We start from the raw sequence: 72,089 nt of genomic DNA, 5'->3' as shown, positions 1-72,089 counted from the left end.
CACTTGTTGGCACAGGACATCAAAGGCGGAAGCACTCCCCTCAGTCTCAGACATGGCTGGATTATTCTGTCACGAGACCCACGTACCTGATGTGAGACCAAAGTAGTGGGGAGGCCTCCCTTGCACCTCGGGTCCTTAAAGCCTCTGGAGATGGAGAGAGAGACTTGGTGGACACCGAGTGGCACGGGTGCCAGGGGTGCGGAGCACCGTGCAAGCCTTATTCCAAGATCCGAGCCGAGGTCGAGTCCAGTTGGGCAACACAGTGTAAAAGGGTTAATCAGAAGAAGAATGGTCGAGATCCAAGCCGGGGTCGGTTCCAATCTGGCAGCTGAGTACAAAAGGGGCAAAGAAGTAGAATGGTTAAGGTACAAATCCGAGGTTAATGGCAAGCAGCAATCAAGAGTAGTCAATTAGGTTTCCAGGTCACAACAAGTTCAGACAGATCACACACTAGCACATGAAGAAGGGGGGACTGAAGATAATCCAGCAATTAGGCAGTGTCTGAGCTGGGCTTATATAGGGAAGTTTGAGGTCACTTCCTGTGCACCTCCTGGGCATTTTCCCCCCTTTTTCCATCAGGTTGATGTCACTTCCTGTGCACCTCCTGGGCATTTTACCACCTTTTTCCATCAGGTTGAAGTCACTTCCTTTGCGCGTCCTGGGCATTTTCCTGCCTTTTTCGATCAAGTCTCTGCGCAGGTGCGGGTTAGCGCACTGAGACGTCATTGGTGCATGCTCAGTTGGCACAAATTTCCTCTTGCGGCAACGTGCCATTGGTGCATGCGTAGTAAGCCCTGGACTCTTACAGCATGATGCAACAAAAGATACTTATAAAAGAATTTATTAGCCACTCCACACCTGGCCTTCAACTCATCAAAGGGAGCAAAAATGTTATTAACAAAAATGAGAGATATGGGTGATCCTTAGTTGTGTCCACCACAGGGAGTCCGGATGGCCAAGGAGCTCTGAGAAATTGGGATTTTGCCACAGGGGGGCATTAGGAGACACCCCTCCCGAACTTGTCAATGCTCTAGTACCCTCATGCCAGGCAAGCCAGCTAACCTCTATCGGAGAGCAGCAAGAGCAGCGTTTAGGTATCGACCTGTGTAGTGCATCCACAGCTGAGGCCCTAGAACCATAGAGTGCAGTCAGCAGAGTGGTGGAGGGAGATGAGGAGGTCACCACGAACAATTCATAGACGTAGGTAAGTTGTGATGCCAAAAAATAGTGCCTTAGATTTAGACAAGCCAATCCGCCATCTGCTTTAGCAGCTTGGAGAGATGCTTTTGCAATATGTGGACGTGCCCTCTGCCAGAGGAAGGCGGACAAAATCGGGTTTAATTTTTTTAAATGTTTTTGTAACACAAATACCAGGGATGCACGAAAAACATATAAAAATTTGGGTAGGTATATGATTTTAAAAATGTTCACACGGCCAATCAGATTGAGAGGCAAGGAAGTCCAGGTGCGGAGCCTAGTCTCCATGTGTGTTATAAAGAAAGGGATGTAACCGCTCCAGGCAGGTCAGGTTGAAATGAACCTATCCTCTTATTTGAAAGCCACAAGTGCTGGCAATGCATATAGCAATGAAGTTTTTGAGAAAAATTCTGGACACTCCAAAAATTAGCCTTTATTAGTTAAAAGGAATCAAAAAATACATGCCACGGCAGAATGGACAGAAGATCTGACGCGTTTCACACTATCAAACAGTGCTTAATCATAGCACCATGTGTGTTATAATTGGAGTTATGTTAAGGGATTCATACGTAGACAGATCTGCATTTATATGGATCCCGAGATACTTAAATGGGGGCTGAATGACAAGTTTGGAGTGAGTTAGATATGTGTAATCGAGGTTAGGGGCCATGGGAAACGCAACAGATTTTTCCCAACCAACCCGTAGCCCAGAGACCTTCCAGAATTCCTCACGACCCCCATTAATGACACAAAGGACTTCTCCGAGCCATCTAGGTAAATGAATGTGTCATCAACATAGGGAGAGATCTTTTCCATTTGCTCACCATAACATATGCCACCCACCGTCGCTGACTGTCGCACTGCCAGAGCAAGAGGCTCTATGGTGCAAACAGAAAGGCAGGCAGCCCTGTCTCGTACCCCTCTGTAAAGAAAAAACATCAGATATGTCCTTGTTGGTGCATACCGTGGCCCTAGGGCTAGTGTAGAGCAGGCAAACCCAATTGATGTAGTGAAGGTTAAAACACATTCGATGCATGGTTTCCCAAAGGAAGGACCAATTTAGCACATCCAAGGATAATACCAGTCTGCTTTTTTGGTCAGTGGCCTCCCTGTGAACATGTAAATAAAGATGCCGAATGTTATCATATAAAAAATAAAAGGTGCGCTGAAAATATAAAAATGCACAAATGAATGTAAATGCATATACGTGGTTGTAAGACCCAGGATCTACTGAGAACAAATTAATGACTCAACAAATGGCATAAGTGAATGCGTGCAAATCATAAAAGCTGAAAAAAATGGCAAAGTGAAACTAGTGAAAAGTGTACATATGAAATACAAAAAAAATTTTTTTGGATGTGAAAACGTGAAGATTACAAGTCCCAGTCCGTGAATTTAAACATAAAAAGTTCATCAGTGAAGGTACTTCCATCCACTGTGCGGCTTTGCAGCAACCAATATCCCTGTAAGTGGATCAACAAAGGAAGGGGAAGTGCAAGGTGATACCACTCCACTAGCGATGACTCCAATTAATAAAAATAGTAAAGGTGGACCCTTACCCTCTGTGTTGGACCCCCTCGCTGGCAGGGTCTATCAAACATGCAGATATTGCCCTCTGCAGGGACCGTGTGTGAAGAAGATCTCCCCAGCTGCTGTCAGGAATGCTGTCTTCGGTCCGGGCTGGTCCAAATGAAACGTCTGGAGGGGGGCAAGGAAAGCTCTCTTGCTCCCAGTGGGATAAAGGGAAAAGCAAAAGAGCAGGGCTCCAATAGTGTAAAAAAGCTTCCAAATTTATTAATAAAAATACAAATCAAAACGGAGAGTGCACGCTCCGTAAAGTGTAGAGACAATTAAAAACAAGCTGGCATAAAAAACTCTCAGTAACCCGTGCATAACATGGGGCAATCGTGACGGCTTACAATGTAGCCACGCCCTACATGTTTCGTCATTAGTTGACGTCTTCAAAGGGGCCCCTTAGACATGGTAGAGTAAGGAAAATGATATAAAACCTTAGAATATTAAAGGCTAGGAGCCCCTTGGACTGACCGTAGGCCCCCACACTGCTGCAATAAAACCGGGAGGAGGAGGCAAGACATAAGAGAATCACACACAAACATAAACTCACATACCAGCAAACATATCAGCAAACACTTGAGCAATTTGAAAGGAGGACATTTGAATTAAACACCTCTACCCGAGTTTGACCCCTGCCCAGCTCCAAAAAACAAGGAGCGGGCCTAAACCCCAAACAGCTAATAAAGGAAGGGGACCTGGCCTATACAGCCAAAGTCAATGAACAAATGTTAGATCAGTCAGTGATCAAAAAAGAAAGTAACCTTAGCAGTATTGTCTCCCACGTGGAGATCTATATCCTCTTGTCAGAGCAAATAATTTTGAGTACCTGTCTCTGTAACGATTCCAGAAGCTGGAAGTGACAAAAGTAGGGGTAGGATTCACTGCCAAAAGGAGAGCCCAGTTCAGGTGCCAGATGCCTGGTCAGACAAATGACCAGGTTGTCGCAGGGATTCAAACCAGGAGAGAGCATTCACTGGGGTTTGAAAGAAATGCACCTGACCTTGGTAAACGACCCGCAATGTGGCAGGAAATAACAAGTATTGTATGGCTTTTCCTCGCAGAAGCTGCTTGATATGTTGGTATTTGGCCCTTGATGCATGAACAGCAGGGAAGTAATCAGGGAAGAGGGACACCATCGCGTTGTTGATCTTGAGGCTTCCTTTCAGGCAAGTAGCGTGTAGGATGGCGTCCCTGTCCCTGTAGTTGAGTAGACGGATAACCATAGTGCAGGGAGGGTTACCTTCAGGGAGCGGTCTGCCAGGAACTCTATGGGCTCTTTTCAGGACAAAGCAGGGGAACAGGCAGTCTTTCACAAATTCCTGGGTCAGCCAGCTGCTAAGAAAGACGTCCGTTCACATGGTGTGTTAGGCCACGCCCCCACTTAACTCTCTTATGACATCTCGCCAGAGATCAGCCAACTGAATTTTCAGGTTGTTAGGTCTGACAGATAATCTCATTGCATCAAAATTGTTTTTTTACCACAATCTGTGTATAAATGTTTATAGCACGTTCATGCTAATGTACCATATAAATTGCATTCTGGCTGCATCTAGAATTCTCCTTTAGGAAACTATGCCTCTGAAGAGTGAAGCTGCTGTGTCACAGACTGCAAACGAAAAAAATAAAAAATTTCAAGCTGTATATAATAATAAGTCTTGATGCATTTTTAATGCTTGGATTTTTTAAAAGGGAGGTTTAACGTTTTATTAAGGCATGAAATGTTTCCCTTGTAATTTTAACACCTAATCTTAAAGGGTTTTTCACAAGGTAAAGAAAAAATTAATTTTGGGTGTGAAGATTGCTTAAGCTTTACACCTGCCAAAAGCGGATGGCAGGAACGCACAGGCCTTAGTACTTCCCTTATACTATAGTGAGACAGTGGGACATATATTTATATACTGTGACAGTGTGATACCCACTAGGGATGAGCCGAACACCCCCCGGTTCGGTTCGCACCAGAACCTGCGAACGGACCAAAAATTTGCACGAACATTAGAACCCCATTGAGGTCTATGGGACTCGAACGTTCGAAATCAAAAGTGCTCATTTTAAAGGCTAATTTGCATGGTATTGTCCTAAAAAGGGTTTGGGGACCCGGGTCCTGTCCCAGGGGACATGTATCAATGCAAAAAAACTTTTAAAACTGCCGTTTTTTTCGGGAGTAGTGATTTTAATGATGCTTAAAGTAAAAAAAAAGTGAAATATTCCTTTAAATCTCATACCTGGGGGGTGTCTATAGTATGCCTGTAAGCGTGTTTCCCGTGCTTAGAACAGTCCCTGCACAAAATGTCATTTTTAAATGAAAAAAAGTAATTTAAAACTGTTTGCGGCTTTAATGTAATGTCGGGTCCTGGCAATATGGATGAAAATCAGTGAGACAAACGGCATGGGTACCCCCCAGTCCATTACCAGGCCCTTTGGGTCTTGTATGGATATTAAGGGGAACCCCGCACCCAAATTAAAAAAGGAAACAGCAGTATACAGGCTCTGTACTCTTAACAGCAGTATACAGGCGGTGCAAACAAGACAGGGACTGTAGGTTTGTTGTTAAGTAGAATCTGATTGTAATTTTGAACTGGTACATTTTTAACGTGTTTAGCTCCAGCCAAAAAAGCTATTTTAAGCTTTTTGGAAAACATAGGGAAAGGTTATCACCCCTGTGACATTTGTTTTGCTGTCTGTGCTCCTCTTCAGAAGATTTCACCTCACTTTTTGTCCCAATGACAAAAGTTTTTTGAAAATTTGGGGTTTTTTATGAAACAAAGATTGGTGATAAAGCATCAATGGAAAGGAGAAATGTTTTTCCCATATTAACTCTTACAGGAGAGAATTTCCCTTCCTAGGGGTAGATTTCATCTCACTTCCTGTTGTCTCCTTCCGTTTGCAAGTAGGAGTAGTTTGTAAGTTGGATGTTTGAAAGTAGGGGCCTGCCCTATATACTCAGCAGAAATTTGGGCCTTAGGTGTTGTTGTGGCCACAACACTGTAAGCCCTCTCAGGGCCCTGCTGTGAAATATTAGATCAAGAATTGTAATTACATGCCCCTGTTGAATAGGGGCTGAAAAATTGGGCCTTGGGCACTGGTGCTGGTGCCACAACACTGCAACCCCTCACAGATACTCTAGCTGGAATGCAGGAACGAGCCCTGCTGCAAAGTATTGCATCAAAAATTGTAATTACGCGCCCCTGTTACACAGGGGCTGAAAAATTGGGCCTTAGGCACTGGTGCCACAACACTGCAACCCCTCACAGATACTCTAGTTGGAAAGCAGGAACGAGCCCTGCTGCAAAGTATTGCATCAAAAATTGTAATTACACGCCCCTGTTAAACAGGGGCAGAAAAATTGTGCCTTAGGCACTGGTGCTGGTGCCACAACACTGCAACCCCTCACAGATACTCTAGTTGGAACGCAGAAACGAGCCCTACTGCAAAGTATTGCATCAAAAATTGTAATTACACGCCCCTGTTAAACAGGGGCTGAATAATTTGGCCTTAGGCACTGGTGCTGGTGCCACAACACTGCAACCCCTCACAGATAGTCTAGTTGGAACGCAGGAACGAGCCCCGCTGCAAAGTATTGCATCAAAAATTGTAATTACACGCCCCTGTTAAACAGGGGCTGAAAAATTGGGCCTTAGGCACTGGTGGCGGCGCCCAGAACCAAAAATGTTCTTACAAGCTATCAGCGTGATCATTGAGGAGGAAGAGGATAATTACTCAGTCACTCAGCATCAGCATAGGCAGTCTTTGAAGGGATCTGAGATTTAAAAAAAAATTATTCGGTTACATCAGCATCAGGTGCTTGGTAGCTGGTGGTGATCCAAGACTGATTCATTTTTATGAAGGTCAGTCGATCGACCGAGTCGGTGGACAGACGCACCCTGTGATCGGTTACAAAGCCTCCAGCAGCACTGAATGTGCGTTCCGAAAGAACGCTGGATGCAGGACAGGCCAGTAGCTCAATTGCATACTGTGCAAGCTCTGGCCAGTGATCCATCCTCAAGACCCAGTAACCCAGAGGATTTTCGGTGGGAAAGGTGTCCAAGTCAGATCTTGCCCCTAGGTATTCCTGCACCATGTAAAACAGACGCTGCGATGGTTGCTGGAACCGATCATACCTTGGGGCTGCGGACTAAAAAATTGTCTGAACGCATCGGTCGGACGGCCACCTTCTCCACCGCTCCTTCTTTGACTGACCGAAGCCTCAGCAACACGTTGTCCAGAAACAGGAGTTTGTAACCTCCCAGTCTCTGGGAACGCGTTGCACAGACCTCTCTGCAAGGATTCCCGAAGATGTTTCATCCTCTGCTCCCTCTGCGACGGCAAGATAAGGTCCGCAACCTTGCCCTTGTAATGTGGATAAAGGAGGGTTGCCAGCCAGTATTGGTCCTTCTCCTTGATACCACAAATACGAGGATCCTTACGCAGGCTTTGCAGGATCAGGGAGGCCATGCAGCGTAGGTTTGCTGAGGCATTCGGTTCGGAGTCTTCTGGGTCACTAAGGATGACATGGTCCGCAGCCACCTCCTCCCAGCCACGTACAAGTCCATGTGTTTCTTGGGACTGATCCCTTAAAGACTGCTGCTGATGCTGAATGCCAGGCTCCACCTCCATACTGACACAATCCTCCTCCACCTCTTCCTCTGTGATCGGCGGGCACGCAGGAACACTGTCTGGATAAAGGGGGCCTTGAGAGCTAAGGAAGTCCTCCTCTTCCTGCCTCTGTTCTGCCTCAAGTGCCCTGTCCATTATTCCATGCAGCATGTGCTCCAACAGGTGGACAAGGGGGACAGTGTCACTGATGCATGCACTGTCACTGCTCACCATCCTCGTGGTCTCCTCAAATGGTGACAGGACAGTGCATGCATCCCTGATCATGGCCCACTGGCGTGACCCTGAACCTGTCCTGGTGCCATAGTTGCACAGGTACTCATTGATGGCCCTCTGCTGCATGTGCAGCCACTGCAGCATGGCCAACGTTGAGTTCCACCTGGTGGGCATGTCACAGATTAGGCGGTTCTTGGGCAGGTTAAACTCCTTTTGGAGGTCTGCCAGCCGAGCACTGGCATTATATGACCGGCGGAAATGCACACAGACTTTCCTGGCTTGCCTCAGGAAATCCTGTAAGCCCGGGTAAATGTGAAATAAATACTGCGCTTAACAAAACTTGCTTGAGCTGCGACTAAAAAGTGGTAAACTGTATAATGTGTAAATAAGAAAGTCGCGCTAAAAAATGTGAAAAGGCCAAAATCAAGTGCCTATAACTTTACAGAGGGGTATCTGAACATGAGTGACAATCACTAAGCTTTAAAGTTAGAATGGTGAAACACACGAATAGCTCCTATGTCCGCAAAAATTAAACGGTGTTAAGACATAATGCACGTGACAAATAAATATCTCAAAACAACCTGACAAAAAAATATAGCAATGAAAAAACACTGTGACAAATGAATATCCCCAAAAAAACGTGAAAGAAAAAAAAAAAGGGTTCAAAAATTAAATAATGTGAACAAATCCTCAAGGTGCAGATATTGCCCCTAATTACAGACCACAAAACAGAGTTATTATTAGTCCATAAGTGGGATGAGAAAAGAAAATTGAAATAAATATCCCCAAGTGACAGGTGAAATATTGGTAATCTTGCTGCAGTGAATAGGGTGCGTTGATAAACCTCCACCTTCCAAAACTGCTGCCTCTTACCAAAAGATGTTGGTCTCTTAGTGATAGGAGACCTTACTGAGTGGATGGCTGCAACCCCAGCCTGGGATCTGTATAACAGGCACTAGATGTCATCCGGTCTGCAAACAACCTCTCAGCCAGCCGCACCAGGATGGTTAAGATGGGTCACCAAAAAGAAATAAACAGCTCCACATAGCGTAAAACCTTACATTTATTGAATGGCAATAACAAGAATGCACTTACAGACGTCAGTGGAAAATAGACGTACAAAGGGAAAAGCCGGCCGGCTCTAAAACAACCCGTGGCTTCCGGGTACTCGAATCGCGGTGTCGTCGGGGCGTGGCTCCTCCTCCCTACGTCGTTTCGTCACAACAGGACGTGGTCACGGGATACGAGCCTCGTCCCGACCCACCGCTTAAATACACACAGCAGTATCAACAATACTGCAGAAAGAATTAGCACGCCATCTTGCCTGAGGGAAACAATGAGGGCAAACACATAAAATTAGTCCGTAATGGGCGTTCTAAGTATGATGACACTATGCTTGAGTTGCTATCCAAGCAATTAAACCGAAGCCAAATCTTTATAAAGCAAAGGGCTGTTATTGCAAAAAAATATAAAAAATCGCTGCAAATAGTAACTAATTAGGTGCAGTCCAAAAAAAATTTATAGCTAGTAAAAAGTTATATATATGATACAGCGACGACACTATTAATGTGCACTGCATGGCTGATCATTAAAAAGCGCAGAGAAAAACCTGATTCAAAGGTCCAGATAATTAAACCCAGAACCAGTTTAGTATCCTAAAAAAACGAAAAATAGCAAAAGTTATTTTATTGACTAAAAACATTCCGGTCCTAAATGTCTAAAAATATATAAAATAAATATGAGAAATCCAAAAAAAATATGAGAAATCCGAAAAAAAAAAAAACACCATCTCTAGGGCAATTAATGTTCAAAAAATAAAAACTTAGTAGTCGAAATAAAAATGAATAATTAAAAAATTATTAAGTTTACTGAATTGTCTCCCCAAGACGAAAGGGCTCACCAAGTACAGAAATTCATATATGTACCTAAGATCGCCAATACATCAAAACAACTTATACAGTCAAAGACCATGATAGCCTCACAAATAAACAATGTAATTCTCTAAAGATATAAAGGAGAAAATAGAGGAAAAAAATGGGCCTTGTTCACCCAAATCACCTAGGAGTTGTCTATAAAAGAATTGACATCAACATCGATGTTGAGGCCAAAGGGGGTATAGGTCTTTAATTTATAAACCCAGGCCATCTCTAATCTGGAGATACATCGACCCAGAACGCTACCCCTCCAATGGGGCTTAAATTTGTCGATCCCCAAAAATATGGTACCTGTGGGGTCTCTATCATGAGCAGTCAGGTAATGTTTTGATACAGAGTGCTTGGTAAATCCTCTCCTGATATTATTAATGTGTTCGTTTAATCGCACCTGTAGGGGTCTTTTGGTCCGGCCCACGTACTGCAGGCCACAAGGGCACTGCAGCAAGTAGACGACCCCCGAGGTGGAACATGTAATGAAGGGCTCGATGGTAAAGGATTTACGCGTACAGGTGGAGGTGAAATTCACAGATCTTCTACTTCTGCACCCATTTAAGGAACAAACCTGACACCTCCTACATTGGAAGTATCCGGTCAGTTCCGAAAAGAAAGTAGGTCTTGAAGTAGGAGGATCAAAAATATTGAGTGCTACTTTATCCTTAAGTGACGGTGCCCCCCTAAAAAGTAGCCCTTAGCAACAAACCTCTGGGTTAAAATCTGTGCTTGGGTAAGGTGGCATCATCTGTACAATTCCGTTTGAGTCTGAGAAATTGGCTCTTAGGCACTGACTTAAGCCATGAAGCACGATGGCAACTATCATGGGGAATAAAGGAGTTTCTATCGGTAGGTTTAAAGTATGTAGAGGTAATGAACTCATTATTAATTATGGCAATAGTGAGATCCAGAAAGTTAATCTGGTCAGGACTAGCTTCATAATTGAGCTGAATGCCTCTGTCATTGCCGTTAAGAAAGCCCATGTAATCAGACAAATCTGAAGCAGTGCCATCCCACAGGAGGAGGATGTCGTCTATGTAGCGAACCCACAAGGCCACCTCAGGCCTTGGCTGGGCATAGACGACATCCTCCTCCCAACTAGCCATGAAGAGATTTGCCAGGCTAGGGGCGTATTTAGCCCCCATTGCAACTCCTCTATCTTGGCGATAATAATTTCCATCGAACCAAAAAAAGTTATGGGTTGCTGCAAATTCCAGTAGTGACATGATAAATTGAATTTGTTCCTCAGGGAGATTGGACAATCGATATAGGTGCTCAGATACGGCCAAATACCCTTTTAAAGGAGGCCACAAACTCAGGGTAACTCAAGACAACAGGTTTTTGCATCTCCCATAGAGGGTTTGCCCAGGCCAAGGCTCTCTCAGAAAGCAAAGATATCACGAAACCTACTTTGCTTCTGTCCGTGGGAAACGCCTGGGGCAGCATCTCAAAGTATATCTCAACCTGGTTGAGAAACCCTCTGCATTGAACTGGATCACCCCCAAATCGCTGGGGAAGCGGAGCGGAACCAGACATACCTCTTATAGAGATAATACTCGAGGTGGGTGCCTGCACAGAGACTGGCGCTGCAGCAGGGTCGGCCTGCAACTGAGGCTGTACCGGAGCAGCCACAGTGGGAGGTTCCAGGTGAGCCGTGCGACTGAGCGTTTGTAACATCATGGCAAACTGATCCATGCAGTAATCCTGCTCATCCAATCTGGAAAAAATATTACCAACAAGTGGATTGACTGTATCTTCTGAATTCATGACCTTCGCCTACTGTCAGAAACCATGAAATCAGACCGAGACAGAAGTACAGTTAAATCACACTTGTTTAATAATAAAAGTAAATAGAACAAACGTAGTCAAAACATAGCCAGATTTCAGGAACCGGAAAGGATAGTCAGACAAACCAAATGTCAGGGACCCAGAGATGAGCATAGTAAAACAGCAAGCAGGATTTGGAGCCAGAAGGGATGTCAGCCAAGCAAGTCTTTTAACAGGAATGCAGGAGACCATCTCTGTGATGTTGACTAAGGTGAAGGCAGAGATCCTCTGGGCTGGACGGGTTAAGTAGTCAGGACTGACGAGCAGGATATCATCAACAGTTGAGTAACTGTGGAGAGATAGGAGCTGGCAATTAGACGACAGCTGAGCGGCCAGCTCAGAGAAGGAAGGGCTGAGCCCAGCCCTGACAGGCTGATGCTCTCTCTCGATTCGAGTGGGACAAGTTCCGTCAGTTGGCACTGGAAGCGGAGCAGCACGGACTCCCCTGCCCCGAGCGTTTGTGGAGCATCATTTTTCCACATTAGCAGGTTTAATCCGAAATTCTTTTTGTAATTCCCCGTAGACTGCATATGAGAAAGTGTGTGCTGCATGGCACGCTTTGGTAAGTTTTGTGGGGGGGTTGTTTTCACCACCACAACTGGTTGCATACTTTGCTTTATTTCATTTGGATTAACTTTGAGGAAGGGGTGTTGGTGTCTTCCCTTAACCGACAGTTGGCTGGTTTGGCATTTTTGTTCAAACTTTCTGGCTTCTGTGATGTTACCAAGCATTTTTTGGTAAAACAGGCTGTGAAGGGGTACCGAAAGAGCAGAAGGGTCCCTGATGCTAGGCGCCCCGTCTCCTTTGTTATGCTGGGGCGGCTATTGGAGCAGTTGCAGCTGGTCTGCTCTTCTCCTTTTATAGCAGTGCTTTTCAAAATGGCCTTTGTCCTGGTCTTTTTTGGGGCACTGCGCATAGGTGAATTGGTGTAGGCCTCCAAGCGCGGGGTAGGTGGCTTGGCATTGGGGGATGTGTCAGTGAGTGCCGATAGTGTACATCTGTGGATCGGGAGGTCCAAGACCGATCAGATGGGGCATGGGGCGCTTGTTAACTTGAACAGGGTTCCCCAGGTGGCGGCTTGCCCCGTGAGTGTGGTGCACGAGTTTCTACGAGTTTGGCCTTGGGGCCAAGGGCCTTTCCTAGTACATGCAGATGGATCTGCATTATCTAGGTATCAGTTTACAAAGGATTTTAGGAGATGTTTGGCGTCAGCAGGATTCAACACAGGTATTCCTCCCATTCCTTTAAAATTGGAGCCACTACTGAAGCGGCCCGATGGGGTCTGAATGAGCAAGCTCTTAAGCGCATTGGGCGCTGGGAGTCTCAGCATTTTAGTTTGTACATATGGCCCCGCCTGTTGCAACAATGAATTGTTGGGAGAGTAGGGCATTTAGGGCTGGCTAGTGGGGAACCCAGTAGGTCTTACTGTGGTGTTACATGTCTGTCATAGCTGTGTGTATTGTTGGCCTGGGTCCATGTGCAGTTTCTGTGCAAGTTTTGTTTCTTTGTCTCTTACAGGCTTGTCGGAGTGCTTGGTGTGGATCCTCAGGCACTTTTATGTATATTGGGGTGCAAAAAGGGCAGATGTCAGACCTGAGGGCCGCCAACTGGGTTTTGTGCGGCAGGAAGCTAGGGTACGGTGGATGGGCATACTGGGCATGCTATGGTCTAGGGTTCTACCTGAAGTTCACCTGTTGCATGTTGGGTGGAATGATTTGTGGCTGCAAGCTTCCAGGGAATTGGCTAGGGACATTAAATTTGATTTCTTACAACTGAGGTCGTTGTTCCTGGGGGCAGTCGAGGTGTGGTCAGACATGGCGGCCAGGACCAGTTGGTGCATGGCTCATTCTGTGGCAGGAATAAATAAAGCTAGGATTAAAGTTAATAAGTTAGTGGTCAAGTTCTTTGTCAGGAATGGGGGCTTGGCCGTTCGCCATTTAGAACTTGAACGGGAAGTTGGTTTGTTTCTCTGAGCTGATGGAGTTCATTTGAATGTGGTGGGGCTGGATCTGTGGTCTTTGAGCCTTCAGGAGGTAATGCAGTGGGCCCTGAGGGTGTGGAGGGCATAAGTTGTCATGCTGGGTGTTTTCTGGCAGTGGCCTCAGGGTCTTGGAAGGTAGTGACAGTGAAAAGTTTGGAAAAGGAGGGGTGGGGCTCATCTTAGGTATGGGTGTTCCCACCCTGGTAAATTAAGCCAGTAATGGCTTGAAGGAGTTATTTGGCTGTATCGCGGGGGTGTGGATAATGGTTGTCTTTAAGCTGGTGTAGTTGTGACTGAGGGCCTGAAAGTCTATTCAGAGGGTGATACTGTCGGTCAGTAGAATATCCGTTGCCTTCCAGGATCCTAGAGGTAATAACCTTATTGAAAAAGTATATGTATCTTGTGAACAAAAAGTTATATTTTAATGGTTTACTAAAATGGCTGCTATGGCCTTTTAAACCCATAAAGGAAAAAATGTGGTTTTCTGTTCGGGGAAAAGGGGAAGACATGGTTTGGGTTACAAGGGTACGCAGTCGTAATATCTGCACTTACCTCAGTCAAGAATAAGGCCTGTAGATAAATGTGAAACATTGGGCGGAAGGCTGGACATGACTGGGAAGGCAGTATAAGTGCAGGAGAAGCAGGGGTTAATTAGTGGTGAGTGGTCAAGGCTGTTTTCCTTGCGGATTGGTGTATGGCAGGGTGGGGAAAAAGGCAGGAGAAAAAGGGGGTGGCCCCCTATTCCTGGATCAGTTGGAGCCAGGACAAGAGGGAGGAAGGATTTTTTTTCCGCCCGCCCTCCCTTTCTGTTTGAAGTACAGTGGGGTGTCTTTCCCGTCAGTGTTGGCATTGGCGTTCACGCTGGTGGTTTGGTTTGGTCATGGTTTTGGAGTTATTCAGGGCTGTTAGGTACTGTCTGTTCTTTATGGGGAAAAGGGGAAGACATTGTTTTGGTTACAAGGTTACGCAGCCGTAATATCTGTAATTACCTCAGTTATGAGGAATTACCTCAGTTGTTAGGAAAAATACTTTTTTGTGTGTTCATTTTAACAAATCTTGGTTGCAATCAATGGCCCACATTTGTAGGAGTATTTTGTAGTATAGTGTCCCATAGAAAATGTTGATTCTGAAAGGAAAGGAAAGGTTTTCTGACAGATCTGTTGGGGTATACTCATTTATGCTGAGTACTGTATATACTGTATAAATAGAATATATATCAGTGTTTCTCAACCTTTTTTTTAGTCAAGACACCCTTTAAAATTTTGTACAATCTCAAGGCACCACAGTCTAAAATGTTAAAAATTAAACTAATAGTTTTACACACTGCAGCATCCACACACGTAGGACACCCAACATTAGAGGTGATTTACTTTTACAACCTTTGTACAACCTTTGCAGACTCATACTGACCAGTTTTATAGCATTTCTCTTCTCCCTCACTCTGCTAACGTGACCCCAGTCCTGGCAAAGAGAGAGGCAGGGGAGGGCCAAACAAGGATCCGGACGCCTGGCGTCCTACTTATCAACCAGTTACATCATTGGTTGTTAGGATATTAGCAGCTGGCCCTAACAGTAGCCAAGGTTGTAATGCAGTACAATTAAACCTGTAGCTTTGTGTTACATAAAGGCAGACTTGGTCCTGCTTGTTGACAATTTTTTGGCAATTTGGGGCAATATGTAGGCAGGTAGCTAATAAAATTAGGTCAGTTCAGTGTTCTCAGCTGGTACCGGTGTGATAGCGCCCTCTGCTTTCCAGAGAGCTGTGAGAATTCTCTGGAACATAGGTGTGACAGTATGAATATTTATGCAGCCCTGGTCAACCCCAGGGAGCAGGGCCCTGAAGGCTGCTGGGAGTCATAAATACTCTGATAGACTGGGCTTCTGGGTCTTTTCTTGGAGAGGATCAGTACATCCTGGAGGGCTGCTGCCCTCCAGGCCAACACTACTGTGTGCTTGCTGTTCGTGAGGCCTCAGGTGGGCGACCTCAGGGCCTGGATGCTAAAGCTATAGAGAGCTGAAGATCTAATATGGTATCACTGGAGAAAGGTGGCGCTTGGTAGTTTGATGGAGACAACCAACTGTCCCTGGACATTTTGTGAGTACAGAGTGCGGTAAGAGATCTTAGAGACTTTTGGGCTGCTGTCACCTCTCTTGTGCACACCCCTTCTGTGCTCTTTTTGCTCTAAAGAAAGAAGATAGTGTGCTTTTAACTGCTTCTATTACAAGCCAAGTGCACAGTTTGCTATAAGCAAGGACTTCTGCTTCAGCTCTACATTTAACTGTTTCCACTACAAAGCCAAGTCTAAAGGTTGCAATAAGCAAGGACTTCTGCTTCAGCAAAGGAGTTTATTGTCCTCAGTCTGTACATACAGTACTCTGTTTTTGGAGTACCCCACTCAATTCCCTCAACCCTATCCAAGTTCTCCAAAAATAAAATAACAACACCACTAGACTGGTTATTGAGGAAAAGTGTGGCTGAGGTTGTGTGCCTGGCTGCAGGCAATACACTGGGGAGGAACCTGGGCAAATTTACAGAGGTTCCTTTGGGAGTAAACACTACAATTTAGGAAAGAGAACCACAATAAAGATGTAGAAACATGTTTTTTTAATTTTGAAAACTTTCAGGAAGATCACAAGGGCCAGAGATAAACTAAAATTGTATATAAAATCGATCAAATTATCTTTTTTCTAAAGAGATCGGTTATTCCTGTAGCTGAAAACATCTGAATATGCCAAAGTATGTAGTTCTGCCTTTAATAAATCCCCATAAAACAAAATGCAGCTTTGCTCAAAAGTATTTATTTGTTCCTACAATTAGTAGAGTGCCATAATTGCTCTTTTTACAATATATGGTGTTTATCGATTGCAACATTTAAGCAGTTCATCAATGACCCGTAACAACACCATGTGGAATATGTAATTCTTTTTCTTTTTCTTTTGGAACAGAGTGAAGATCACCAATTAAGGCTCTGTAGGTGTCCTGTTTGGTTGATATTGTAGAACTTACCCATTTAATTAGCAGGAATATCACTGTCAACAGCTCCTAAGATCTACAAGGGCCAATGTGCAGGTCAGTGAGTTATTTTAGGTGTAATTACTTTGTATGTTTTAAATACTAAAGTGAAGCCAAGAATGTAATTATCACTTCTAAACAGGTATTTAACAGCTGGTAATGAGTCCTGATTGCAAAGAAAATTGTGATTATAGCTAGAACTGTAGGGCAGTTGTTTTCGTAGAAATAACCTTTTATGAAAGGAAGAAAATCATAAGGAACATTTCCTTTACACGCATTCTGACAATCCTAGAAGTCTGGCATTTTCTAGAGAGGCTTTTTTTTAGTTCCGTTTCTAAAAGTGAAACTTTCCATTTCTAAGCATGTAAACAAAGTAGTACATCCACAATCTGCTGCATCTGCTGTTATAGATGCATTTTCCCAAAATCATATAAATAAAAATACTACCTTTGCTGTGTTCCCCCCTCCCCATGTACTGCAAGGGTTAAATGTTCATTAAATCTAGGGGTAGAGATGCAATAAGGGTAAGCTGTAATACCTTATTCCCCACTTCCCCAGCAGTTGGTGCTTTCCTCCTCTCTCTGACGCTCCGGCTGTAGGCGGGCCCTGATCCTCATGTACAATGCAGGAATGCTCGTCCTGCATTATACGCAATGAGGTCAGAGTGCAACTGCCAGATGCAGCGCAGGAGCAAAGCATCTTTGGGGGACCAGTTGCACAGAGTGGTGGAAGCCTGCTACAGCAAGGGATAAAGCAGGTTGTACAGCTTACTCCTCTACCCTTAGCCTTAAAGACCATTTAACTTTTGCAATTGGGAGAGGCTCCACTGCAGGGGTAATTTTTTCTGCCACCTGGAGTGGGGCTTTAATGTTTTAATTCAAAGCAGCAATACAACTTGTAAACAGAGGAGCACAAAGTGCTCAGTGTCTACCTGATTTTACTATTATTGACACTATTATGTGTACTTAAATGCTTAAAGCTGTTATGCCCAAAGCAAGTCATCATGCAAAACTTTGACTCTGTAAAACCATGCTATTTAAATTATTTCTTGGTATGTTACCAAATGCAAAGTAGGCATTGGGTCCTGTGAATTAAACTCCAGGCAGCAAAGATCATAGAAAGATTTTAACATGCTGCCCATTACCTGCCCAGTATCCTCATAGAACAGGCCTAGCACAAATTAAAAAGTGGGTCAAAATTAAATTCCTAAACCAGCTGAGAGCCTCAAAAAATAAGTGAGAGGGCCACATGTGGCCAAAATACTCCACTGAGACTTTCCAGCTGAAAATTGTAAGTCTTTTTTGCCTGAAATAGCAGCTAATTTTCAAAATAAACTGTACAGTAATGTACATGAATATGAGCTATCTGGTCTTCCCTGGCAACATTTTTATACATTTGTGTAGTTCTTACTGTTAATTCTTTTTATAATGTATATTTGTGTGTAACTTTTTTGAGTTAAGTGGCCATTCAGTGGTAACTTGAGCTTTTAATTGTGAGCTTGGTATGATGATTAAAAGGGACGTATAGTCTGTATTAGAAATATTTTTTCATTTTTAATAAGGTAAATGTCATGAGCATGATGGTCGGACGCTCCAATCTAAGCACCCTTGGGTAGGAGACAGAGAGCACAGAGAAAAAGAAATTGCCCATGTAGCAGTGCATGCTTATGCCACTGATGTCACTGGGACCCGTGAGCGTTGTCATTGTGTGGCTGGAGGTGACAGAAGATACAGGTCACCGATGAGAAGAGTAACAAGAATAAGCTGAGGTCCACAACAGCCAAGTGAGACAGTATCAGTACAGCAGGCAAGTATGGAGTCAATGTTCAGCAAGTTGCAAGCAGCAAAGTACCAGAATGGCAGGCAGAAATTGTGATCAGGAAACAAGTCAAGGTCAATACAGGAGAAGGTAAGCAGGTAGAAGGGAACCACAAGAGTCAGGGAACAAGCCAGGTTGGTAACAGAGATCAGAATCAGTTGCAGAGTCATAGAAGTATACCTAAAGATCTTGCAGCACTGGAGTCAGAGGCATAACTAGAACTTTCAGGGCCTTGATGCAAGAAACCATGAGAGGCCCCCCTGACCCCCAGCTGGGGCCTTCCCTCCGAGCTGGGCCATTCCTTCCGAGCCAGGTGGAAGAATGCCAGGGCCCGGTCGCAAGTGCAAACTTTGCGACCCTGGTAGTTCAGCGACACCAAATATTTTTGTTATTTTATAATTTTCTACCATTTTAATTTGTTTATTTTTTTACATTTTTATGTTTTTATCATTTTTACTATTTTTTTTAGGAGCCCCATGGGGGGGGGGGGCTTTGGTAAACTATCAGAGGTCTAAACAGACCTCTGATGTTTCACCTTTGAGACAGAGAAAGGAGATTGAGGACACATCCCTCAATCAGCTACCAAGAATGAATGGACAGGAATAGCTCTGTACAGTGGTACATCAATTCTGTTCACTGACTCTATTCAGAATAGGAAGGAGCCAGAAATTACATATTTACCGGCCCCTTTCCCGCTCTCCATCCTGACACATCTTCCATAGCAGCCAACAGGAGAGGGGAAAGCCGGCAGAGCTGCAGGGGACAAGGAGGGGCCAGTAGAGCACACAGGGGCCAGCAGACAGAAGAGGATAGGAGGGGGGGGGTATATAGAGGAACCAATCCCCTCTATTTTCCTCCTGCAGCCCCTGAAGAAGGGAGAGGAGGAGAAGCAGGCTTTCATTGGCTGCAGGAGGAAAATGGAAGGGATTGGTTCCTCTACAGCGGGGCAAAAAATTATTTAGTCAGCCACCAATTGTGCAAGTTTTCCCACTTAAATAGATGAGAGAGGCCTGTAATTGTCATCATAGGTATACCTCAACTATGAGAGACAAAATGTGGAAACAAATCCAGACAATCACATTGTCTGATTTTTGAAAGAATTTACCGTATTTATCGGCGTATAACACGCACCGGCGTATAACACGCACCCCAATTTAGGAGGGAATTTTAAGGAAAAAAAAACTTTTAGGAGGGAAGTTGAAGGGAAAAAAAACTTACATTTAAACGCCCATCATTGCAGCCTTCTCAGTGCAGCCATGTCAGTGCAGCCTTGTCAGTGCAGCCTTGTCAGTGCAGCCATGTCAGTGCAGCCTTCCCCAGTGCAGCCTTCCCCAGTGCAGCCTTGTCAGTGCAGACTTCCCCAGTGCAGCCTTGTCAGTGCAGACTTCCCCAGTACAGACTTCCCCAGTGCAGACTTCCCCAGTGCAGCCTTGTCAGTGCAGACTTCCCCAGTGCAGACTTCCCCAGTGCAGCTTTCCCCAGTGCAGCTTTCCCCAGTGCAGCCTTCCCCAGTGCAGCCTTCCCCAGTGATCCCAGCCATTCTGGGCTTCAAAATCGCCGATCGCGATTTGAAAATGGCGCCGCCGGCGCCGAAATACACAGAGCCGGTCCTCGGCTCTTTCCGGCAGCTGTCGTTCACTTTCGGCTCCACTCGTAGTCCCGAGCGGAGCTATCCGAACCTAGCCGAGTAGGTTCGGATAGCTCCGCTCGGGACTACGAGTGGAGCCGAAAATGAACGACAGCCGCCGGAAAGAGCCGAGGACCGGCTCTGTGTATTTCGGAGCCGGCAGCGCCATTTTCAAATCGCGGTCGGCGATTTTGAAAATGTGACAGGTCGGGATCGCAGGGGATCGGTGTATAACACGCACCTGCGATTTTCCCCTGGTTTTAAGGGGAAAAAAGTGCGTGTTATACGCCGATAAATACGGTATTTGCAAATTATGGTGGAAAATAAGTCTTTGGTCAATATCAAAAGTTCATCTCTAGACTTTGTTATATATCTTTTGTTGGCAATGACAGAGGTCAAACGGTTTCTGTAAGTCTTCACAAGGTTGTCACACACTGTTGCTGGTATGTTGGCTCATTCCTCTGTGCAGATTTCCTCTAGAGCAGTGATGTTTTGGGGCTGACGCTGGGCAACACGGACTTTCAACTCCCTCCAAAGGTTTTCTATGGGGTTGAGATCTGGAGACTGGCTAGGCCACTCAAGGACTCCTTCGTTCCCCGGGCGGTGTGTTTGGGATCATTGTCAGAATCAGCTATATTTCATCTTCAATGCCCTTGCTGATGGGAGGAGGTTTGCACTCAAAATCTCACTATACATGGCCCCATTCATTCTTTCGTGTACACAGATCAGTTGTCCTGTTCTTTTTGCAGAGAAACAGCCCCAAAGCATGATGTTGCCACCCCCATGCTTCACAGTAGGTATGGTGTTCTTTGGTTGCAACTCAGCATTCTCTCTCCTCCAAACATGATGAGTTGTGTTTCTACCAAACAGTTCTACTGTGGTCTCATCTGACCATATGACATTCTCCAAATCCTGCTCTGGATCATCCAAATGTTCTCTAGCAAACCTCAGACGGGCCCGGACATGTACTGGCTTAAGCAGGGGGACACGTCTGGCACTGCAGGATCTGAGTCCCTGGCGGCGTAGTGTGTTACTGATGGTAGCCTTTGTTACGTTGGTCCCAGCTCTCTGCAGGTCATTCACTAGGTCCCACCGTGTGGTTCTGGGATTTTTGCTCACTGTTCTTGTGATCATTTTGACCCCACAGGGTGAGATCTTGCATGGAGCCCCAGATCGAGGGAGATTATCAGTGGTCTTATATGTCTTCCATTTTCTAATTATTGCTCCCACAGTTGATTTCTTCACACCAAGCTGCTTGCCTGTTGCAGATTCAGTCTTCCCAGCCTGGTGCAGGTCTACAATTTTGTTTCTGGTGTTCTTTGACAGCTCTTTGGTCTTCACCATAGTGGAGTTTGGAGTGTGACTGTTTGAGGTTGTGGACAGGTGTCTTTTATACTGATAACAAGTTCAAACAGGTGCCATTAATACAGGTAATGAGTGGAGGACAGAGGAGCCTCTTAAAGAAGAAGATACAGGTCTGTGAGAGCCAGAAATCTTGCTTGTTTGTAGGTGACCAAATACTTATTTTCCACCATAATTTGCAAATAAATTCTTTCAAAAATCAGACAATGTGATTGTCTGGATTGGTTTCCACATTTTGTCTCTCATAGTTCAGGTATACCTATGATGACAATTACAGGCCTCTGTCATCTTTTTAAGTGGGAGAACTTGCACAATCGGTGGCTGACTAAATACTTTTTTTCCCCACTGTATATGCTGGCCCTGCCACCCCTTCTATCCAGAAGTAGAGGAAAGCTGCATGGGATCCCTGGAGCATGGGGCTGGGATGCAATTGCGACCCCTGCAACCCCTAGTTACACCCCTGACTGGAGTCTTGTAGCCTTAAAGTGACACTAAGCTCAATTTTTTTTAATAAAATAAATGTAATACACAGTATTTAAATGTAAGTATAATAACCCTTTCATCTCTATTTATTTGTTTAATCTCTCAGGTGAAAGCTATTTTCTGCTGCTCAGGCTTCCTGTTCTAGGGTGGCTATGTTTTTTCTCCATGCCCCCTTGTGTATGTGGATGTAGCCCCCTTTCCTGCTCGTCCCTGAGATGGACAACACATGTACCAGCAGACACATTTAGCTCTATGGAAATTGTGATACACATAGAGCAAAGCATGATACCAGAAAAAACAGCACTGCTCGCTCTACACTAGTAGCTGTGAGGTGCCTTAATGGAGGATAGGGAACATGCACAGGACAAAAAAGAAGCCTGAAAATTGTAAGAGACTTTTTAAACAAAAAAACATATACTTGATATTTTAGAACAATTGATGTATGAAAAATTTGAGTTTAGTGACACTTTAAATTTCCCACCTGGCACAACTATTGAGCTGTGCATGTGCTGCAAAATATACCTGCACATAGATTCCCAACATGCACAAATCTCTGAGCAGAACTATGTACGTGTAAACATGCAGGTGCCCACTTGGTGCTACTATTTGCAATGCAAGATGCCCCATGCACACAGATGTGTGATTGGGCACAATTCTGTATTAGCTGAACTATGCACATGCACACATACAGCGCAATTTTTGGCATTCTCCTTTGGAGCCAGCAGGTGAAGATTTAGGCTCTTTTTTAATATTTCTCAGACTCCCCATTTTCTTCTTGATGTAAAGCCTGCTGCTTACAGAATTCAATGGCCTAATCCGAAATTTACACAAAATGCATTTGCTCAGGCTACATTACTGCATATGTACCTAAAATCATTAAAAAATACAAACAATTAAAATGGACCCCATTCCATCATAGTTTCCCTTCAAAGACTTTTCATCCAGGCACTATTCAATTTAAAAGTAAATGATGTAGCCTTAGATTCCAAAGCAACCGTGTGCCATCCTTGCCGGGTAGCCATTGAGTCCATATAGAAATAAAAGTGCTACCAACATGCTCTTCTATTCGATGCACGAACCCCACAATCCAAAAAGCTATAATGGCTCCCCACTTTCCCGTAATTGATGGGTTAAATGAGAACCAGTTATATTCCATGGACTACGTGCATCTTCTGGATCTAAGGTCTGATTATTTTTACTCCAGAAAGGCTAGGTAGGGTCAAGGGGGAACCTCTTTGTTTTTATTCCAATTTTTTACTTATCCTTTAACTGATAAAGCTGTTAAATTAGGAAATTGTACAGTGTTGTCATAATACATTACTTATTATTTACAGCTAGCATTATGTCAAACAAGCTGCATTCTGGCTTATACCCTGGAGCCAATGTTAGAAGATATTTGTTGATAATATAAACAGAACTATTGAAACAAACGTTTCACACACATTCCATTTGTGAAAAACAAACTGTATGTAAGATGAGTATTTAAGCGAACAAGCTTAAAGTTGTTCTTCTAATCTAGGAAAACGTTTTTGTCCTACAAGTGCACTATTATTAACATCAGAAAAGTCTTTTGTGTCTCTGTGTTTTCTTTATAGAGAGCCACCGATGTGATAGAAAATGTGTGTGCTGCTTTTCACGTTTTTTGTTTTTCTAAGTATCTTAGCTTTTGAATTGGCTTCTGTTTTGAGGTTTGGCAGGATAGTATGCATCTGTTCAAGAATAAACATGAAGATGGTTCATACCTGCGGATTTAGTCAAATGACCCCCAAGGCACATCCTGAAAGATTTGTGTTTTTATCTTTATAAATAAAAGGGGTAACAAAGTAATGTTCATAACTCTAAGGGCATGTTCACATGAGTGGCCATGGGGGGGCAATAAAAGCAGCCGGCTGAGCTGCAGTTTTACTGCCCCCTGACCTCTCACCTGAAGAAGGACAAGCAGCCACTCAGGGCTGTACTCATGGCTGCAATGCTTTGTTTTGCTTAGACCCCATGTCCCATTTGGTAGGCAGAACTGCCACCAAACGTGACCCATTCAAGTGAATGGTGGCGGGCGGCAGTTGCGTGCAATGCATGCAGTTGCAGCACTGTGATTCATTCTTTTCAGGCGGCCAGAGAGCAACATATTGCCTCTATTTTTCAGAGGAGCAACAGGGACTGCCACCCATCTGAATGAGGCCTGAACATTAATTCCAAGATCTTAGAGGGGAAGATGCCAACCCTAAAAGTAAGGCCTCTTTCACACGGGGCAGATCAGTCATGATCCGCCCCGTGAACACACGCTGGCTCAGCGGGGATCGCTCCGCCGATCCCCGCTGAGCAGGAAGATGACAGGTGCATCGCTGCACGCTGTGCAGCGACGGACCTGTCAGAGCGCCGCTCTCCCCTATGGGGGGATCGGATGATGACGGTCCGTAGTGTCCGTCGTCATCCGATCCGATCCGAAAACGGAGGGAAAAGTAGGTTTTTCCTCCGTTACACTTTTCGGATCGGAGCGGGGTCGGATGTCAGCGGACATGTCACCGCTGACATCCGACGCTCCATAGGGATGACTGTATGTCCGTTTTTCATCCGAAAACGGATGGATGAAAAACGGACATACGGATCATCCGTGTGAAAGAGGCCTAACAGTACATATGCAACAGAAAAAATAGCTCTCCTTATTCCTGTTGCAAAAACTGTGTTATTTACAGAGCTCAATATCACAAGCTGGCCACACATCAACAGGTTTTGTTTGAATAGAGCAGGGAAGAGTTAGAACCGCTTTCAGATTTTTTATATTATTCAGGGCTCCACAAGAGATATTTCCACTTATCTCCTGTCCTGTTGATAATGTTTTACCAGACAGGAAGTAAGGGGAAGTAACTCGACTGAGAGAAGTAAAAACAGTAATTCTAATACAAGAGGAACAGGCTAAAAATGTCAGAGATTTATTTTTGTCTGCATCCCAGTTGCAAATTTTCACTTATTTTCTGTCTTGGAAAAATGTTACCTCTAAATAAAGTTGTTGGCAACCTCCAAAAGCTATAGAACTTGTCAAAAAAAATCAGGCAGTCAACATCAGCAAAAAAGAGGAAGAAAACAATAAAAAGTACTAAAAACTTTAAATGTTTATTAACAAAAAAAAAAATTTAAAAACAGGGACTCAAAAGCTCACCCAGAACCTAAAAACATGGAAAGTAAAATTTTCTAAATTATTTTAGGACACAAGTGTTAACTTATTAACTATGCAATAGTTAGTCAAACACCAATTACAGATGATTATATCAATTTGCATTTGTGGATAGATATTAGGGATGCACGGAAATTTTGGCCACCAAAGCATATGGGCCAAAAATGGCCCTTTCAGCAAAAAGTATAAATCGATACTGGCGCAGAAAATCGTGCATGCGCATTAGAGGCGGCAGAACCAGTGGGTGACGTCACTCGTTGTGTGGGCAGCGTGCACGTTCCTCGCGGTTAAGACGCCGCAACGATGCACTTGTAAGCAGTTCCCTGCTGAGACGCTGGCACCTTCCCCGCGGATGCTCCTCGTGCTTCTGAGATGCTGCTGGGACCTGTGAGACACTGCTGGGACCTGAGAGATGCTGCTGGGAATCGAGAAACGGTACCGGGACCCGAGAGACGGTACTAGGAAGTGAGAGACGGTACTGGGAAGCGAGAAACGGTACTGTGAAGCGAGAGACTGCTTCACAGAGGGCTGCACATAGCATACTCAAGTACAAGAGTGGGCACTGTCACTCCTGGATGGCTATCATTATATTCGCCGGTGAGCATTGCTGCTTTTGCCTTCTTAAACTGATAGAAACAAACTAGTAATTTCATGATTATTTTATTATAGTACTAGTACTGACTATTTAAAATGACTGTGTGTCTGCACTGCAATACATCTGATCTGACTTGTAGCAAAAAAAATGATATAATTGAACTGACTGAGTGATTAAATATGATTTGAAATGGAATGGATTGCAAATTGCAAGCTATTATTTTTTAGCTATTCTGTAGTATACAGTATAAAATTCATGCGCTTGCTGTTATTGAATGTGTCACTTTGACAGCGTAGTATAAGTTATACAGTACTGACATGACAGCAAGCGCATTAATTTTTTAAACATGACCGTGTGCAATAAATATATAATATATTATATTTCATGTATAATATATTAATAATTATATTTATTGCGTACTGTCATGTTTAAAAAATTAATGCGCTTGCTGTCATGTCAGTGTCGTATAACTGTATAACATAATACTACGCTGAGACAAAGTGACAAATTTTATTCAATGACAAAAAGGCACATGACGTATACTACAGAATAGCTCAAAAAAATAAAATAGCATGCAATTGCAATTTGCAAGCAATCCATTCCATTTCAAATCAAATGTATTCAGTTCAATTATATTTTTGTTGGTACAAGTCAGATGTACTGCAGTGCAGACATAACTACCTTGCATGCTAAGGGCAGCAACATAGAAAAAAAAAAAAAAAAGATTGGTTAGTTTTTATTTTATTTTTTAAAGCTGCCTCCTGGGGTTTAGCTTTTAAATTGATTTTGTCCTCTTCTCTCCCCCCCCCCCTCAGATTTCATTCCCACTATAAATCATTCTATGATATTATTCTACCTTACCAGCAAAGGTAGACCATGTCTGCAGTGTGGAAATATTTTAAAGTTTCTGATGAAGACCCCAAATTTGCAATCTATACTCTTTGCTCAACAGAAATTTCAACAGGGGGTACAGTGCCAAAGAATTTTTCAACAGGTTTGATACACCACCTGAAAACACATCATCCTGTTCAGCATTCTGGTTACAAGAAAACAGCGCCACTTTCAAAAAGTGCCTTAGGCTTAACACCATCTGTGGCCACAGTGTTTGAAAAGGTTAAAAAATATGCAAGTGACAGTCCCAAAGCTTGTGCCATTACAGCTAAAATTATGGAATTTATTGCATAAGACGACCAGCCATTCTCTGTTGTGGAGCACATTGGATTCCGTAGGCTCATGCAACATATCCAGGCAGTCTAAAAAAAAAAAGTCAAAATAAATAAATAAATACATTTTTTTAAAGCTGGCCCTTTTAAAAAAAAAAAAATACACAAAAAGGTCCTTAAGTGCACTGTGTTCAGACGCCGGATACAGTGCGACACCGGACACAGTGCACTTATGGGAAGCGCCACGTCTAATCACGAGATTGCATACGTGGCGCTTCATTTGTGGGCGTTTAGCCCGCCTTGCGGCGCTTCCTTAAGCGCCGAGTAGCTTCCGCCCGGCCCTAGTATCTATTACTAGGGTTGGGCGGTTTGATTGACATCTGAGTATGATGTCACTTCCTGTTTCTCTCCAATTGCGCCCAGGAGAGAGAAGCAGAAAGTATGAGAACAACGGAGCTCTCCAGGAGACACCGCTGGAGAGGACAACATACAGCAAGGTAAGTAACCGGGGGAGGGGGGTTTTGATGGTGACACACTCTGCAATCTGGTGACACACTCTGCAATCTGGTGACACACTCTTCAGTCTGATGACACACTCTGCAATCTGGTAACACACTCTTCAATCTGGTGACACACGCTGCAATCTGGTGACACACTCTTCAATCTGGTGACACACTCTGCAATCTGGTGACACACGCTGCAATCTGGTGACACACTCTGCAATCTGGTGACACACGCTGCAATCTGGTGACACACGCTGCAATCTGGTGACACATTCTGCAATCTGGTGACACACGCTGCAATCTGGTGACACACGCTGTAATTTGGTGACACACGCTGCAATTTGGTGACGCATGCTGCTGCAATTTGGTGACACATTCTGCAATTTGGTGACACATGCTGCAATTTGGTGAGACATGCTGCTGCAATTTGGTGACACATGCTGCTGCAATTTGGTGACACATGCTGCAATTTGGTGACACGCTGCAATTTGGTGACACATGCTGCTGCAATTTGGTGACACATGCTGCTGCAATTTGGTGACACATGCTGCAATTTGGTGACACACGCTGCGATTTGGTGACACATGCTGCTGCAATTTGGTGGTGACACACCCTGCAATTTGGTGACACACGCTGCTGCAATTTGGTGACACACGCTGCTGCAATTTGGTGACACATGCTGCAATTTGGTGACACACGCTGCAATTTGGTGACACACGCTGCAGTTTGGTGACACATGCTGCTGCAATTTGTTGACACATGCTGCTGCAATTTGGTGGTGACACACGCTGCAATTTGGTGACACACGCTGCAGTTTGGTGACACATGCTGCTGCAATTTGTTGACACATGCTGCAATTTGGTGACAAACGCTGCAATTTGGTGACACATGCTGCTGCAATTTGGTGGTGACACACGCTGCAATTTGGTGACACACGCTGCTGCAATTTGGTGACACATGCTGCTGCAATTTGGTGACACATGCTGCTGCAATTTGGTGGTGACACACGCTGCAATTTGGTGACACATGCTGCAGTTTGGTGACACATGCTGCTGCAATTTGTTGACACATGCTGCAATTTGGTGACAAACGCTGCAATTTGGTGACACATGCTGCTGCAATTTGGTGGTGACACACGCTGCAATTTGGTGACACACGCTGCTGCAATTTGGTGACGCATGCTGCTGCAATTTGGTGACACATTCTGCAATTTGGTGACACATGCTGCAATTTGGTGAGACACGCTGCTGCAATTTGGTGACACATGCTGCAATTTGGTGACACACGCTGCGATTTGGTGACACATGCTGCTGCAATTTGGTGGTGACACACCATGCAATTTGGTGACACACGCTGCTGCAATTTGGTGACACACGCTGCTGCAATTTGGTGACACATGCTGCAATTTGGTGACACACGCTGCAATTTGGTGACACACGCTGCAATTTGGTGACACATGCTGCTGCAATTTGTTGACACATGCTGCTGCAATTTGGTGGTGACACACGCTGCAATTTGGTGACACACGCTGCAGTTTGGTGACACATGCTGCTGCAATTTGTTGACACATGCTGCAATTTGGTGACACATGCTGCTGCAATTTGGTGGTGACACACGCTGCAATTTGGTGACACACGCTGCTGCAATTTGGTGACACATTCTGCTGCAATTTGGTGACACATGCTGCTGCAATTTGTTGGTGACACACGCTGCAATTTGGTGACACATGCTGCTGCAATTTGGTGACACATGCTGCAATTTGGTGACACACTCTGCAATCTGGTGACACACGCTGCAATCTGGTGACACACTCTGCAATCTGGTGACACACGCTGCAATCTGGTGACACACGCTGCAATCTGGTGACACACTCTGCAATCTGGTGACACACGCTGCAATCTGGTGACACATTCTGCAATCTGGTGACACACGCTGCAATCTGGTGACACACGCTGCAATTTGGTGACACACGCTGCAATTTGGTGATGCATGCTGCTGCAATTTGGTGACACATTCTGCAATTTGGTGACACATGCTGCAATTTGGTGAGACACGCTGCTGCAATTTGGTGACACATGCTGCTGCAATTTGGTGACACATGCTGCAATTTGGTGACACGCTGCAATTTGGTGACACATGCTGCTGCAATTTGGTGACACATGCTGCAATTTGGTGACACACGCTGCGATTTGGTGACACATGCTGCTGCAATTTGGTGGTGACACACCCTGCAATTTGGTGACACACGCTGCTGCAATTTGGTGACACACGCTGCTGCAATTTGGTGACACATGCTGCAATTTGGTGACACACGCTGCAATTTGGTGACACACGCTGCAGTTTGGTGACACATGCTGCTGCAATTTGTTGACACATGCTGCTGCAATTTGGTGGTGACACACGCTGCAATTTGGTGACACACGCTGCAGTTTGGTGACACATGCTGCTGCAATTTGTTGACACATGCTGCAATTTGGTGACAAACGCTGCAATTTGGTGACACATGCTGCTGCAATTTGGTGGTGACACACGCTACAATTTGGTGACACACGCTGCTGCAATTTGGTGACACATGCTGCTGCAATTTGTTGACACATGCTGCTGCAATTTGGTGGTGACACACGCTGCAATTTGGTGACACACGCTGCAGTTTGGTGACACATGCTGCTGCAATTTGTTGACACATGCTGCAATTTGGTGACAAACGCTGCAATTTGGTGACACATGCTGCTGCAATTTGGTGGTGAGACACCCAGCAATTTGGTGACACACGCTGCTGCAATTTGGTGACGCATGCTGCTGCAATTTGGTGACACATTCTGCAATTTGGTGACACATGCTGCAATTTGGTGAGACACGCTGCTGCAATTTGGTGACACATGCTGCTGCAATTTGGTGACACATGCTGCAATTTGGTGACACGCTGCAATTTAGTGACACATGCTGCTGCAATTTAGTGACACATGCTGCAATTTGGTGACACACGCTGCGATTTGGTGACACATGCTGCTGCAATTTGGTGGTGACACACCCTGCAATTTGGTGACACACGCTGCTGCAATTTGGTGACACACGCTGCTGCAATTTGGTGACACATGCTGCAATTTGGTGACACACGCTTCAATTTGGTGACACACGCTGCAGTTTGGTGACACATGCTGCTGCAATTTGTTGACACATGCTGCTGCAATTTGGTGGTGACACACGCTGCAATTTGGTGACAAACGCTGCAGTTTGGTGACACATGCTGCTGCAATTTGTTGACACATGCTGCAATTTGGTGACAAACGCTGCAATTTGGTGACACATGCTGCTGCAATTTGGTGGTGACACACGCTGCAATTTGGTGACACACGCTGCTGCAATTTGGTGACACACGCTGCTGCAATTTGGTGACACATGCTGCTGCAATTAGTTGACACATGCTGCTGCAATTTGGTGACACATGCTGCTGCAATTTGGTGGTGACACACGCTGCAATTTGGTGACACATGCTGCTGCAATTTGGTGACACATGCTGCAATTTGGTGACACATGCTGCTGCAATTTGGTGACACATGCTGCTGCAATTTGGTGGTGACACATGCTGCTGCAATTTGGTGACACATGCTGCTGCAATTTGGTGGTGACACATGCTTCTGCAATTTGGTGGTGACACATGCTGCTGCAATTTGTGGTGACACATGCTGCTGCATTTGGTGGGACACAGGCTGCATGTAAGGAGGGACTCCGTTGGGGGCACCTGATGTAAGGAGGGACTCCGCTGGGGACAACCGATGGCATCTAGTTGCAGACGACGTGTCTAGTGACATGCTCAGGGCTCCCACTTATTCTGCATTATAGTGAGTTGAATGATTTCATTTTATATTACAATGTAATAATAGAAATAATGCGCTTCAATCATCCTGACACCATAACAACCATGGTGCCGGGGTGATTGAAGCGCTAACACCAGGTGTTTGGAGTATCTTTATCTGCTGATTGTTAAACTTTCTAGAATACACATATTTCTATTGTTGTGTAGGATCTGGGCCTGTTGTCCCTTCATCCCGCTCTCCCTCTCCCTCCATCCCTCGTTCATCTCAGACACTAACCACACCACCTTAAAGCCACGCCCACTATTTTGCTGAAACCACGCCCATTTTAACCAAGTGGAAGGGGTCAAAAAGGAAGGGCGGGGCCTGGCGCCCCCCCATCCTAAAACTTCACCAGCCGCCACTGCGCGTTACTCACTACCAAGCAGACGCTACTTTGCAGATACCAGTCTACATGAATTGTTTAGCAGTGTTAGAAAACAAGTTCAGGAGCTCATGACTACCGACATCATAGCAATCAGTTTTACTACTGACATTTGAAGTTCAGATGTCAGTCCAACGAGCATGCTCAGCCTGACAGCGCAGTGGATAGATGACAAATTTCAATTGCAAAACATCCTACTTAATGCACATGAGTTTGTTGGATCACATACTGCAGCAGCAATATCTGGTGTTTTAAAAACTATGCTTGACACTTGGCACATTGAGAAGTCTAAAGTGCATTTGAGTGTCCGAGATAATGCACGGAACATGGCAAAAGCAATAGAGGACAGTGAACTTCAAAGCATACCGTGCATGGCACACACGCTACAATTGGCTGTGAATGAAGGATTGCTGAGTCAGTGCACCATATCTGATATCATAGCAAAAGGAAGAATAATTGTGGGTCACTTTAAGCATTCCTTGCTTGCTTATTCCAGATTACAAGTTTTGCAGATGCAGTTTGGAATGGCACCGAAACGACTGCAGCAAGATGTAGCCACTCGTTGGAACAGCACCTACTATATGCTACAAAGTCTTTTTGAACAAAAGCGTGTTTTAGCTGCATACATTGCAGATTACTAGCTGCCAGCAACACTGAGTGCACATCAGTGGACGTTAGTTGAAAATAGTTTGTCTCTTCTATCTCCATTTGAACAGTTAACAAAAGAAATAAGCTCAACTAATGCTGAGTTATCCCCTTGATTGCTGCACTGAAGCAGCCATGGCCTAAAAACGGCTAAAACCACTCTACTGGAGGCCGTTACCAACTGGTTTCAAGACACCGAGTCCAACCCTCTGTACTGCATTGCAACAGTTCTAGATCCTCGATTTAAAGAGCATTACTTTAATGTGGAGAAAAAAGCAGCATGCACGGGAAATTGTACTGGCACTCCCTCCATATCTGATATGTTTGAAGAAATTTTACACTAATGCACCCTATTCCATAGCGGTGCCACAACAAGTGCAGCTACCCAACAGCTGGACATTTATTTAGCTGAACAGCCTATTGCCAGAAACGACAATCCTCTTGAGTACTGGCGCATCAACAAAGAACGTTTTCCCTTGCTTGCACAGATTGCACGCAGATATTTATCTGCCCCAAGCACCAGTACAGAGAGTGAGAGACTATTCAGTCTAGCATCTCATATTCTTGATGAGAAGAGAAACCGTCTCTTCTGTGAGAAAGCTGAACAGCTTTTGTTCTTAAAGCGAAATCTGCCACTTTTACTGAAATAGATTTAAAAATCCGTAGCATAGACCAATTCATTTACCATGTTGAATATAATAAATGAATTGGTATTGGACTGTGCTATTGGACAATTGGAACATACAACATAGTATGACTGACTACCTAGTATGTTCCAATTGTCTAGTTGTGCCATTTGTTGGTTGTTCATTGTAGTTCTTCTACAGTTTTTTGCACTTCAATTAAAGAGAGAACTTCAGCTTTTGAACTACTGTACCACAGTTTGTTGCTGTTGGGCCAAACTATGTCTCTCCCTAAGCTGTCAGCCCGCTGCATGTGCAAATGCAAAACTGTATGTTCTGTATCTGTCTACATACTACAGTACTATACCGCACTGTGTTCCAGGTATGGGCGGTGACTTCCATAAACACAGACTAGTCTACATTGCTTGCTGTGATTGGCTGAGCACCGCTGCTGTAGACTAGTCTGTGTTCTTCTTCCAGGATGTCTCTGCCCATACCCGGGGCCGGAACACACTGCGGTCTACTGTATGACTATGTATCTAACCCGCAGCTACATACATACACTTTTGTATCGCACATCCAGCCGCTGACACCTTAGGGAGAAAACTTGGGGAAAAAAACTACTAGTTCCTATTTAGGTTGAAAGAAAATAATAAATAAACATTTTATTATAGTATACCACTGTACTATGCTATATTTACAGAAACTGTGAAACAGAATAACGGCCTTCTGCCATATTTCTGTTATGGTTAGTTGAGAGAGTTGTTCTTTAAAGTACTTAAACATAGTTTGTTCTGTTGTTGGACCAAACTATGTCATTGTATCTCCCTAAGCTGTCAGCCCGCTGCATGTGCAAAACTGTATGTTCTGTATCTGTAGCTGTCTACATGCTACAGTACTATATACACCATACTGCACTGTGTTCTGGGTATGGACGGAGACTTCCATAAACACAGACTAGTCTACATTGCTTGCTGTGATTGGCTGAGCACCGCTGCTGTAGACTAGTCTGTGTTCCAGGATGTCTACGCCCATACCCGGGGCCGAAACACAGTGCGGTCTACTGTATGACTATGTATGTAACCCGCAGCTACATACATACACTTATCGCACATCCAGCCGCTGACACCTTAGGGAGAGAGAACTGAATTACTAGTTCTGATGTAAGTTGGAAATTAATAAAATATAAAAAAGTCAGTCTTTGGCATTTTTATATTATTATCATATTAATATTAAATCTTATTATTAATATTATATATTATTATTTTTTTTTTTTATGCCTGTTTTATTTGGTATGGTGGTGCAATGTGCCCTGACTGCAGTCTTATTTTATTTTATTTTTATCTTCTGTGTCCACTGTCCAATTTTATGTGGGTTACTTTTTATTAAAGTTTTTTTTGACATTACTGGATTGTAGTATTCTTTTCTTTATAAAATTAATGATTAAGTTGAATATAAATAATACAACGAATACGAATGTAACACATTTTTGTATATCCAATAATTTTTTGGGGTAATATATAAAAAAAGACTATTTCGGTTTAGGTGCTGTTTCGGCATCGGTTTTCGGGATCAAGGAAGATTTATTTTCGGTATCGGTTTCGGCACCAAAAAAACCCATTCGGTGCATCCCTAATAGATATCCTATACAGCTACATGTTTTTCAGGTCCTACGTGCTTCTTCAGCAGGAGAGGAAAACCCTAAATTATATCAGTGTGCTACTTTGACCAACTATTCAATGTATAATGCACGAATTAGCACTTAAAATAAATTAGAAAAATTTGCTTTTCATATTTTTAAAGCCCTGTACACTCGGGCAGAATGTTGAGAGACATTCTTCCCATGTGTATGTCGATCTGCCCCACAGAAACTGCCTGTTCGGCCGGCTCTGTTGGACGTGCATGCTGAAAAACCAGCAGCTGACCGACTCCCGATTAGCGTCTCAGCCAATGGCAGAGAACACTGATCAGAGTGTTCTGGTGGGGGGGGGGGGGGCGTCTCCCTATGTACAGTGTCTCCTATCAGAGCTGACAGTTTTTTTTTCAGTACAACTCGCTGAGTTGCATGAAAAAAAACTGTAGCGTGTACCCGGCTTAAGATCATAATAAGTGTCTGGGAAAATGTAAGCAGAACAAAAAGTGGTGGAAACTTTCTTTAATAAAGTCCCTGATAGCAGCAAAAACAAGACCAGGTAAGGAATTAAAACTTTTTTTTTTTTTGTTGGTCCGGCTTGGGCCAATGTAAGTATGCATATGTTATACCTAAGCAATCCCTGTGGAAGCAGAGAATCATTGTTGTAAAAAAAAAAACAGACAACCAACGCCAATCTGAGTGTAGCAATATTATATTATATTATATTAATAACACATTTAATTTGAGTAGTAATGCACTCACTAGAAGGTAGATAAAATCAGGTACATCTTTGAGGCGCAGATGGGTGTCAGGGATCCGAGCAGTGTAGTTCTGCTCGGCGGCGCCAGTGTTTTCCGGTGTCCCAGGCTAGACGAGAAGGGCGCAGGAGTAAGCCGTCATACAGAAGGTCCCTGGTTTATAGGGGAGGAAGCTGTGACGTGCACGCGCTAGGAGCATGCATGCTCCTTCATCAGGCATGGTTGTCGGCCATCTTAGGTGTGGTATATAGAGCTGGCAGGGTGGGCGGGCCAATGAGATCACTGGACTGTCCTCCTCTCCACATTAGGCACACCAGGAAATCCGAAGGGCGGGGGATGAGACGATGTAGCTCAGCATGGCAAATTGTATTAAGTTTAAAGCAGGGTTCTGGCCGCGAAAAAAAAAAAATTAAAAGTCAGCAGCTACAAGCACTTACCTGTCCTGGGTGCCCGCGATGTTGGCCGCCCGAGGCCGACCTGTCCCTCGGCTCTCGGGTCCCAGCACCGCCATCCTAACTAAAGGAAACAGGCAGTGGAGCCTTATGGCTTCACTGCCCGTTTCCTACTGCACATGCACGAACGCGCAGCGCTTCGTGAATGGGACGCGATGTGTTGTGGGACACACACAGTTCCCATAACACACCGCGCCCCATTCCCCAGAAGACAACGCGGGGAGGAGAAGACAGAACATCACCGCGGCGTAGGAAGAGGCAGATTAGGAAGACTGCCTAGCAACAGCCATTTCAACTGAATTAAATTTTTTTTTCTTTTTTCTTTCCTCCAATTTTTTAGGGATTTTTTGGTGCGATTTTTTTTTTTTTTTGCGGTGGACCTCCACTTTAAATAAGGGGAGAGTATGGGCACATTTGTACATATACATCTCCGTAACAATCAGAAATCACACATAAAAACATGAATTCAGAAACATTGTAAGTAAAAAAAAAAAAATATATATATATATATATATATATATATATATATATATATATACATTGGGGACGGAAAGTATTCAGACCCCCTTAAATTTTTCACTCTTTGTTATATTGCAGCCATTTGCTAAAATCAGACCTAAAAATGGCTGTCCACCAACGTTTACCATCCAACCTGACAGAATTGGAGAAGATCTGCAAGGAGGAATAGCAGAGGATCCAGGTGTGAAAAACTTGTTGCATCTTTCCCAAAAACTCATGGCTGTATTAGATTAAAAGGGTGTTTCTACTAAATTCTGAGCAAAGGGTCTGAATACATGTGATATTTCAGTTTTTCTTTTTTAATAAATCTGCAAAAATGTCAACAAATCTGTGTTTTTCTGTCAATATGGGGTGCTGTGTGTACATTAATGAGGAAAAAAATGAACTTAAATGGCTGCAATATAACAAAGAGTGAAAAATTTAAGGGGGTCTGAATACTTTCTGTCCCCACTGTGTATGTATATATATATATATATATATATATATATATATATATATATATATATATATATTGTAATAGTGAGAGTCCCTGTCACTATGAAAATGGGGTTAAAGTGGACACAGAGAATGCACATTTGCTTGGTGCAAGGCTACAGAGCATAAATGTGGACTGGAGAATACTGCTTTCGCAGCTTTCTCCAGGTTTTGGTATTCGGTCATGGGGCTCTGTAGTTTGGAGATTCCATAGTGTCTTGGGTGGGACGGGATCTCCAACCCTGTGTCCAGATTTTGAGATCCACCAGCATATTGACTGGTCAGGTGTGTGTTGGGCTATTTGTAGACACCTGACAATAGTTCTGGGCTCCACCCTTCCGAGGAGTCAAGGCAAGCAAGGGACAAGTGTGCATGTCTGCACAGGTCTGTCAGAGTAGACAGAGGGTCCAAGCCTGTGGGCAGGAAAAGGAAGCTGGAAAAGAGTGCTGAGGTACTGGGTTTACAGGAACTCTGTTATAGAGCCGAGAGGAATGAAGCATAAGTTTGAGCATCAGTACTGCTAAAGAGAGCCAGGTGGCTTGGTATTTTTGATTGAACTTACATTGTTGCTGTGGAAAGCTGAAACCCCTGTGTGGGCAACTCTTCTGTTATCGGACATTTTCTTTCTTTAATAAAAGTGGGCCTACAAGCCCTTAAAACTGCATATCTGGCGTGGACTCAGCTCACTGGTAAGCTCTACCTTTAAGCTAAACCAACCCCCGATGTTAATATAAATATATATATATATATATATATATATATATATATATATATATATATATATATATAAATCAGAAATACAGTATTTCAGAAATACATTGAAAGCACAGTATAACATAAGCAAAAAAGTACACAGAGGATGGGCTATGCTATATTTTTGATGTACTTACTTGGGAATGTTTCTATGTGTGGGATATAGAGTTTCTTAAGACTATAGGGGTCCTGTCAAAAAACATATAGTGGCAATTAATTTAAAAGCAATAAATACAATTCAAATGAAAAATAAAAATAAAAAGGATTATAAAGCAATTGGAAAAGCAATTGGAATGACATTATGAAAAAAGCCCATGGTGGTAATGGTTATAGATTTGGGGGTCTATTAATGTGTCCATGCGTGCACATAAGCAGGCGCATGCACACACCAACGCATGGATGCAGGTGCGTGTGAGCACGAGCATGCACATACAAAGACACACGCTCGCACACAAGCAAGTGGAATCCATGTATTGGAGAGAATTTTTAAAAATTATAAAAAATTATGCATCATCATTTTGGTATACTGTTAGATGAATCTGAAGATGTAAGTAGGGAGCCGGGGGAGGAATTAAATAACGGAATTCTATGTTCTATATTCTATGTCTTCGTTTAAACCTCCCGGCACAAGGGTATCTAGAGTAAAAATCCAAAAAAGTTTCTCTCTCGCAGAGACGTTTGAAATGCTCTGCAAGAGGGAGAGGGTATCTGCTCAATTACCCAGACCCGGAGTCTGGCAATGGAGCCCTGGTGAAATTCTTTGAAATGTTTGGGAATGCTCAAATCACTGTCATCTTCCACTGACCATCGATGTTCTCCGAACCTTTTGTGTAAGGTCTGGATGGCGCAACCAATGTAAAGACCACACGGACAAGAGACACAATATATAACAAAATCGGAAGAGCAGTTGTAAAATTCATTTAGTGGTGAAAGATTTCTGAGGGTGAGTTGCAAATTTACAGGTCAGGCATTGTAGTTTCTTACATTGATACATGCCTTTGATAGATAAGAAAGTGAGGGAAGGTGTGAGTTTGTTGTTTGTAGATTTTAATTTGCTTGGTGCAATGTGACTTTTTGGCTTTACGTTATGTGATCCTAGGTGTACTAGAAAGGAATGTCTGTAGTGAAGGATCTTCCAGCAAGATCCCCCAATGTTTTCAGAAGATCCCCTCCATCTGTTTGTACTGGGAGTATGCCCCTGAGTATGGGAGTATGCAGTGTGCAGTGGATTGCTGTCTCCCAGGGGCATACTTTGACACTCAAATTCTGAATATACAGCAATATGCTGTTAGGCTGTATATAGCCATCAGCACTGCTGAAATTGAATGAAGGACTCACTGTTGGAAACCTTTGCCCCCCCCCCCCCTTGGCCTTTCAAAATCAGGAATAGTAACCAATTATTCATATGCCCCTGCTCATAGATTCAGCTACAGTCAACCTATTTTTTTAGCTTCTAAGTGCATCATTCACCTTACCGTGACTGTATATGACATTGTACTTCAAAATTAAGATAGAGAAACATATTCTCTTATCTGTCTCGTCTGTGAACCTTGGCCGTATCCTGAGGAAGCCTAGCGGTAAAACGCGTTGACATACAAGGGCTCACTGCACAATAAACATAGATGCATATATACTACAATTTTTATTTCTATATTTTTTCTATGTAATTGTTAACCTTAATAAATTTGAATATTTTAAATTGTTTCTTCTCCATTGTTTCTTAGCCCATAAAGTCCGCCCTCCTGGTAATACTTAGTACTACCTTATTTTTGTGTCTTCAATAATTTATGGACATGGCTATTTTTTTATGCACTCTCGAGTTACAGAGGAGGTCTAGGGCTAGAATTATTGCTCTCGCTCTACCAATCGTGGTGATACCTCACATGTGTGGTTTTAACACCGTTTTCATATGCGGCCGCTACTCACGTATGCGTTCGCTTCTGCACGCGAGCTCGTCGGGACAGGGCACGTTTAAAATTTTTTTTTTTCTTATTTATTTTACCTTTTATATTTACACTGTTTTTTTAAAAATTGAGTCACTTTTATTCCTATTACAAGGAATGTAAACATCCCTTGTAATAGAAAAAAGCATGAAAGGACCTGTTAAATATGAGACCTGGAGTCAAAAGGACCTCAGATCTCATATTTACACTAAAATGTAATACAAAAATAAAACAAAAAATGTTGTCATTTAAAAAAATAGAAAAAAAATGGCGGAAGTGATGTTTTGACGTCGCTTTCGCCCTGCAATGATATAGAGATGGCTGGGGGCCATCTTCCCCTCACTCGTCTCCATGTCAGGCTAGTGAAAGGATCCGCTGCCGATGGCTCTGGTAAGCAGCGGAGGGCACTGGAGCATGGCGGGAGGGGGGCCCCTCTCCTGCCACCGATAAAAGTGTTTTTGTGGCGAATCCGCCACAGAGACCACTTTTATCTTGAAGTGGACCGCCCACTGAAGAAGAGGATACCGGGGTTATGGCAGCTAGCTGCTGCCATAACAACGACATTCCTCTTCAAAGTACCAACGTATAACGACGGTGGGCAGGCCAGAAGTGGTTAAACAGGCCAATTTCATTCTAGGATCAACAAAATTTTGTCTGACACACAATTATTCTTCTTTTGACAACAAATTTTATTTACAAACCCAAGGTACGGTCATGGGCGCAAATTTTGCACCCAGTTACGCCAACCTGGCCATGGGATTATAGGAACACCTATCCATCTGGAACAACATCCCCTTTTCCAAGCATATTGTTTTCTTTGGACGTTACATAGATGACATAATTGTCATCTGGGATGGGCCTCAACCACCCGTAGAGCTGTTTGTCGCCCATTGTAACTCAAATGACCTAGGGCTCTCCTTCACCTTTGTCTGTAGTCCTGACATTTTGGCATTCTTGAACTGAGTCACACTGACAATGCTATTTATGCTAGTAATTACACAAAACTAAAAGCAGCAAAATCATATTTACATTTTCAAAGTTGCCATCATACCAGATGGAAATCCAATATTCCAAAAAGCCAGTTAAGCCGTCTTAAACGCAACTGCACTCGTAACATAGATTACATCCTACAAGGTAACCTCCTTAAAACCCAATTTGAGGACAAAAGTTATCCGTCATCCTTGGTAGATGAGGCTTTTGCCAACTTTTTAGATGGTGAACCTCCAACTGTGCATCCAAAAGCTCCTTCACATAACCAACTGACACATTCCACTCAACTTCACACAACCAGGTTCATAACACAATTCCATTCCCAGCACAAATGATGTAGGGGATCTTCCGAAAACATTGGGGGATCTTGCTGGAAGATCCCTCACTACACTACACTACATCGTCTGTTCCATCGTTTGCCGAATTGCGAACGATATGGGCCGTTCGCGCCAAATTCGTGTGGCGTGTCACGGCCCATAATTCACTGCGGCATCGCAGTGCATTGCTGGCTTATGATTGGCCAAGCATGCACTATGACCCGCATGCTTGGCCAATCACAGTGCCGTCAGTAGAGAGAGCTGTAATTGGCCAAAGCCAGGGTGGCTTTGGCCAATTATGGCTCAGGGGGTTTAGAACACGCCCCACACTATATAAGGCCGCCTGCACGGCAGCCCTGTGTAGTGTGTCTCGGCATGCTTAGAGAGAGAGAGAGAGAGAGAGACAGTGTCATTTCATTTGAGTTAGCTAGATTAGGCAGGACAGTCAGTGAGTTAGCTGCACTTACAGTGTATTGTGTATATATATGCATCCCAGGTGTTGTGTGTATATATATATATATATATATATATATATATATATATACACTGTATTCAGTTTAGCTAGATTTGTTGCTGTTATCTTCCTACTGACAGGCAGGCTTGTCTTGTTACAGTATTTACAGCTACCTGAAGAAAATTGCTGGTGTTCTTTTGATCCTATTAGTACCACAGTCAGGCAGCTAGACTATTTACAGTTAGTGTAGTGCGTCCTCCTCACAGTGTTCAGTTAAAGCTACAAGTTAGTTTAGTGTGTCCTCTGAACAGTGTTCAGCTAAAACTACAAGTTAGTGTAGTGCGACCTCTGCACAGTGTTCAGCTAAAGCTACAAGTTAGCGTAGTGCGTCCTCCTCACAGTGTTCAGCTAAAGCTACAAGTTAGTTTAGTGTGACCTCTGCACAGTGTTCAGCTAAAGCTACAAGTTAGGGTAGTGCGTCCTCCTCACAGTGTTCAGCTAAAGCTACAAGTTAGTGTAGTGCGTCCTCCTCACAGTGTTCAGCTAAAGCTACAAGTTAGTGTAGTGCTTCCTCTGAACAGTGTTCAGCTAAAACTACAAGTTAGTGTAGTGCGACCTCTGCACAGTGTTCAGCTAAAGCTACAAGTTAGTGTAGTGTGTCCTCTGAACAGTGTTCAGCTAAAGCTACAAGTTAGTGTAGTGCGTCCTCCTCACAATGTTCAGCTAAAAACTACAAGTTCATTTTTTGCGAGCTCTGCACAGTGTTCAGCTTAAGCTACCTGTAGAATGTTAGTGGTGTTTTCCTGATCCTATCACTACCGCAGGCAGTTAAATAAGCTACAAGTTAGTTTTTTGCGAGCTCTGCACAGTGTTCACCTAAAGTTACCTGTAGAAGGTTGGTGGTGTTTTCCTGATCCTATCACTACCGCAGGCAGCTAAATAAGCTACAAGTTAGTTTTTTGCGAGCTCTGCACAGTGTTCAGCTAAAGCTACCTGTAGAAGGTTGGTGGTGTTTTCCTGATCCTATCACTACCGCAGGCAGCTAAATAAGCTACAAGTTAGTTTTTTGCGAGCTCTGCACAGTGTTCACCTAAAGCTACCTGTAAAAGGTTGGTGGTGTTTTCCTGATCCTATCACTACCGCAGGCAGCTAAATTAGCTACAAGTTAGTTTTTTGTGAGCTCTGCACAGTGTTCAGCTAAAACTACAAGTTAGTGTAGTGCGAGCTCTGCACAGTGTTTAGCTAAAGCTACCTGTAGAAGGTTGGTGGTGTTTTCCTGATCCTATCACTACCGCAGGCAGCTAAATAAGCTACAAGTTATTTTTTTGCAAGCTCTGCACAGTGTTCAGCTAAAGCTACCTGTAGAAGGTTGGTGGTGTTTTCCTGATCCTATCACTACCGCAGGCAGCTAAATAAGCTACAAGTTAGTTTTTTGTGAGCTCTGCACAGTGTTCAGCTAAAACTACAAGTTAGTGCAGTGCGAGCTCTGCACAGCGTTCAGCTAAAGCTACCTGTAGAAAGTTGGTGGTGTTTTCCTGATCCTATCACTACCACAGGCAGCTAAATAAGCTACAAATTAGTTTTTCACAAGCTCTGCACAGTGTTCAGCTAAAGCTACCTGTAGAAGGTTGGTGGTGTTCTCATACTACAGGCAGGCAGTTGATTTTGCTAGCTGCATTATCAGTATATATATATATATATATATATATATATATATAGCCCAGCTTAGTGCAGCTACAGGCCATTAGTATGTCTGGAAGGCCAACAAGGAGAGGCAGACAGTCACAAGCCAATAAAAGAGGGCAAGCAGGCTCTGTGTCTAGAGGCAACAGTGCTGGTCATGGAGACGGTGCATCCTCATCAGCACGTGGCCGTGGGACACGTTTGGCCTTTTTTTCGGCAGCTGGCCATGTTGAGCCGCAACATGCGGAAGACTTGGTCGAGTGGATGACCAAGCCGTCCTCATCCTCCTCATCCTCTCTCACCCATGCTCAGGGTACTTTGTCTGGCAAAGCAGCTGCCAACGCGGCCTCTTCCCTCAGCTCAATGGCATCAGTGGCTCCTTCCCTAGCCCCACCATGTCCTCCTGAGGAGTCCCGCGAACTGTTTGACCACAGTGTTGGGTACATGCTCCAGGAGGATGCCCAGCGTTTAGAAGGCTCTGATGATGATGCTGAGCTAGATGAAGGCAGTAACATGAGCACGGACAGAGGGGGTGCCCAATAAGGACAGCAATCTTGCAGTCATGCTCCCCCTGCTGCAGCATACTGCCAGGTTTGCTCCAGTGATGAGGAGGGAGGGGATGATGAGGTCACTGACTCAACGTGGGTGCCTGATAGGAGAGAGGAGGTGGAGGAGGCACATCACCAACGAGGCAGGATGCCCTTCAGGGGCCAGCCTAAGGGCAGCACACTGACTGCATCACACCCCAAAGCTCCGCATGTGCAGGGCGCTGCTGTCTTTGCGCGTTATTCCAAAAGTTCTTTGGTGTGGGCCTTTTTTGAGACGAGTGCATCAGATCGCACCGCTGCTATTTGCAACATATGTCTCAAGCGTATCTCGCGTGGCCAAAACATCTCCCGCTTGGGCACCACATGCTTGACCAGGGACAAATGACCCATGTGCCCTGTTTGGCTCATGTCCTTAACTTGGTGGTGCAGCAGTTCTTGGGCAGGTACCCGGGCTTACAGGATGTCCTGAGGCAGGCCAGAAAAGTCTGTGTGCATTTCCGCTGGTCATATAATGCCAGTGCTTGGCTGGCAGACCTCCAAAAGGAGTTTAACCTGCCCAAGAACCGCCTAATCTGTGACATGCCCACTAGGTGGAACTCAACGTTGGCCATGCTGCAGCGGCTGCACACGCAGCAGAGGGCCATCAATGAGTACCTGTGCGACTATGGCACCAGGACAGGGTCAGGGGAGCTTGTTTTTTTTTCCCCCACGCCAGTGGGCCATGATCAGGAATGCATGCACTGTCCTGTCACCATTTGAGGAGGCCACGAGGATGGTGAGCAGTGACAGTGCATGCATCAGTGACACTGTCCCCCTTGTCCACCTGTTGGAGCACACTCTGCATGGAATAATGGACAGGGCACTTGAGGCAGAACAGAGGCAGGAAGAGGAGGACTTCCTTAGCTCTCAAGGCCCCCTTTATCCAGACAGTGTTCCTGTGTGCCCGCCGATCACACAGGAAGAGGAGGAAGAGGAGCAGGAGGATTGTGTCAGTATGGAGGTGGAGCCCGGCACTCAGCATCAGCAGCAGTCTTTAAGGGATCAGTCCCAAGAAACACATGGACTTGTACGTGGCTGGGAGGAGGTGACTGCGGACCATGTCGTCCTTAGTGACCCAGAGGACTCCGGACCGAATGCCTCAGCAAACCTACGCTGCATGGCCTCCCTGATCCTGCAAAGCCTGCGTAAGGATCCTCGTATTCGTGGTATCAAGGAGAGGGATCAATACTGGCTGGCAACCCTGCTTGATCCACGTTACAAGGGTAAGGTTGCGGACCTTATCTTGCCGTCGCAGAGGGAGCAGAGGATAAAACTTGCGAATGGGAGGTTACAAACTCCTGTTTCTGGACAACGTGTTGCTGAGGCTTCGGTCAGTCAAAGAAGGAGCGGTGGAGAAGGTGGCCGTCTGACCGATGCGTTCAGGCAATTTTTTAGTCTGCAGCCCCAAGGTATGATCGGTTCCAGCAACCATTGCCAGCGTCTGTTTTAAATGGTGCAGGAATACCTAGGGGCAAGATCTGACTTGGAAACCTTTCCCACCGAAAATCCTCTGGGTTACTGGGTCTTGAGGATGGATCATTGGCCAGAGCTTGCACAGTATGCAATTGAGCTACTGGCCTGTTCTGCATCCAGCGTTCTTTCGGAACGCACATTCAGTGCTGCTGGAGGCTTTGTAACCGATCACAGGGTGTGTCTGTCCACCGACTCGGTCGATCGACTGACCTTCATAAAAATGAATTAGTCTTAGATCACCACCAGCTACCAAGCACCTGATGCTGATGTAACCGAATAATTTTTTTTGAAATCTCAGATCCCTTCAAAGACTGTCTATACTGATGCCTAAGGCCCAATTTTTCAGCCCCTGTTTAACAGGGGCGTGTAATTACAATTTTTGATGCAATACTTTGCAGCAGGGCTCGTCCCTGCGTTCCAACTAGAGTATCTGTTAGGGGTTGCAGTGTTGTGGCACCAGCACCAGTGCCTAAGGCCCAATTTTTCAGCCCCTGTCTAACAGGGGCGTGTAATTACAATTTTTGATGCAATACTTTGCAGCAGGGCTCATTCCTGCGTTCCAACTAGAGTATCTGTGAGGGGTTGCAGTGTTGTGGCACCAGCACCAGTGCCTAAGGCCTAATTTTTCAGCCCCTGTTTAACAGGGGCATGTAATTACAATTTTTGATGCGATACTTTGCAGCAGGGCTCGTTCCTGCGTTCCAACTAGAGTATCTGTGAGGGGTTGTGGCACCAGCACCAGTACCTAAGGCCCAATTTTCCAGCCCCTGTTCAACAGGGGCATGTAATTACAATTCTTGATCTAATATTTCACAGCAGGGCCCGTTTCTGCGCCCACCTAGAGTGAGTGAGGACTTACAGTATTGTGGCACCACCAAAGGCCCAATTTTTCTGCCCCTGTTCAACAGGGGCATGTAATTACAATTCTTGAGCTAATACTTCACAGCAGGGCCCTGTGAGGGCTTACAGTGTTGTGGCCACAACAACACCTAAGGCCCAAATTTCTGCTGAGTATATAGGGCAGGCCCCTACTTTCAAACATCCAACTTACAAACGACTCCTATTTGCAAACGGAAGGAGACCACAGGAAGTGAGATGAAATCTACCCCTAGGAAGGGAAATTCTCTCCTGTAAGAGTTAATATGGGAAAAACATTTCTCCTTTCCACTGATGCTTTGTCACCAATCCTTGTTTCACAAAAAAACCCAAATTTTCAAAAAACATTGGGACAAAAAGTGAGGTGAAATCTTCTAAAGAGGAGCACAGACAGCAAAACAAATGTCACAGGGGTGATAACCCTTCCCTATGTTTTCCAAAAAGCTTAAAATAGATTTTTTGGCTGGAGCTAAACACGTTAAAAATGTACCAGTTCAAAATTATAAACAGATTCTACTTAACAACAAACGTACAGTCCCTGTCTTGTTTGCACCGCCTGTATACTGCTGTTCAGAGTACAGAGCCTGTATACGGCTGTTTCCTTTTTTAATTTGGGTGCGGGGTTCCCCTTAATATCCATACAAGGCCCAAAGGGCCTGGTAATGGACTTGGGGGTACCCATGCCGTTTGTCTCATTGATTTTCATCCATATTGCCAGGACCTGACATTACATTAAAGCCGTAAGCAGTTTTAAATGACTTTTTTTCCTTAAAAATGACATTTTGTGCAGAGACTGTTCTAAGCACGGGAAACACGCGCCACTTTACAGGCATACTATAGACACCCCCCAGGTACAATATTTAAAGGAATATTTCACTTTTTTTTTACTTTAAGCATTATTAAAATCACTGCTTCCGAAAAAACGGCCGTTTTTAAAAGTTTTTTTTGCATTGATACATGTCCCCTGGGGCAGGACCCGGGTCCCCAAACCCTTTTTAGGACAATACCATGCAAATTAGCCTTTAAAATGAGCACTTTTGATTTTGAACGTTCAAGTCCCATAGAAGTCAATGGGGTTCTAACGTTCGTACGAATTTTCGGTCCGTTCGCAGGTTCTGGTGCGAACCGAACCGGGGGGTGTTCGGCTCATCCCTACTCACTACAGACATGCCTTTCTAGTACACCTATGATCACATATCGGAAAGCCAAAAATATTAAAAGTCGCATTGCACCAAGCAAATTAAAATCTACAAACAACAAACCCACACCATCCCTCACTTTCTTATCTATCAAAAGCATGTGTCAATGTAACTTTTAATATTAAGCTGCGCTAAACCTCCATATAAAGTGAATGTGTACAGAATCTGTGCGATAAAAATTGATTGTGCTAAACTTCCATAAAGTGAATCCGTGCAATAAAAAATTGGTTAGTTATCACATTATAAATAGTCCATTATATTTAAGATGAGTTTCCAGTGTGAGATTGACACATGATACACCCAAGAATTGTGGTGAGAAAAGATACAACTTCCACCTCTACACACACTGCAGCTTACCGACTCCAAATGATCTCCTTTTGCGGGAGATCACACACGCTTTTGGCTTAATACACAGCCCGGGCCTTTAATATATAAAACAATGGTCCCAGCACCTTCTCAGGTGTTATCCCTAAAAGATATATATTGCCAGATGGTCCCCATGAGGAAATAAAAACTTCCATAGTGTAAAATCTTTTGATGGTTTTAATAAGTAAAAAGTATTGCACTTACAATTACACAAACAAAAACATGCAGCATAAACTCCGAGCCGGCCGGCCCTCGATTGCAGCCCCCCACTCCGGGACCTGCGTGAACGCGGTGACGTCAGCACATCGCTCCTCCCATCTTCGTCACAATTGACGTTGTCCAGGGGCATGTATCAATGTAAGAAACTACAATGCCTGACCTGTAAATTTGTAACCCACCGTCAGAAATCTTTTACCACTAAAGGGAAAACATACCCAATTTTGTTATATATTGTGTCTCTTGTCCTTGTGGTCTACTTTATATTGGTCGCACCATCCGGACCTTACGCAAAAGGTTCGGAAAACATCGTAGGTCAGTGGAAGATGACAGTGGTTTGAGCATTCCCAAACATTTCAAAGAATTTCAGCAGGGCTCCACTGCCGGAGATACCCAGGACTCTCCCTCTTGCAGAGCGTTTCAAACATCTCTGTGAGAGGGAAACTATTTGGATTTATACTCTAGATGGTCTTGGGCTGGGAGGTTTAAACGAAGATAAAGAAATAAATTACATTATTTAATTCCTCCACCTCCCTTCTTACATCTTGAGATTTACTTAACAGTATACCAATATGATGATGCATCATTTTTTAAAATTCCCTCCAATACATGGATTCCACTTGCTTGTGTGCAATCGTGTGTCTTTGTGTGTGTATGCTCGTACTCACACGCACCTGCATCCATGCGTTGGTGTGTGCATGCACCTCCGTATGTGCATGCATGGACACATTAATAGACCCCCCCAAATCTATAACCATTACCACCATGGGCTTTTTTCATATTGTAATTCCAATTGCTTTTCTGATTTCTTTATAATCCTTTTTATTTGTATTTTTAATTTTAAAAAGTGTACTTTTTTGCTTATGTTATACTGTGCTTTTAGACATCCCCTATCCATTCACTAATTTAAACCGTTCAATTATTTGTATTTCTGATTGATTCATTTTTTATCTATATATACTGTATATTCTTTTTTACTTATGATGTTTCTGAATTCATGATTTTATGTGTGATTTCTGATTGTTACGGAGATGTATATGTACATATATTCCCATACTCCCCCCTTTTTTATATATAAGTATTTAAACTTAATACAATTTGCCATGCTGAGGCACATTGTCTCATCCCCTGCCCTTCGGCTTTCCTGGTGTGTCTAATGTGGAGAAGAGGACAGTCCAGTGATCTCATTGGCCCGCCCGCCCGCCCTGTTAGCTCGATATACCATACCTTAGATGGCCAACGACCATGCCTGATGAAGGAGCACGCACGCTCCGAACGCATGCACATCACTGCTTCCACCCCTAGAGACCAGGGACCTTCTGTATGAAGGCTTCCTCCTGCACCCTTCTCGTTTAGCCCGGGACACTGGAAACCACTGGCGCCCCTGAGCACAACTACACTGCGCTCCATGGAAATCGCTCTGGATTCCTGACACCCATCTGCTGCCTCAAAGATGTGCCTGTTTTTATCTACCTTCTAGTGAGTGCATTACTACTTAAATGAAGTGTGTTACTAATATTTCTACACTCAGATTGGCGCTGATTATCTGTTTTTTTTGTATTCTTTCCAGAGTTTATTCTGCTCTTTGGCGTGCTGTCGTTCGTGTGTCAACCTTATCTCCTGTGGTTACTACCCAGGTTATGGGCTTTCATTGAACTGTTTCTCCCTACAATGAGACATTCCCATCTATATCCCTACAATGAGACATTCCCATATCTATATTTATGCCTATATATATGATTTTAATAGTGTCACTTTCTTTACTGGTTGGAACTTGAACTATAGTGTTCAATACTCTGACACTACATCCTCATCATTCCAGGTGACACAGCCTTTGCCTGCTGGAATACCCTGGCCTAGCGCAACAATTATTGTTTGAATCATTGTAGTAGCAACTGCTGCTACAGTGATCCTTGCTGTCCTCCACGTCCCATGCTAAGGGGCTGCCCTTCTGCACAGTAAGGGCCACCCATTGGGCACAGGCGCCATTCAGGGAATGCCTTGTATTTTTTTTCAATAAATGAAAAACATCCTCTTGTTGGACGAGGTGGTTATAACGATATCACTGCCCCACCTCTCCACCTCATCCAATCAGATTTTTATTCTTTGGGAAAAATGCAAGACGTTCTCTGAATGACACTTATGCCAAGCAAGCAACCCCCATGTTCACTATGCAGCAGGGCAGCCGCTTGGAATGGTACATGGAAGACATGGGCAAGGATTACTGTAGTAGCGGTGGCTTCTACAGTGTTTCTCCACTTCCATAGAGCTCTGGCAGGTATGGCATATGCATATTTACAAGCTGGCACAATGTAACTAGGCAATAAAACCCATACATAGAATTCAGCTTTAAAGTAAATAGATTGGCATAACAGTCAGACAACTAGAGTTTTCAAAAGGAGAGGTTAGTCACTCTACACATAATTTACAGGATACACTGTGTGGTTGATTTACCAAAGGCAACTCAACTGCTCAGTTTGCAAGGAATTTCCTTTAGCTTAGCGAATGTGGTGAAAATTTGCTTTGCAAAGAATACCTAATCATGGTCAAGGAATAGAGCTTCACTTCATTCACTAAGCTAAGGGAAAATTCCCTTGCAACGTAAACAGACTAAATCAATTCCTATGCCCCTGCTACCTTAATTCCTCCCCCTCGTTGGTTTGCTTTTAGTGTCAGTCCTCCTGTAGATAGTTTCTGTTGAAAAGTGTTGACTCACTACACTTTGTTGTCACCCACTTGATGTATCCTGGAATGCAGTTAGTGGCCTAAGCACACAAACAGGTGTCAATTGTCATTAGAAGATCATGTGCAGCATCACCTCTAATTACTCTTTCACATATTGTAACAAAAGAGGCTACAAAAGTCTTATGTAAGCAAGAAAAATCTCACATGGATGACAAACATTACCACCACACCACTCTACAAGTGCTTTATTGTAATTAGGGTATGTAGTCCACAATAGCCTGTAACACTGGTCTTTACTACACATGAAAACCTTGTGCAGATACCATGTTAACCACTTCAGCCCGGAGGATTTGGCTGCTCAATGACCAGAGCACTTTTACAATTTGGCACTGCGCTGCTTTAACTGGTAATTGCGTGGTCATGCAGTTTCAACCAACAAACAAAATTTACGTCCTTTTTTTCCCACAAATAGAGCTTTCTTTTGATGGTATTTGATTGCCTCTGCGATTTTTATTTTTTGCAATATAAACGGAAAAAGACCGAAAATTTAAAAAAAAAATGATATTTTCTACTTTTTGTTATTAAAAAAATCCAATAAACTCAATTTTAGTCATTTAGGCCAAAATGTATTCAGCCATATGTCTTTGGTAAAAAAAAGGTCAATAACAGGTGCGCATGCGCGGGACTTCCGGGAAGACGCGATGAACGGGAGCTCCGACCCGTCCGAGCCTTCCGTGGTCCCCTGAAGCCGCGATTGTAAGCGGGATCCCTCAATCCTGACCCCCCCCCCAAGCTCCGGACAGTCTCAGGCACAAGCCTGTATGAGGAGATTCCCTCACAAATCGGAGGTAAGCCGGCAACTTAACTTCGGCCTGCCAGCCCCCACTGCTTCCAAGATGGCGGCCGCGGCCTCCTCACGAGGAGACACAGGAGACAGGGAATCCATAGCTGATTTACCTACGACCGACCAGCGATCTACGTCTCTGTTGGAGACCCCTGTGAGTACTCAGCCACCACAGACTGTTTCCTCTGCCTTCACAGAGTCACTGTTTAACAGAGCATTGTCTGACATGCTCCATATCCCCACGCTGCAATCACCTATCAATCTCCCAAGCCCCCAGCAGGCTCCCCCTCTGCAATCCCCCCACCAGACGGACATGGCCCAGCTTCTGCTGCAAGACCAACTCGATATCGCTCTAGGAAAAATTGACGATTTGGAGAACAGAAATCGGAGATATAACTTCCGCATAAGAGGCATCCCTGAAGCTGTCACCAATATACATGACACAGTAAAGCTCTTTATGAAAGAAATCATCCCGGACATTTCTAACCACAAACTTGAGATCGACAGAGCCCACAGAGCGCTCCAACCACCCCGACAAGATGGGCTCCCGAGGGATATAGTGGTTAAACCCCACTACTACGAGATCAAAGAAGAAATCATGAAAAGATCTCGGACTCTGGATAATCTCTCCTTCCAGGGAAATAAAATTCAAGTCTTTGCGGACATCTCCAAGACCACAATTCTAAAGAGGAGAGCCCTAAAACCTCTCCTGGAAGTTTTAGCGCAGAGATCCATAAAATACCGTTGGTCCTTCCCTTTCCGACTCCTGTTCCAATACAAGGATAAACCATATGGTTTCTCGTCATTTCAAGAAGGTGAACATTTACTCCTGCGACTTGGTCTCATCACCCAGGAAGCTTCTCCCCAGGAGCCCCCCATCAAACCAAGTTCTTCCAAGAGACCCCCCCCCCAGGTAGCCCCATCACCCCGATCTGGAATGAACAGCAATCGAAGCGACACCGTGACTCTCATCCGCCCAGATGACTCCTGATCCAATGGGCCCTCCAGGGTCAATGTTTTTCTTTTTTCCAGGATCCTATCCTTTAATTGTGTGGTGACTGTTTACACTCAAACTGAACTCTTCTCTCTACCCATGAGAGCAGGAAAATTTCTCCTCTTTTTCCTCACCTGACCTCTCCCTAGGAAGAAACGGGTGAAGGCCCCAAGATTTTTTGAGATTTCCTCTTCAGGAAGATGGAACCCTGTCTCCACAGGGATGACCTGATAGCTTGACTTTCCTATGACTAGGCGGCCCTTGGGCTCAGCCTCAAAATTTTCAGCTTACCTAATCCTTCTTCCCTTCCCTTCCCTTCCACTTCCCTTTCCCTGCCTTTCCTCTCCCCTCCCAATTACTCGCTGATAATCACCTAGAGCTTGTTTTTATGTTTTGTTGGATTTTTATATGTTATGTTCTAGGTTATAATTACTCGTGTTTGACATTTTTCAAAAGCTCTTTGATCCTCACGTTTTGAGGTCCCATAATACCCTTAAAGTTGGGGACCCGGCGGCCCAGTCGGGTTAGCATTGCCACTCCCTCTGTTGTGATCGAGAGGGGTTTCCCTCTGGTTACAGCAGACACACAACCTCGGCTGAGGTTGTCTCTGTTTTTCCGAGACCCCTTTTTTTGGGGCTTGGCATAGGACTGAGCTCAAGAGTTCAGTCCTACATTTTTCTAGGCACATACGCCTAGTTATGTTGATTTTTGGATTGTTGATTACTTTAAATATGCTCTCTCTTTTTATTTTCTCTCTACTCCTTCTTCTTCACCCCCTATCGTTTCTTTTTTAATTCAGAAGCGTGCACAGAGGACCGTCATGTTCCAGACTCCCCAGCTGAGGTCTCGAGCCCACCTTCCCAGACTCAGGTTCGATTCAACAAGGAACCGGGTAGGTCTGCACCACATACACGCGTATTCCTCCTCTCGTGACCATGGCTAACTCTTCTCCATTACAGAGGGCCCTTAAGATTGCCTCACATAACACCCAAGGCCTTAATTCCCCTGTGAAAAGGCGCAAAGCCTTCCAAAGCTACAACTCTAGGGGCTTAGATATAATTCTTCTCCAAGAAACTAATTTCCCCTCCAATTATTCCCCCTCCTTCCTCCATAATAAATACCCCACTTTCTTCCTGGCAAACCCTAATGAAAAGAAACGGGGAGTTGCTATTCTATTTTCTAAACAGACTCCATTCTCACATTCTTTGACAGTCAGGGACACTGATGGGAGATATATCTTAGTCAAAGATTCGATTGAGGGAAACCTCTACACAATCATCTCCTACTATGCACCTAACAAGGGCCAAGCCAAATTTTTCTCCTCCTTACTTGCCAATCTCTCACCCCACTTTGAAGGTAGGGTGATCATGGGCGGGGATTCCAACATCACATTTGACCAAATTTTAGATAAATCGGACCATGGGATCCCCCATCTTAAAAGACCCCCCAAACAAAGTCTCCGGATTGCCAGACTCTTCCATTCTTTAGGCCTAATTGATTCCTGGAGGGAACTCAATCCATCAACAAGAGATTATACACACTACTCAGCCCCTCACAAAACATATGCCAGAATTGATCACTTATTCATACCCAATTCTGAAATACACACAGCTTCCCAGGCCTCCATACAAGATGTTCCGTGGTCCGATCACTCCCTAGTGACATTAAAACTCTTAAATTCTTTATCGCCACCTGGTTCACGATATTGGCGCCTAAATGAAAAAATTTTATCCAATCCTGTTCACTGTACTATTCTGGAGAAAGATATAAAAGAATACTTTTTGATCAATGACACTGGGGATGTTTCTCCTAGTTCCCTTTGGAGCGCACACAAAGCGGTAATTAGAGGGAAATTGATCCAACTCTCCTCCCAATTAAAACGTGAACGACAAGCGGACATTGTAAAGCTAGAAAAAGAATTCAAAGAACTCAGCTCATCCCATAAGCGGAACCCCAATCCCATCACTCTCTCTAAACTTGACACCACCAGATTGACCCTCAATTCAGCTTTGACTTCCAATGCAGATAGACATCTACACTGGATCAGTGGCAGTCACTATTTGCGCGCTAATAAGTTTGGCCCTCAGTTAGCGGTCAAACTTACCCTGAAACATAGGACCTTTGCCCTCCCCAAAATAAAATCTCTGTCGGGTTCCCTTACCCAACACCCTGCAAAGATTCTGGAAGCCTTTCAATCCTTTTATTCCAATTTGTATTCTGACAGTTGTCCGATCTCCCATAAAAACCTAGACTCCTTTATGGAGAATCTCCCATTGCCAAAAATCTCTGAATCCCATCGTTCTATCTTGGAGTCCCCATTTCAGGACTCCGAGCGGTCATAAAAAATCTCAAAAAAGATTCTGCTCCGGGCCCTGATGGTTTCTCAACCTTTTATTACAAAACCTTTAAAGACACACTTTCTCCGTATCTGGCTCATCTCTTTAACTCCTTAAGCAAGTCCTCCCCCCTTGATCCTGATGCCAACCTAGCCTTCATCTAGGTCATTCCCAAACCGGGTAAGGACTCCAGCGAAGTGAGCAACTACAGACCGATCTCATTAATTAATAATGATTTAAAAATTATGACAAAAATATTATCGAACAAATTGGCATCATTTATAGGTTCTTACATTCATAAAGACCAGGTGGGGTTCATCCCGGGGAGACGGGGACCAGACCAGATACGGAGAACAGTAAACGCAATCTCCCTCATGCAGTCGGGTTGGGATGGCGGCCTCCACCTCTCCATTGATCTTCAAAAAGCATTCGACACTGTTGCATGGCCCTACCTCTTTACGATTTTACGGAAGTGGGGCTTCGGCCCTAATTTCATTAAGGTACTAGAATCCCTCTATCACCAACCAAAGGAACAGGTCAGAATTCAGGGACACCTCTCGGATAAATTCCCAATAAAGAAAGGCACGAGGCAAGGGTGTCCCCTCTCCCCACTTCTTTTCGCAGTGGCTATTGAAACATTGGCCATCGCAATAAGACAACATCCAGATATCCACGGAGTCCGCTGTGGCCAATCTATGCACAAATGTGCGTTGTTCGCAGACGATGTCCTCTTATTTATTACATCCCCCCTAATTTCTACTCCTAACATAATTCAACTTCTCCATGATTTTGAACTAGCCTCTGGTCTCAAAGTCAATATGTCAAAATCAATTGCCCTCAACGTATCAACTCCCCAAGACACTGTAAACAGATTCATGAGTAGATTCCCTTTTTCCTGGAACCCCACTTCCATTCTCTATTTAGGCATTAATCTCACATCCAAAATTGACCAAATGTTCAAACATAATTACCTTCCCATGTTTAAAAAACTTACTGATGACCTGAATCAATGGTCCCTCTACAAACTGTCATGGTTAGGCAAAGTGAACGCGGTTAAAATGACTCTTTTACCCAGAATATTATACCTTTTCCGCTCCCTCCCTATCCCAGTCCCCAAATCACACATCCAACATCTACAATCCGCTATCATCCGCTTTATTTGGGACAAAAAGGGACATAGATTTTCTAAGGATGTTCTTTTTAGACCCAGAACGAAAGGAGGCCTAGGCTTACCTAACCTATGGTGGTACTATCAGGCAGCGCAGTTAAGCCAATTCTCCACAATTTATCTTAAGGGACCCAAACCAGATTGGGTGAACATGGAACGAGAAGCTGTCCCTAATTTCACTTTAGACTTCTTGCTTTGGAACCTACCTAAAAGCCGCCCCCCCATACTAGCTCCCACATTATCCCATTCGATGAAGTTATGTGATTCCCTTCACAAGTTAAGATCTCTAACCTCTACCTGGCAACCACTTGCCCACATCTTCCGGAACCCAAGGTTTCCCCCAGGTTTAGATATCCGAGCTTTCACTTGGTGGCTAGACAAAGGCCTATACAGAATTGGACATTTCTATAATTCTCGGGGTCCCCTTACTTTACCATACTGCACCTCTAAACTTGACATGCCCCCCTCCGAAAAATTTAGGTTCTATCAAATTTCACATTTTCTGAAACATTTAGGGAAGAGCAATGAAAGCCCTCTCTCTGTAACTCCCTATGAACAGTGGTGCTCTTCAGCCATGGACATGAGAGGAGGTATTTCTCTCATATACTCATCTCTAGCTGAACCGTCGGAGAAAACGGCCTACATGCTGAGCAGGGAGCGGGATCTGGACTTCAGCTGGGACCTAGACGTATGGCATTCCAATTTTGCCCGTTCTTTTAAAGGAATACTGAACACGTCCCTGAATGAAGCAAGCCTTAAAACTTTAACACGTTGGTATTTGGTACCTTCCCGTTTGGCCAAATTTTACCCTCAAACTTCACCTCTTTGTTTTAGAGGGTGCAACCATATAGGTACTCTTTTACATATATTATGGGAATGTCCTAAAATTAGAAAGTTTTGGAATATGATTTTCACCCTTATTCGCACAACCTGTGGTTGTGCGATGAAACAAGACCCAACCATTGCCTTACTTAACGGTCCAATTCCCAAAACCTCTAAACCTATCCAGAAGTTGATTCGGTTTATTCTCCTTGGAGCCAAAATGACCATCACCCGGTCTTGGAAATCTCCGACAGTATCCTTTCGTTTAGCTAAACAAAAAATTTCTTGGATAATGATGCAAGAAAAGACTTCCAACACCATCCTCGATACTCTGGACAAATTTAAAATTATTTGGGAACCTTGGGCTACCCAGATGGGGATCCCCCTATACTTATGATCTGTAAAACATGGGTTTGATTCCTTCCCAGGGTGGTCCTCAGACACCATTTTGTGACGGTCCTCTGTGCACTTCTTTTCCCCTAATCTCTGTCATACGCTCTTTATCTTTTCTCCTTTTTCATCCCATTTTTTCCTTTTACTCCACTTTTTGATATTTCTCTTATCAGGCTCTCGGCATTAATAAGTTCTCACTTTACTTACCTAAGGGTTGAACTTGGGGTAGGATTCACTTCACTGTTCCCTCAGGCCCTTACGTATGCAGTATTTTATTTCCCATGACCGACCTATGTTCTTCCTGCCCTGAGAATACAACCCAGTTTGTTGGCTCTTTGATAATGACTTCGTATATGATCTCGTAGTCATTTTGGCTTCTCTCATTATTCATAATTTCGTGGGCACTTTATTCCTATGTTTCTTCTATTTTCAAATTGTGCTCTGGGTTCCTGGGCCCCTGGTCCATCAGTACAGCTAGATCCCGGAAGGGGTGCTGGTGGTGGGGGGCCCGGGGTCCTTAGAGTATCATTTTTTTACTATATAGAGGAATATTTGCCTATCGCTGTATTCACTACTCGTATCCTTTGTACTCATATTCTTCCATGTATCCGATGAGCATTTTGTTCCATTTTTTTTTGTCTTCTGTATTGTGATTTTACTTCAATAAATTTAATTTTAAACTTTAAAAAAAAAAAAAAAAGTCAATAAGCGTATATTTATTGGTTTGCGCGAAAGTTATAGCGTCTACAAACTAGGGTACATTTTCTGGAATTTACGCAGTTATGTTATGACTGCCTCATTTCTGACATCTCATTTCTTGAGGTGCTAAAATGGCAGGGCAGTACAAACCCCCCCCCCCCCCACAAATTGCCCCATTTTGGAAAGTAGACACCCCAAGGAAATTGCTGAGAGGCATGTTGAGCCCATTGACTGAAAAATGACAAAACCGAAAACATAAAATCAACTGTTTCCACCTGAATTCCGGGTTGGCCAGTGAATGGGGGAAGTACGGGTGCTGCAGAAGTGGTAGGCTCCCAATTCTGATTGGCAAATGCAGCAGGAAGGGCACTATGGGCTTGACAGGCCTGTGTTTGTCTTTTTGGTGGCTGCAGGACACTGTGCTAGCCACCTCACCAGCTTGAACTGCACTTATGGGACTCGCCACATAACAAAGTGTTACTGCAGTGCTGGATGTACGACCACAGTGTACTAGGCCGCTGGTGCTTGCCAGTTCACCATTAGGATGAGCGGCACTAGTACTGGCTCTCTGCTCCATACAAGAGCCCTGCGGTTCTTGCACCTCAGCAACAGCAGAAGAATGTGGTCGGGTAGGCCTGACCTTGGCATGGACCACTACTCCGTCGTCAGAGCTATCTGTCAGGTTGCTGCTGCTGTCTGAGCGAACAAAAGTCCTGGATGGATTAACTCCAATGTAAAAATGCATATAAAAGCAAAGGAGGAGGACTTCAAAAAATGCAAGGTTGAGGGATCACCATCAGCATTCAGACTTTATAAAGAATGCAACAAGAAATGTAAGGGTACAATAAGGACGCTAAGATAGAACACGAAAGACACATAGCGGAGGAGAGCAAAAAAATCCCAAGAAATTCTTTAAGTATGTAAACAGTAAAAAAGGGAGGACAGACCATATCGGCCCCATAAAGAATGAGGAAGGACATCTGGTTACAAAGAATGGGGAGATGGTGAAGGTATTGAATTTATTCTTCTCCTCAGTCTTCACGAGGGAATCAGGGGGCTTCTGTAACCAAAACTGCAGTGTTTATCCTCATGACACATCACAGGAAGCACCTCCATGGTTAACAGGGGACAGATTTAAAATTAGACTTGGGAAACGTAGCATTAATAAATCACCGGGACCAGATGGCTTGCACCCAAGGGTACTTAGGGAACTCAGTCAAGTAATTGCCAGACCATTGTTCCAAATTTTTACTGACAGTCTACAGACTGGAATGGTACCAGCTGATTGGAGAAAAGCCAATGTAGCACCAATATTTAAAAAGGGCCCAAAATACATCCCTGGGAATTACAGACCAGTTAGCCTAACATCAATAGAGTATGTAAACTCTTGGAGGGGATGCTAAGGGACTATATACAAGATTTTAGTAATGAGAAGGGTATCATTAGCAGTAATCAGCATGGATTCATGAAGAATCGTCCTTGCCAAACCAATCTATTAACCTTCTATGAGGAGGTTAGTTGCCATCTAGTTAAAGGAAGGCTCATAGACGTGCTGTATCTGAATGGCAGCTTAACTTGATAGCTCCCGCTGACAGAGAGATTCAACTGACTAAAAAGGAGGTTTCCAACTCACTGCCACCCCCAAACGCTATGGGGACCTCTTCCCGAAGCTCCTCTACTTCCCGCTCCAGATCTCCCCGTGATTTAACGGGAAGGGTAAGCCAGAACATCCCGGAAATGTTCCGCAATCAGGCAAGCAACATGGCGGCTTCCCGCGGCCTACACCACACACCAGGACTACCATCTAACCCCAACTCGCAGATCCCCTCAGACAATGCCGGGATAGTCCTCTCACCACAACCGCAACCGAGCCTCCATGACCTCCACTCTGTAGTGACGGACATAATGAACACTTTTACGGCAGCCCTCACAGCCGCGATCTCAGACCTAAAGATTGACATTCAATCGATCGCCGGCAGAGTTCATGAGGTAGAAAAGGTCACGGCTACACATTCCTCCATACTCCGCCGCTCATGCCAAGTGTTAGACACACATACCCTGCAACTACGCGATCTTAATCGTCACATGGAGGACTTGGACAATCGCGGTCGGCGCCACAACCTACGCATACGAGGACTACCGGAATCAGTTGAAGCAGATCACCTTCAAGCAGAAGTGACAGGCTTGTTTAATACCCTGTTGGGGAAACCCGCCACAACACCAATTGGGATGGAACGCATACATCGCGCCCTCCGTCCACGGGGGAGAGATTCTGACCCTCCCCGAGACGTGATCTGTTATGTGATTGACTATCAACTAAAGGAAGAGATCCTACGGAATGCCCGTAATAATACTCCATTGTCGCACAATGGCACAGAAATTCGTCTCTTCCAGGACCTTTCTACCATAACATTACAGCGTAGGAGAGAACTGCGCCCTCTACTGGAAGTTCTACGCACCAACGGAATCCCATATCGATGGAAGTTCCCCTTCGGCTTGTCAGCCTCCACTCATGGGAGCTCTGCACTCCTCCGAGTGCCGGAAGATCTACATCACTTCTGTGAGACTCTGGATATTCCTTATACGGAAGTACCCGAATGGTACGCCGAGTATCGACCCCCCGCCAACAAATTTTAATCTAAAAGAAAAATTTGCGCTAGGTGTACAAAGAAATTTGTGACTAAAAATTGTGAATTCAAAACCTGTGAAAAGAGGTGTCCTGCAGCTGAACACTATAACCCTGATAGGGGGCACCAACTAAGTAAATAAACAAAAAAGTGCAGCGCTGGATAAGCACTAGAATATAAATATTGAAAAAAACTGTGCTAAAATACAAACGAACACTAAAAATAAGACACCGTGCACATTGATTCACTACTAATTACCCTGATCAAGAATAATAAATAATGTCATTATTTATTATTCTTGATCAGGGTAATTAGTAGTGAATCAATGTGCACGGTGTCTTATTTTTAGTGTTTGTTTGTATTTTAGCACAGTTTTTTTCAATATTTATATTCTAGTGCTGATCCAGCGCTGCACTTTTTTGTTTATTTCCCCGCCAACAAAGCCTCACATTGCAGCGAGCCCATGGAAACCCAAGCCCATCATCTCAGGAGGCAAAGATCACCATCCGAACCCCCGGATCGCCACTCAGCCCCAGGTCAGAATTACAGATCCAGCCCGTCGAAAGCACCGCAACCAAGGAGAGCACGTCGCGACCGTTAAGAGATAGTCCGCGACTCACCACCCTCAGCTAAATTAACCATTGTTCTCGTGTTCTTTTTTTTCCTCTGCTTTTTTTTTTTTTTTTTTCCCGGGATGTGCTCCACCTGCTCCTCCACACAGCTTGCTTTTTCTATCTGCTGCCACAATGTCCTGCTATACAAGTACTGCTGGTCATTTTCCCACCCGCTCGGGTTGCATGCCGCTTGCTTACTCTTGAACTCTTTGCTCTCTCGTTAGGTGCACACATGTATCTCGTGTGCCACCACTGCATGCCGAGTGACTTTACAAATGCTACCCCTCTGACCTTTTAGTGATGACTGCAACAAACAACTGTCATGCTGGCTTGTAACCCCTTCTACCCGCCTAAGAAAAAAAAAAAAAAAAAAAGCCTCTATGGGTTCTGCATTTTCCTCTTATAACGTTCTAGCCCTTTCTCCCCCCCTCCTTCCTGCCCCACCCCCCTCCCTCCTACCTGCCCCCCCCCTCCCTCCTACCCCTCCCCCCTCTCCCTCCTACCCCTCCCCCCTCTCCCTCCTGCCCTCCCCCCTTTCCCTCCTGCCCTCCCCCTTTCTTTTTTTTTTTCTCTTTATTCTCTTTCTTCTCTTTTTTCTTTTTTTCCTTCTTATTTAATTTTTATCACTAGGTATTTTCATATTTAAATATATGCCTATCCTAATGCTTACCTCTGCAACCTCTTCGCTGATGATAAACTTATGAGCATGTATGATAACTTTATAGTCAATCTCACTTAGATGCGGCTAGGATGATGATCCATGCGGCAACTTAAAATGCTCCAACTCTTTCTATATAGATATCCCTTCCTATCTGTCGATCCTAACGAAATTAGGTCCACCTACCCTGAATACTGGATCATTTGTTGGATCATATGCCAGCGTCACATCATGATAGATCGATTCCATATATGATCTCCCTCCTTACTTTGCCATAAACTTACTCAACATTTTCTTTCCAGACTCCCATAGGTAGGGAGCTTACCAGAGTGGCCGCAGTGGATCATCACCTCACCAATACTTGAACAATGTGCTTATGGGACTCATGAAACCTAACGCTTAATGTAAACCTGTATTTTATAACACTCAATGTACTCCATGTAGAATTAAGCCTCTTCGATATATTCGCAGAACCACGGAGTACCCTAAGTTTCCTACCCCCAGTCTCGTAATGCATCTAACAAAGACCCGAACATGATTGATACCATTCACACATATTTTATTTTTATGCTATCCCATGTCTACCGATTACCATAACACGATCTTTCATTTATGCTCAGGACCTTTCCCTCCTACCAGGTCACAGGTTATTCTTATAAGAATGACATAGATCCTGACGCCGCCGATTCATCACTCAAGAGGGATAAGGGAGAAAAGGAAACGCATCACACACAATACAGATCCATGACTACACATTTATGCTACATGGATACACCGCACTCAACAGCCATCAAAATTTCTAGAGAACAAATTGAAGGAACCTACACTCCCATGCTTGCCTTACACTGTTGCTTCCTCGAGCAACCCTCCGTGTTCTTTGACATGGATAGACCTATAACTCACACACAGACACTGAGTTTTTAGACTATCAATTGTTAGTCTCTACAGCTGCTGTGGCATAGAGGTCCCAAACCCACCCTAGCAAACTTCCCTGACGTTTTTTTTTTTTTTTTTTTAATATTTTGGATTCCTTCACCCCCCCCCCACTGCTAACGTTCAAATTAGCTAGACCTCCTCTTTACTATCATACACGATCCAGAGATGATCCGACTAAGCATCCGGCAACATGTCCTGGTTAGTACTCCCCTTATTCCAAACACGCAAAGCAGTGAATACAGCAGGCTAAGAAGGCACGTCACATCTCAATCCTAGGATTAAAGCTAAGTTGTTTTAGAGAATGTTTATAGAAAGTTTATGTCATTGGGTTTTTCTTAATGAGTACCTCCATTCTTATGGGTATACTCTGTTTTTCAATGTTATACATCTACAATGAGATCTTCCCACGTTAGTTTAAACTCTCTAACGAATCTCTTCTTCACCCCTGCACCTCACGCACGTACACTAGGAGAGAACACAGACTATTCCGTCTTTTCACTATAGACATACTATCCATACTGGAGATCACCATACCTTCCCATACTAACAACCTCCTGTACTATTAACCCTCATAATACGTCCAGCTGTCCACTAGCCCTAAACATAGTCCATAAAGCATTCAATATGCCCCTTTGACCTCCCCCTCCCACATTACCACACTTCTCTCTCTGTACGGCGGGTAGTAATTACCCATCCTACCACTACACTCTCCGTCGTCTCTAGTTACTCCCCACTCAGTGGTTATCTTCGTACATTGGTACTTCTGACTGACACTTCCTCCTTCAGTAATCACCACTGACTTCTTTCGGTTCTTTCTGGATACAGACACAAAGTATCCTTGGATTAGCAAGCAGGTTCTTGCTAATCTCCGAAATCGACCACCTATAGACAGAAACCCTTCCCTCTTTTATTGCTACGGATTCCTCTCAAGCAACACACTTACAAGATCTCTTTCACAGCCATCTCCCCTCATACCCCCCCTTTTTTTTCAAATCGCCAACACATTTTCCAAGGACAACGCTAACTCGTCCTCCTCTTAACCCCACTTGTCTTCCCTCGAAGCACCTATTCTCACCCACAACAAGTATCGCTACTGGCTCCTTTTCCTTTCTCTGCTACATTACGATCGGAAACGCCTCCATAACATGTCACGAACAACAAACAAACCAAACAAATCGAAAACTAAAATTATATCCCTCAATGCACGAGGGCTTAATCTCCCAGAAAAACACTCTCAGGTTCTCCACTCACTACACAGGAACAAAGCCGATATTGTTTTCCTCCAAGAGACACATTTCAAAACAAACTCCATTCCAAAACTCTCCAACCAGCGCTTTCCAACAGCACTTCATGCAACTAATCACACAGCAAAAACAAAAGGGGTTTCTATTCTCATTGCCAAACATTGCCAATTTCAAATTAACGAAACTTACATCGACGGGGAAGCAAGGTTCATCTTTGTAAAAGGCATCCTATATGGCAAACGAGTTACCCTCGCCAATATATATGCCCCCAATACCGGCCAAGTATCATTCTTCAGAACCACATTGCAAAAACTCTCCTCGTTCCAGGAAGGCCTTCTTATTCTAGGAGGGGATTTGAATGTCTCCCTTAAACCCCTACAGGATACCTCAACAGGCACCTCCACCATGCCATATAAAGCATTAAGGGCAATTAAATCAAAGATACAGGAATTATCATTGCACGACTCGTGGCGCACACTCTATCCAGACGTGAAAGATTATACCTTCTATTCAACACCCCACAATCGACACTCGAGACTTGATTATCTTTTCCTCACACAAAAAGATCTACCATGTCTGACCGAGGCATCCATTGAACCCATGTATCTATCGGATCACCATCCCATCTCCATGACGTTAGAACTCACAGACGCTCCTCCCACAACCCCAATCTGGCGTCTAGATCCCTTTCTCCTTACAGATGCATCCATCGCCTCTAGCATAGACGAACGACTGGCACTATATTTTCAAGAAAACGAATCCCCAGACATATCACCTATGATGAGATGGGAGGCACACAAAAGTACTATACGTGGTGAACTCATAGCTATCTCAGCCACACACAGAAAAAAAAGAAATGCTCATATTACAAAACTGACAACCCGTATTCAAGAATTAGAACGAACGCACAAAAACTCTCTAGCAGTAGGGACCCTCCCAGAACTGATTCAAGCTAGGAATAAATTATTAGAGAGGCTTAACAAACGTATAAAAAGGAACTATATACTCTCCCAAAAAACTTTCTATGAATACGGCAACAAGTCCAGTAAACTCTTGGCAAGGGCTCTACAAGCTAAGAAAGCCTCCATGACCATTCACTCACTTACAGACACTAAGGGACAAAAAATAGTTTCCAACGACCAAATAGCTGACCAGTTTATTAGCTACTATTCCCACCTGTACAGCTTACACCCGGTTGACCCTCAGACCGATAACACCAGTAGACTGCTACTAATTAGAGATTTCCTCAGTAAATACTCTCCTGCTCCCATATCGGCTGAATCGGCCAACGAACTGGAACAACCTATCTCGTCCACAGAAATTGATATGGTTCTTAAACAATTGAAACCCGGTAAAAGCCCCGGTCCTGACGGACTGACGACGGGTTATTACAAAACTTTCATAAGCACGCTCAAGCCTCACTTTTTGTCTGCCTTTAACTCCCTTTCCTCCGACAATCCACCACCACGAGACCTACTCACTGCACACATCACGGTAATCCCTAAGCCAAACAAAGACGCGTCCTTAGTGACTAACTACCGCCCGATCTCATTGCTAAATGTAGACCTCAAAATTTACGCCAAAATCCTAGCCAATCGTCTCTTGCCTCTATTACCCAATCTCGTCTCATTAGATCAAGTAGGATTTATACCAGGTCGAGAGGCAAGAGACAACACAATCAAAGCTATTAACATTCATAAGTGGATGACCTCCTCCCAGCAACAGGGATTCTTCCTATCCCTGGATGCGGAGAAGGCGTTCGACAGGGTGGCCTGGGACTATATGATTGAAGTGCTTAAAATGTTGGGAATACGAGACCGTATGCTCCATTTCATTATGGCCCTGTACTCTTCCCCTACCGCAAGAGTCAGGGTCAATGGCCACCTGTCGGGCGCCTTCTCCATATCCAATGGGACTCATCAAGGCTGCCCGCTATCCCCCTTAATATTCGTCCTTACCCTAGAACCTCTTCTCCAACGTTTAAGGTCCAACCCGGACATCAAAGGAGTGTCAATATCAAATACTACACACAAGCTCTCTGCCTTCGCAGACGACATTCTCCTATTTCTGACAGACCCGCACATCACTTTACCTAACCTACTTAAAGATTTTGCCACGTTCAACACCCTTTCAAACCTACAAATAAACTTCACGAAGTCAGAAGCTCTAAACAATTTCCCATTTAAATGGACCCAAAACACCATCACTTATCTAGGAATCAATCTACCATCCCAACTTTCCGACCTTTATTCTAAAAACTACCTTCCTATCCTTCAAAAAATTCAGAAGGACCTAAAGGCGTGGTCGACAGGCATATTCTCGTGGTTTGGAAGGGCATCCATACTTAAAATGAATATCCTCCCGAGGATATTATACATTTTACAAACCATCCCCATAAAACTACCGCAAGCCTTCTTTACCTCGTATCGTAGAGCATGTAGTGACTTCCTATGGGGCAAAGACCGTCCCAGGCTGAGCTTTGACCGATTGACCCTACCTAAACTTAAAGGAGGCATTGGTCTACCAGACATTGCTAAATACCACGGGGCATGTCAATTGACAAGAATAGTGGACTGGTGTGTCCACTCTTCTACGAAAGCCTGGGTTACAATTGAAAACAAATTCTCCCAGATCTCTGTGCGACAGCTACCCTGGATCTCCCCAAACAATATCCCCCCGGTCTGCAGGCAGCACCCCTTAATAGGATGCACTCTCCAAACCTTTCAGAGGGCATGCAGAAACCTACACATCTTCTCCACGCAAGGCCCGATGACGTCACTCCGAAACAACCCGGAATTCCCAACTGGCATGACCGACACATTCCTTAAAGATTTCTGGCCTCACACTGACATACGCGCTGAACACTTCTTCTCTGGAGATACCTTTCTATCTCTCACCAATCTACCTACACAAATGAATGACCGACCATTTCCGAGATGGACATACCTCCAAATCAGACATTTTCTCAACCACCCCCACAAACGTTCTGAATACGCCAGATGACTCACACCTTTTGAACAATTGTGTACCAAAACAGAACCACAACGACACTTGATCTCAGATATCTACTCTCTCTTATTTTCTGACCACACTCCTAAGTCTAATAAAGCAACCCGCAGCTGGGAAAGAGAACTGTCAATTGACTTGTCGGAAGAAGAATGGGAAAATATCTACACATATATTCATAAGGGTTCAATCAATGTGTCCGCACAAGAGAATAGCTTTAAAATCTTCTCCAAGTGGTACAAAACTCCGGCGAACCTACATAAAATCTCCCCCGCCATACTTTCCAACTGTTGGAGATGCTCTGATGTAGAAGATTCTCTACTTCACATTTGGTGGTCATGCCCACTTATCCAACCATTCTGGAAGGAAGTGCTTCGCATCACCTCTAACATCACCACCTACCAGATAGAATTTACTCCTGCACAAATGCTCTTACACCACTCCTCTATCCCAAAACGACATTACCAGCGCTCCCTGGCTCTACACTTACTGAACGCTGCAAAGATGTGCATCCCGACCCTCTGGAAATCCCCCAAGCCCCCTTCCACCGCTACTTGGCTTAAACGTATAGCAAAAATAGCAGAAATGGAGGAACTAATACACCAATCCAAAGATACACCTACAAATTTCAGGAAAATCTGGTCCTGTTGGCAACACTATCAGACAACAGACGAATACTCGCATCTTATCTCCAAAGAGTAGACAACGGCCCAAGAAGCCGATAACAAAGAGAAGAAAGCACAATCCATCTCTCACAACCTTCACTTTCTACTCCCGCACACCCCGACAAATCAGACTAACCAGCATCATACCATAGAATAGGTCGTTATACAACCCCTGAAACCACAAAACCTTCACCCTCTCCAAACCCTTTCCTCATCCATTCTTACTCATAAAACCACTTTCCACAAGTCCCCATCTAACTCATACTTCCCGATAGCCAGTTTAACTTCTTGTAAGGTTGGCTAGTGTCCCGTAGTCAGGACATCAGCTGACTCCTGAGACATCAGTTCATTAGAGACAGGTGGCAGTCGCCACCCTCGTGCAAACACACAACAACCCCAATTAACTATCTCCCATTTCTCCACCCCTAACATTGAGTCCACACACTCCAGCTAATGCCAACATATACTACAGGCCCACGTTCCCCGCATATGTGCGTTAGGCAAAAACAACCCCCAGGTTTCGAATCGCACAAAGTGGTGAATAGATTCTGTTGATCGTATCAAGATATTTAGTTTCAGATAATACACATACCTAATGAGGAATCCGTACAATGTTTTCTCCATTTAGTTACATATAGGGCTAAATGCCCCTGTTGAGTTTTTAGTTATTGGTTATATATTTAGGATTTCTTATTTTCCTTAAACTTGATTCATACAAATTTGCAATGCTGTTTGATCATATTTGAATACTGTACCTCATACACTGTACTACTGTGATGATCTCAGCCTGTACCATCTTTCTTATTTATCGAGATTGTGTACGTCAACGTGTAATTCAACTTGAATGAACAATAAACATACCTTTAAAAAAAAAAAAAAATGTTTACTGTACAAAATAAGGTCCATTGGCATGGACCATAGGGTGAGTACATGGATTGAAAACTGGCTACAAGGGCGAGTTCAGAGGGTGTGAAAACCTTGCAAAAAGATCTGAATAAATTCATGGGGTGGGCAACTACATGGTAAATGAGGTTCAGTGTAGAAAAATGTAAAATAATGCATTTGGGTGGCAAAAATATGAATGCAATCTATACACTGAGGGGAGAACCTCTGGGGAATCTAGGATGGAAAAGGATCTGGGGGTCCTAGTAGATGATAGGCTCAGCAATGGCATGCAATGCCAAGCTGCTGCTAACAAAGCAAACAGAATATTGGCATACATTAAAAAGGGATCAACTCCAGAGATAAAACGATAATTCTCCCGCTCTGCAAGACTCTGGTCCGGCCGCACCTAGAGTATGCTGTCCAGTTCTGGGCACCAGTCCTCAGGAAGGATGTACTGGAAATGGAGCGAGTACAAAGAAGGGCAACAAAGCTAATAAAGGGTCTGGAGGATATTAGTTTTTGAGGAAAGGTTGCGAGCACTGAACTTATTCTCTCTGGAGAAGAGACACTTGAGAGGGGATATGATTTCAATATACAAATAACATACTGGTGACTCCACAATAGGGATAAAACTTTTTCGCAGAAGGGAGTTTAACAAGACTCATGGCCACACATTAAAATTAAAGAAAAGTTTTAACCTTAAACTAAGTAGAGGGTTCTTTACTGTAAGAGCGGCAAGGATGTGGAATTCCCTTCCACAGGCGGTGGTCTCAGCGGGGTGCATTGATAGTTTCAAAAAACTATTAGATAAGCACCTGAACGACCACAAAATATAGGGATATACAATGTAATATTGACATATAATCACACACATAGGTTGGACTTGATGGACTTGTGTCTTTTTTCAACCTCACCTACTATGTAACTATGTCTACTGGTTCGTATTCTGAGCCAGAATCGGACAGATGGGTAACTTCCTCTTCACTCTCATCTGTCAGACTCAGAAACGTGTAGGCCTCTTCACTAGTTTACCTTCGATTGGACATTTTGGCCTCTAAATTTACTGGTACACTAGTGAGATTCAAAGGAAAAAAGAGCACCTGGCTGTCAGAGACAGCTTCAAACGCTACCAAAAAAACTGTTAGCTTTCACAGAGTTCAGGCCTGATTCTGTGAATGCTGCAGTTATGTGTTTTGTAAGTGACAGTGATCGATTGATACTGGATTTGTTTGAGCTGGGCTGGGTGGAGGGGCTAAACGCAGGTGCTAGCAGGTATCTGGGCTGATCCCACTAACACTGCATTTTTGGGAACCCTAAACTACTGAGGACGCTAGTATAGATCTGATCAGATCAGCTATTGATCCATTCAGACACTATACTACTAAGGGAGGTGTATGATGTGTGCGCGGGTGTTAGTGCTACTGGCACTAATTTGTAGTCATGTGCATTCGTTTTCGTCCGAATGCATTTTCGTCCGAATTGCAGGTATTTTCATTATCGTTTTAACAAACGATAACGAAAGTACAGAATACGAAAACCGAAAGATCTGACATAAACAAATGCTTTATTTTCGTTTTTGTTGCGACAACAGTTCGATATAGATAGGAGATTCGACATGACGCTAAAAATAATAACCTGTGTCTATCGAACCTGTGGTCGAATGTGCCTAACCTTAACTCTATTAATCCAAGATTATTCTGCATAGAGAGAAAAGATTCGACATAGAGAGAAAAGATTTGACATAGAGAGAAAAGATCGCTGCTGGAATTGGGTGGGGGAAGTAAAATAAAAATAATGATGATGATGAATGTTATTGGCCGATTGTAACCAAAGAGGAGAGACAGTAAAATAGCTAGAACTAAGTACACACGTACAGCCAACTTACTTTCACTTACGATTTGCTAGCAGAGAGACACACACACTGAATCATTTCAGAAAACAGTCAATCTTAGCTGGTATGTTTGTCAGAGAACCTGAATTATTTAGCAATTAAGCATAAGCACAGCAGCAGAACAATAGTGAAGCAAGCTACAGTTCAACTTAACTTTTTCATAATAATCTGCTGCTATTGTGTTAGTGTTGTGAACTTGATAGTGATACTAGTGTTGCTAGTGTTGTGATAGCCTCAGAGGCTGCCCGTGTTGTGGGGGGGGGGGGGGATTTATTATTATAAATAAAAATAGAAAAGCCGCGCATTAGACTGATATATGCATAATAAATTAATAAAAAATGAATCTGTGAAAAAAATTTGTGAAAAAGTTCCTTTGTGATATAGAGCTAATAAGAATCCAACTGCAAGAAAGGAAATCCAAAACTCCTCGACTGTCCAATGGTTATCACTTAATAATTAAAAGTCCCAACTGATGAATAGCATGCTTACCAGATGGCAAGCCAAATCGAGCAGATGGCTTAAGCCCAGCCTAGGCCTTTGAAAAGCCGATCACAGTGGAATTTGGCAATTTTCACTCGTGAGATTGGCGTGGATTCACAAAAAATTCGACCCAAAAAGATATAAAGCAACATAGCATAATACTGACAAATAACTTAGTAATAAAAGGAAAAAGGTGGCACTCACAAATAAACACCCAGTGCTTGGAGACAGCAGATAACACACGAAGGACCTCTAAAATATTGGCAAAAATTAAGTGCAATTCATGCAGGTATGTGGATCATTGTTAGTAATGATAAGTTTTTGAGTAAAGTTTTACCATCTAAACCAAGAATAGTATTTAGAGGGGCTCCCTCATTCAGGAATAGAGTGGCCCCTAATATACTAGACCCCCCAGAGAATAAGACAACTTTTTTTGACCAGCTAACAGGTTTTTATAAGTGTAAAAAATGTCGGGTTTATTCTTTAAATAGTTGCCCGTATAGGAGAACCCAGTCCTTTGTTTCTACAAGTACTGGTAAGACCCATACTATCACCCCATTTATCACTTGCTCCACCTTTGGCATGGTCTATTTGTTGCAATGCCCATGTGGCTTGCAATATATTGGGCGGGCCAAACGCCCTCTTCAAGTTAGGCTCAACGAGCATATTACCAACATTTTGACTGGGTTCAGGAACCATTCGGTCTCTAAGCATTACTGTTTAGTGCACAATAGGGACCCCTCCAATACCCTTTTTTTAGGGATTGATAGATACAAACCTCACTGGTGTGGGAGCTCTATGGTGCGTGAAATTTCCAAACTTGAGATGTCTTGGATCCATAGGATCAGAACTTATACGCCCTATGGATTAAATGTCGATGTAGATGTTAATGCCTTCATTGATAATTCTTAACATCTGGGTCGCCTTGGGTCCTAATAGAAGTTTCTATTTGTCCATATCAATATACCTATGCGGTATGAAATATACATTAGTATTAAAATATATTAGCATTTTTCAATAAAATTTATTTTTTAATATAACTTTAAGATATATTACCTAGTTATACAAATAAATAAAATTATTTTATAGAGATAGGGAATTAATATTAATTTTATTTTTATTTATTTTATTTTTAGTTTTATAATATTTTTTGCACTGGTTTAATATTCAGTGCTATTAGCCACTTACTATTTTGTATGATCGGTTCAACTAATTTATTTTTATCAATCTTCAAATGGGAGAACCGGTTTTCTCATTTTAGATTAACAGTATTTTTTATCCTCTAATTGGTTAAAAAAAGTTCCCCCTCTCCTGTTTCAATAGTAGTTATTGGCTGCGCCCACACCAAAGATGGCGCAGTGAAATTCTCCTAGCGGGACTCAAGGCGAGGTTTGGTGTATACATAAAAGGTGGCTGTTCAGCACGCTGCCCGTTCCCCATTGAAAACGTCACCTTATGGGAGGTACGTGCTGACGTCACCACGTCGCCCTGTTGAGGAGGACGGGAGTTTGTTTGTCTGCTGGCCGGCATTGGTTTTATCTCTTACGCTTTCAAACCAAGATTACATTGTAAGTGTTATTCTGCTTTTTAAATAAATTAGTTTAAATGGTATCACACTATTTTGGTATTATTTTTCCAATTACACTATGTGTATCATGGAGCCCCTGACATATCTGCTATGATGGATCTACACTGCTCTATACATTAAGTTGGTCATTTCCTCTGGCTGTGTCATTTTGCTCACCGAAATTTGACATCTGGTAAGCAGTCTCTTTATGCGGTTTGCTGCACGCATTAACCCCTTCACGGATAGGCATTCGGTTGACAGATATAATATCCACACTTGTTATATATATCATCTGGTAAGCAGACCC

The sequence above is a fragment of the Aquarana catesbeiana genome, linkage group LG10 (assembly GCF_042186555.1).
Source record: "Aquarana catesbeiana isolate 2022-GZ linkage group LG10, ASM4218655v1, whole genome shotgun sequence".
NCBI lineage: Eukaryota > Metazoa > Chordata > Amphibia > Anura > Ranidae > Aquarana > Aquarana catesbeiana.
The sequence above is the reverse complement of the archived record's forward strand: the minus strand, read 5'-3'. Positions refer to the sequence as shown.